This window comes from Blennius ocellaris, assembly GCF_963422515.1.
Source record: "Blennius ocellaris genome assembly, chromosome: 16".
Lineage (NCBI taxonomy): Eukaryota > Metazoa > Chordata > Actinopteri > Blenniiformes > Blenniidae > Blennius > Blennius ocellaris.
The window spans coordinates 2,801,007-2,871,326 of record NC_137665.1 but is presented as its reverse complement, the minus strand read 5'-3'; the positions used below and the strand labels follow the sequence as shown (position 1 = coordinate 2,871,326).

Below are 70,320 nucleotides of genomic sequence, written 5' to 3'. Positions count from 1 at the left end.
CATTGTCACATCATCTTTCGCCGGCGGGCTGCAACGTTTCCCCCCCCCCCCAACCGCCGCCGTCCATCCTCCGCGAGGCTCGCCAGCCTTCTGCGGGGCCCATTTGTCTTTGCAGCAGGTCGGCCCGTGCCGCCAATTAAAGTATTTTATCCATTTCCACGGGATTCAATTACCTGCAGATGACCTCAAACCGCGCCGGCCTGCCCTTCAACTACAGTTAGTGCAGTTTCCGTCGAGCTAAAAACCGCGGACGTCAGCGAAAGTAGCCTTTTCTGAGATTGTATTAAGGGTGCATTAAGGCATATGTGTGTTAAGTGTAAGACTGGTGTGTGTGTTAGTAAGAGAGAGAGAGGGAGAGAGAGAGAGAGAGGGGGAGGGAGGGAGGAAAATAGCAACAGATCAGGGGAGAAGCGAGGAGCACCCGGGGCATCGGCGAGGACTCCACGTTACTGTAACTTGCACAAATGAGTCCGGCGAGGGAGGAACGGCTGCTGATGCTGCGCTGCCTCAGCAGCCGAGTCATGATGGCAGGGAAGACCCCCGGCTAAGGAGGACCCCCCCCCCACACACTTTTTTTTTTGCTCCTTCAAGCCTCCAGCATGAAAAAAAAAAAGAAAAACGGCTCTGTTCTTTGTCTTTCACAGTGGTGACCCCTCCCCCAATCCCTGTCTGCCTCTCTTTTAACACCTTGCCACAATCATTGGGAGAGAAAGGGGGGGGTGGGGGGGCACAGGGACATCAACAGCACATGCCCTGCTCATCAGGATTTTGTGTTGACTCACTGGTTAAGGTCTGACTAATTTCCCCAATACCGTTTGAGAATATAAATAAAGGAGAAACGCCACTCTGCTCCTGCCACACGTCACAACGCCCCTGGTTCACTTTGTGCCAGGCAGGATGTGATGAACGCCTGTGATCTTTGTTGTGGTGCTCGTCTGTCACAGCACCGGAGCCTGGATCATATTACCTTTGTCTGCCTCGGTCCCGCAGCTACAGGATTCCGACCAACACACACTCACTCCCGGTTTTAAGTCAATACGAGTCTCTCGCAAAAGACGAATAGTTTGGTGAAGAGAAGAGGGCCTGTCAAAACACCCTCATCATCAGGACCATTTTTTTTTTTTTTTTTTTTTTTAATTTAGTGGATGAAAGGGGGGGTGGGGGAGAGAACAGAAACGACATACCTGTCCGATGTCTCCCACGACAGCGCCGGTCCCGTCTATCCGCGGTCTCTTGCACTCCGCCGCGGCCAGGTCGGTGAGGACAGCCGCGGTCTGGGCGTCGGGCTCCGGGTCTCCTCGCTTCATCCCCCGGACCACCGCTGGACCGCCGGCCGCGCTCGCATGGGGTCCGGCTGCCGTCTCAATGTCCCTCTCCCGGTCCATTATCCCCCGACTGACGGGAAGCATTATAGATGCGACGTCGGTCGACATTAACATCGGGCGGCGGAGAGTCTCCGGTCAGAGTGGGGGGGGGGTTTTTGGTGGGTTTTTTTGTCCCCCTCGGTGTTCAGAACGGAGATGAAGCGGAGCCGTTTCTCATCAGTTTATTGTCTTAACTTAGCCTTAGCTATGCGAGACACACCATTGTGACCGGGGTATTACACGATTCTAAGTTAAATGGAGGGAGGCTTTTTATATTTTTTTTCTTCCTTAAAATTAAAAAAAGGAAAGTGAAACGACGTCAAAACTGAGCTAATTAAAAAAAAATAGTAATAATTTAAAAAAAAAAAAAAAAAAAAAAGCTCACGCGCTCCGCTCGAGCTAATTAGCAGGCTAACGGGGGCTAGCTGCTAGCATTACATTCCGCTAGCTCTCGTCATGAACGAGGAGACGAGCGGAGAAACAAACAGTCGCCGCCAGGAATAGAAAAACGCTGTGGGAATGAGCCGCCGCCGCCGTAATGCTGTTCCTCCGGAGGAGGGCGTGAGCCGCGCGGCTTCTCCGCTGCCTTCTCCCCGCTCTACGACAAACTTCTCCACCCGGTGCTTCCTGCCGGTGCTGCCCTGGTGCTTCTTGCCCGCTGCGCTCCGCCGCTGGATGAGTCTCGGCGTGCGGATCTTTCTTGGCGACCGACGAGCACGATTTCCTCTGGTCTGAGTCCCGGTTGGTGTAACCACCACCTCCTCCTCCTCCTCTTCCTCCTCCTCTTGCTGCTGCTCCCTCCTCCTCCTCCTTCGACACTTATTACAATTTCCAAGATGGGAACATTTTCTTTTTTCTTTATTTTTGCAGTAATGTGTATGTTATCTTATTGCATGTGCATAACATGCATCGTGCGCCCTAATTTACATAACTTATAACAACATATATGTATTTATGCGTTCCTAATCTGCACCTGCATTATTAATCAAACTTATATCACCGCCCCCCCTTAAAGAAAAAAAAAAAACAAAAAAAAACTTTGAGGTGATGAAATAAATCACCAAAGAAATATAAATCAAAAAAGCCCCAAGCTGGCCCCCGCAGCTTGTTTTTAGACTGAGCTCCAGCGCGCTCAGGTTTTTGAGGTTTTTGCGTCGCCTAGTGGCACCTGAAGGCAAAGTAACTCTGAGAAACACCTTTTTCTAAGATGGCATGAGATTTTTTTTATGGAAGATAAGAATTCAGTTTCTCTTCAAAAGCAGGTTTGAGGGTCTTCGTATGCGGTGGTTGCTTGGTCTCCCAAAAAATGAGCAGAGAAAAGCGGCTTCCAATCCCCCTGAATGACCTCAATCTCACCCGCTCAGATTCCTCATCCTGTCAGGAGCGGAAGGCCGTGATGCTCCGCCACCTTCCTCTTCTGCCATCGCAGTCCTCCGCCAAGTAGCTTTCGCCAATTTTGTCCTCCTTCCAGACGGAGACCATCTCATGGCAACTTTGGAGGTCCTGTCATCAGACATGAACACGCTTCTTTCAAGAGACATGTTCGTATACGGTTCTTATACAGTTCCAGCTATTGTCGATCTCACGGATGACCTCAATGACCTGCAAGGGAAATAAGAGAAGACCAATCGTGAAAAGGGGAGCGTCTTCGTCTCCACCGTAGCTTTGTGTGAGTCAGATCACCGCTCGATTATCGTCTGTAAAGTTTCCCACATCATGAGACATCTGCTGTAAATCAGTACATTTATTCTAATGCTCAGTTTGATCACACGTTTCCACCACGTTTGACGTTGTTTCTGAGTAGTTTGTCACAGCCTCGCTTCTGAACACTGCTCAGGCGTGCCTATTTAAAATAACTGGACACACAGCGCCACCGTCTGGCATCCGACTGTAAGTGCAAGGGGATTGCAAAAGCGCTATTCCGTGGTGTGGATCAGAAGATTGGTTTGAAGCAAAAGGAGCCCAGTGGAGTGTCTTTGAAGATGGTTTGGAGACGAGACAGAGACAAAGGCGAGACAAACTTCAGAAACAATAAAGGCGTGCAATTGCCTTGGAAGTACTTACATTTAATATCGTACAATTTTAATTTATTCCACCGTGTCAGCTGCCCTCGATGTGACATTGCAAGACGGGGTGACGAAGGTCCTCTGATCATGTTCCCTGCAGCTTTACAATATTGCTCCTATCAGGTCGTTCCTGTCATTTGCTCGTCTCAACAGTTGGCAGTGATTCCGATACTTTTATTAATTTTACGCCTCTCGGTCATCAACAAGAGGTCCCTGCCAATCTAATATCAGCAAAAAAAAGCTTATTATCGGTACTAAACGACATATTCATACCTACGCAGTGCTTGACATTGTCTTGATTTTTGTTCTTTTTTTTTTGTTTAAACCATTACCCTGAATGGTATTGCACATCTCACACTGTGACTTTGTGTGTCTCCTCTGAGTGAACGATAATAGCGTAGAGCTCAGCTGGTGAAGCTTCAAAGCATTTTGGGTATAGGCTTTGTTTTGTTTTGGGTTTTTTTACTTTTCTAGGTCTAATCTTACTCATAAAGGCATATGAAACAGTGTTTACACTGGAAAAGCTCCAAAAAAAACCCACATGTACACACTCACACAGGTCTGCCATTAAACCCACACTGATTCCTCACTTCACCTGGCCGCCTCAGACAAGATGATTGCCGTCAATTTTGGCCAACTGCCCGGGTGTAAAAGTGTGTGACTGCGCACATTAGTGTGTATGTGCGTTCAGGAGACAGTGTGTACTTCCCGTGTGTGTCTGTGTGAGTGCTTTTTTCTTCTTTTCCCCCACCACCACCACCACCACCACCACCCATCTCTGTGAGTCACTCTATCAAGCACCTTTCTCTCCTCTGCCACCCACTGAACCTGCAATGATGGACGGCGGTGAGGTCACGCCGCTCCACGCCGCCGCCTGGTTCACCGACTGAGCCAGAAGAAGCCATGACTCTCTTAATGCAGCGACAGACCTCACAGCCCACGGAGAGATTATTGGAAACTCCACCAATCAATCAATCCATCCATCCATCTATCTTATAAGTAGGCAACACATTAGTACCCCCATGGTTAATATGACCTCATGACCTTGGCCTAAACCAGTGTTTTTCAACTACTGTGCCATGGCACACTGGTGTTTCCGCGAGATCTAGTCAGGTGAGCCGTGGGAAATTATCCAATTTCACATTTTTTCTAAAAAAAACTTTTGCTCTCGCGGCCGCTGTCAGCTGTGAGAGCAGTGTGCAGAGTAATCATGTATAAATACTCTTCGCCAATAGATGGCAGCAGAGAACTTTGTCGGTGAAATCGAAACTTAACAGACGTCAGTGTGGTTAATCTCCACCTCCTGCTACCATCTTGTATCAAAGTACTGTGTCAGTGACAGTGATGGAGAAGTTTTTGAAAAGGAAGAATGTGAACCAGGATCTCAGCTCTTCATCCATCAGGTCCAGGTTTCACCCTGAGGGAGTAAAAATGTAAAAAAGAAATTGGGAAATACTTTTTTTCTGTATTTATTTGATTCCTGTTGATAAAGCATTGATGAGAATGACTTTATATTGTTAATAGAGGCTACAGAGTTTCACATTTTAACATTTTCGGGTGGCGGTGTGCCTCGAGATTTTTCCAAAGAAAAAAGTGTGTCTTGGCTCAAAAAAGGTTGAAAAACACTGGTCTAAACCACCAAGCACATTTTTACAAATTCCAAAGAAAAAAATGTTGGGTTTTTTTTTGTTCAGGGGCCATATACAACCTAATTTTTTCCCCACGTGGGAATTTAAACTTGAAAGGTTTTTTCTTCTTTGTTGTGGCGCAGAGTATACGTGGTAAATAAGGTCTATAATTTTTGCAAAAAAAACAAACAATTACTTCGCAAACGGACTAAAATCGCAACATAAAACCAATTTTGATGATACTTTCTGGTGCAAAATACAGTGAAATGCCCTCCAAAAAGCCCTCTCCTATAGCTGTTGCATTAAACATGTTTTCACAAACTCCTTCTGAGAGCTCAGGCTTTCAGGCTAATGCTAGTTGGATATCTTTCGTGGCAGCGTCACCATTAAATGCCTGTTTTTGTATTATATTTTTACAATTGGGTAAAGTAAAAGTCAGTTCTTCAACGAACCAGTGACTTTTTATTTGTGGTCCACTATTTTTTTCACGATGCCATTAATGCTTCAAAAGGGGGGGGGATTCCTACGTTTAAACAGCTAAACAGTTTGATTCAAGCCAGTGGAGTAGGTCGTCAGTGTGCGGGTTCGGTTCCGGTTTGAAAATAAAGCCTTACCTCCAGGCCGTCTATGTAAATTAAGGCTTTTTCAAGGAGTGTGTTAATGTTGTCAGTTTACACTTTAAAGGCTTTTCTGTGAAGATTAAAATCTATTGTCGTCCCGGTTTGCATGTGTTATCCGGGTGTGGAGAGCAGATTTGCAGAATTCTTCACGGAGAGTCTGAAGGAACGCTTTAAGTCTTCTTCGCTCCTTTTCTTGACACGATATTCGTCCATACTTGTATGTTTGAGAGCAGAGGTTTAGAGAATGAAATAATAAATGCCTGTGAGCACTGTGATGAGGAGAAACTCCACTGAAAGGGAAATAGACATCACTTAGATAGCTCTGTACCAGACTTGGAGATTTCAAACATTTTTTTTATTTTTTTATTTCCAAACTATTTAATTTATGTTATATTATATATTCTAAACGTTATAGTATGTTGTTTCACTGTAAATTAGATTTTAACTTAGTTTTTACTCCTTACAACACTCTGTTCCTTGTTATATGAAAACATATAACAAATAAACATTCAAGATAACATAGTTATCAATTCATCCCACACATTATTTTCCCATATTTTTGGTGATAGGTTTATTTAAGTATCAAATAAATCTGAGGAGCCACTTGGAAGCCTAAAGAGAAGTTTGGGGTTTTTTTCCCATCGAGATCCAGGACATTACAACACAGCTCTCTTAAAATCACAATTTTAAGCCTGATTATGTAAAAAGCAAGGATTTGAACCGTTATTCCAGCTTTATTGGAAATCAAAGAAGAGATGGGAGGAATTCAACAGGATAAATCGTAGTCATAGATTACTAAACTCAGCTTAAGTCTGGGCAATACCCGTGAAAGTCTTTTCCCAGTAAGTTTTGAAACGATCCTGTTTCCAATGGTTTTCAGTTTTGAATGAAAGGGCCATTTCTATCGTCCTCTGAACAGTTAGTAGAAAAGCAAGAGAAAAAAATACATCTGACGGGTTTTGGAAGCACATCTTGAGCGATATTATGTGACGTTTCGATATTTTTCATTTCTTTCGCAGTCTTTCTTTCAAACGCTCTCGTTTTCGTTTCTTTAAGTTTCTTTTTCCTCTCCACGTTTCTCCTTCGAGTGGGCGTTTAACTTCGGCTTCCGATGACGCGCCGACGCGGACTCCGCTTCCCATTGGTGGAGACGCGCGTCAGTCAAACGCGCCGGCCAATCAGAGGACCGAGCGTGTGGAAAACGGGGCGGGGCTTTGCCGCCTTGCGCTTGAAAACAAACGCCGCAGATCCGCTCCTTCGAGTGCTGCTTGTTTCCTCCAGACGAGACGGTTTGCGCGACACGTTCAAAGGTAGTCATCTAATTTAAAACTCGTTTTCTCGATTTTATCCGTTCTCATATGAAGAGAAAAAATTGTGTTTACGACACGAAGCGTTGCAAAAATGTAAAATTAAATCGCATCGCGTGGAAGGAATTAACATTTTTGGTGCAAGAGTAGAAACTGCACGTGTGCGGTAACTCACACCAACAGCTACTACTACTATGATTATTATTATTAATTTAATGACTGTTTTGGTTTTGTGTTTCCATCCAGATCACACTTCCGTATCTGCTCACCATGGCTCTGGATGGATGTGGCGTCTTCAGCAAATATGTCCTCATCATTTTCAACATCATCTTCGCGGTGAGTTACCGACACCAACTAGTGAGAATGGTTACATCGTGTTACTTCTGTGGCGTGTTTTATTTGGTTGCACCGCACCTGGTTTCGTTTTTGCTGAAAAGCCTGCAGGTCCCCCCCCTCCCCTCCAAAAGACGAGCCTCCATAGAATTCTCCCTGACGTCACACCTTTCACGATAGTCTTTTCAGACAGTTTGTCTGAATTTCTTGTCTTTATTTACTTAGCTGTCCCAAATTCTTGCCCCCCCCCCCCAACCTGACAGGAAACAACACCACACCACCTGCTGCTCCAGCTCCACACTGTGAGAGGGGAGGGGTAGAATGTGATCACGCCCTACGAAGCCACACAACACAACAGGACATGTACGGTCTGAGAAACGAAAGTACAAGGACAATAACACAACACCTTCCTGATTCCCTCAGTGCGACACCATTTTGATTCCCCCCCCCCTCCCCCAAGAAGGAGCCAGATATCTGAACGACACTCAAAAAGGCCTAAATACCTAAACATATTCAAAGTATCCCTCCACTGTATAGGTGGATTCAGTTATAATACAGTTCTATTACAAGGTAATATCGCAAAAGGAGGTTACTCAACATGGTTAAGGATGTTTTAGCCATAAGGCAATGGTACAAATGAAAATTAAATAATTGTGAGCAACTGTCCTGCCCATTTTGTGGGCCGATTAGAAGCTTTGCTGCCGTGTTGTGAGTGCAACACGCTACAAACTGCCGTCTGCAGAGCGGCGGGAAAAGTTAAATTCATGCATGAACAACAGTGAGAACTGGATGAGGAAAGTGGGACGTCTGGACAAAAGCAGTTTCGTGGTTAACCTTCAAGCCACCCGCTTTGCTTGCCGGCCCACACTGGCTTATCAGTCATGTTTCCACTCGCAGGGTTGCGATCGTGTCGTTATCTTATGTTGCGGTGTTGTCCTGCGCCGCCTCACTGGTTTTCTCCCCTCGCAGCTGGTGGGATTCGCCTTCCTGAGCCTCGGCCTGTGGCTGCGATTCAGCGACAACACCAGAGCGATCTTTGAAGTAGAACAGCTCAACTCGAGCGCGTTCGTCATCGGTTAGCCTCTATATTTGTGTTAATATTTGACATTTTCTCAGGTTCACTTCTGACCCCGCGCTCTGCCGTCTGTTCCCAGGTGTGACGGTGCTGATCGCCCTGGGTTCAGTGATGCTGATCGTGGTGGTGTTTGGAGACTACGGTGCCTGCAACGAGAAAAGATGTGCTCTGTCTGTGGTGAGAAGACACAATCACCCCCTTTAGGAAAAAAGAAAATAGTTTTTCCTCTGGTCAAGTCATTCCTTTCCTATGAATTGAGATTAGCTCTGATTATACGCGGAATAATCACGGAGGAACAGTCTGTCCGTGCTGACTGGAGTCTTGACAGTAGCTGGCCCCGCCTCCTCGCTTGTAGAACTTCAGGCAGCCAGGGATTCGCCGGGACACCCGTGAGGCTGGAAGATGCGCGGCGTTGATTAATGTGAATCCAGACGAGGCGTCGGGGGTTAATCAATCAGCCCTGTGACGTTTCTGGCAGCAGCTCCAGACTGAAACTCCAAAGTAAATTGGAACGCCTCGGCGCTCGACCCTCCAGCGGGCGAACGGCCGCGTCAAGTGACTTCCACAGTTCTTCCAAAGTAACAAGTCGAGATCCGTGATTCACTGAGTTCATGTGGTTCATCTTTTTTTTTTTTTTTTAACCCTGAAACAAACTCGGCATTACAGCAATTTTCCTATCATTTCAACCGACTGTGGCTAAGCCCCGCCTCCAAATGAAAACGAACCAATAGCACCAAAGGCTCGGACTCACAGAAATTTCGTTCAAAAACACGTTGAATTTCGTGATTTTCTTAACAGTATATATTGAAAAGTATGACTTTGATGCATATTCTACTTTATATATGGCATATAACACTTTTTTTTTTCAATTTCCAGGTAATTTGTAGCTTGTAACGAGTTTAAATTACTAATAAAAAAATTTAAAGGTTGCCACACTGAAAAAAAACCATCCAAAAATCTGCATCCTCAGACACACGCCATCATGTTCTCATGCCTTCAGACGGCATTTCCGACTTTCATTACCTTTAGCCTTTTTCTCTACAGCGAGCGTAATCATTTCTTGTCTCACGTTTTTCGATTACCAACACAGGCCTCGTTTTTTAACCCGACGCATGACTTCACTTTGAAATTAAATGAGTCGAAGCATCGGAAGTGTTTTCATGTCCCCAGAAGAGCAGCAAACCTCCAGCTACACACACACACACACACACCATTTTCAATCTTTTAGACTAATGAACAGCCATCAGCAAATTAAATAACCTTGAACAGGAGCCCGTTAATATTCAACACCGTGCACCAGTGTTACTGCAATATAAAATGTGTGTGTGTGTGTGTTTGTGTGGAACATTTTACATAAAGTTTAAGTTGTGTTTTTTACTCCATGTAATTTAGTGTACGTCCTGCCACGTCTTGTGTCCAGAAGAAAAGCTGGATTGAATTTGTGTGCTGCTGATCTTTACATAATCTGATCAATCAGTGTACATTAGTGTCCGTTGGGCTTTTTATCGGTTATTTCTTGTCACATGCACTAAAAAAACGTTTTTAACCAGAAAGCATCAGGTATTTGAGGAACCTGTGGTTTATCCAGGTGATGAAAGAACGGAATTGAAAGAGGAACCAAGAATAAAAAGAAAAGAAACTTTCCCGACTAGTAACTCTTGAGACCTTTTCGGGTGCTGCACTTTGAACCTCCGTTTGTGATTCGGCACCCGGCGAATTAAAAAAACACAAAATTGAGAAAAGTCGACCTTTGACATGTTTGTTCCTTCACTCGATATTTTCCTGTATCAAGTCCTTCCATGACCCTATTTGTCTTTGTCTAGTGTCTACTGACGTCTCCAATCCTCTCCCCTTCAGTTCGCAGCGCTTGTGACCGTCCTGGCCATCCTCACAGGTGTGGTGGGATTCTTTGCCTTCTACAGGCGCGAGGAGGTGAGAGGCCCACGGAAACTCGGCAACAAGAAAACAAATCAACAACGTCTGACCTGAGCATTGCGTTCTCCGTCTTCCCTTTTTAAATCTGCAGTTGGGATTGCGAATGGGGGAGTTCTACGTCAGCTTGTACACGCTGTACGTGAGCAGTGGAGACCCGGCGCTGGCCGTCACGCTCACGTTCCTCCATAATCTGGTGAGAAGAAATCAGCAGGGGGTCACCACGTCGTCATTTAGACCTTCTGTTCCACAGCCTGTGCAGTTTTTATATTAGTCACGGTAGCGTTTGTGGCATTTTAAACCCATTTCAATGCATTTATTTCATTTTTTGCTACCATTGAGTCTGGAAATGATTAAAAAAATATTATCAGATTAATCACAGGGCTGCTGTAGATTATTTTCAATTAATCGCGATTAAATATAGATTTTTATTCTATATTAATCACATTTAATATTGCCTGAGCAATCTGACAAGACAGAAGAGACTATATATACACACACTTAACATGTTTTCTCAATTTTACAAAACATTTATCCGCTTTAATCTTCCTGTTACTTTATTATTTCACGACTACAACAAATTTGCTTCTTATTTACACCGTTGCCTGAACAGAATCCCAGACTAACTTGCCCTTAATGTGGTATTTTGAGTAATTCTGATGCACTCATTGCAATACAATTTTAATCTTAACGTGTTAATTTTAACAGCCCCAGTAAATTGTAAATATGAAGGCTTCTTGCTTCGAGGTTCTGAATTGAAGCCAATGTTCCATCTGTCAGGTTCGACATCACCCGGATGACTGAGAATCTTTAACCGCTTTCCATGTCTCTCCTCATCTGCAGCTCAACTGCTGTGGAATGACGGGGGTGTCCATCATCGAGGCCGCCCAGAAGACCTGTCCCAAAGCTGATGGCTTCTTCGAGAGTCTCTTGATGGACGTAAGTTGGGAGTGAAGAGATTCAACGGCCGCAGGTTTCAGTTAAAACCTCAAATAGAAGCATTTAGTCCAATTCTGGGTTCATCATAGCGCTTCGCTCTGGAGTTCCACATTACTTGGCATAGATGTCGACGGAAGGACAATGTTAGTTCACCACCTAGAAGATTAGCTGTATAACTTCATAAATCAGAATTGGCAGTTTTATATTGAATCTTACGGGGGTTTTTTTTTTTGTTTGCTCGTCCTGCAGAGTTGCCCCAAAGTCATCGTCAATGTCTTTGAGGCCAAAGCGTCGCTGGTGTTGGGCATCTTCTTGGGAACCGGAGCTCTTCTGGTACGTTTCTTCACTTAAGTCATTTTTTTGTGTGTCTTATTATGAATTGTTTTGTCACTTTAGGTTGTGAATCCAAAAACACGCAGTCTGAATAACCGCACACAGTTTGAAAACTTGTGTTTTTAATTATGAATGTGACCAATTAGATTGGCGAGGTTCTTCTATAAAACCAATTTTTGTACATTTTTCCCGCTTTGTGTTAGAATTTAGTGCATTTAAACGCCAGCTTATGTGTTTGTTTAACCTTTAATGCATGCTGAATATTGTGAAGAGGAAGAAGACGAGCAAATTAATAAGTTAAATGTTAAAATCAGGTAAAATCGCATGAAATTACTTTAAAAATGCCTTTTTTAGGAAGATGAAATAATGTTAAAGGCTGACAGATAGTGGATGAAAGCAAAGAAAAAAAGAAAAGAGAAGGTTAGTCCTTTTACAGCCTCATGTCGCTTCCTCTCCTGGGTCAACACCAAACCAGCTTCTGCGCCGCAATTTTCGTTTTGTCATGTGCTTTTTTTTTCCCTCTTTGTGCACCAGTAAACGTCCATGTTATAATCAGCCTGCACTCCTCTGTCTCCCCTGAACAAAACTCCCCCCCCCCCCCCCCTCCCCCTTCTGGAACATCTGTCTTCTTCTATCCTTCCAATCACCGAAGATCGTAGCTCTGATTTGCAGCAGCACTCTGTCAAATAAGATCCGTCAGTCCGCCGCCGCTCCGCAGTACATTATCCTGACTCAGACCTCGCCGCCGCCGATGAGCCTTCAGCCGCCGCCGCCGCCACACAACTCCGCGCTCGCCCTCCACCCCTACACCGACCCCGTCGTCTTCACTCCCCTCACTGTGGCTAACATCCCGGCGGCTAACATCCCCATGGCTCAGGCTTAACTTCCCCCCCCCTCCCCCACCTTCTCACGCCGACTGCTGTGCTAAATTACATCTGCTAACAATGTCGTCTCCTAACCCCCCCCCCCCCCCCCCCCCGAACCCATCTTGTATTGCAATACCAGCTTAGGCCACAAGATGGCGCATTGAGCAACAGGGGCGTGAGTCAAATATTAAAGCACAACCGAATGTTTAATCAGTAACCGCTTCATTTTATGGCCTGTACTGCTAACGGTTTCCTCCTTCAAAACACTATCGGTAGTTGATCCGACCACAGGCTGGATTCGTCTTCACGAGCGTCTCACACGCGAGCTCCCCGGGCCGGAGGGATCACTTTATTCACACTACATCTCTTTATCCCCTCCCCCCGCTTCTGTACTCCCCCCCCCCCCCCCTCCACTGCGTCCACATGACAGATTACCGCCTTGATCTGCGCCTGCGTCCTCGACAAACAGATCAAGAAAACCAACCAGGCCATCGACGCCCACTACTCCGCCGTCTACTGAGGACGCCGGACTCTGGCCAGGAAACATTTCATGACATGGAGCCACCAGATCAGTGTTTACAAGCTCTCTTCGTTAAATCCGCACACAGAAATATTCAAAGAATTTACACTTGTCAAAATTAGGGATTCGTGCCGTCTGGCCTCCAAACCAACTTCATACAACCTGAGAGTTCGTCTGTGGAACAATGGGAGTTTTCCCCTTTTTATTTTTGTCACATTAAAGTGTCAGTTTCGTGTGTGCGGCGTCGCCAGTTTCCTTTTCTGGTGAACTTTGGTTTTGGCAGCTGCGTGTAGAAGAGGCGGATCATTTCTTTAGTATTTTTCTTTCTCATAAGCTTTTATTGTAACCGAGGTCAAACTGTTGACAGGTGCCTTTGCTTTGTGTGGACTAATGTTTACTTTCAAGTTTATTTTAAAATGTAGAAGTTTTTTGTGGCCATAATTTTATAAAAACTGCATTCCATTTAAGATTTATTCAACTTTGCCCTCTGGTTCCTTCTCAAGTGAGACGACGCTGTGGAGACTTTCCTGAAACGCTTCTAGTCTGACGTCTCAGACGTTTTGCCTTCATGTAAACAAACATTCCCGTTTTAAGGTACATCACACCGTTTATTCCTGCGACCAACTAAACACCAAGCGTCCTCTTCAGATGGCTGAACGCTTCGACTTGCTTGTGTGTCGTTTATCGTTTTACGGTATTGCACTAGAATGTCAAATTCACAGTTTAAGGGACACATTTTGTAGAAAACTGCACTTGTTTGAATAAAAAAGGGCAAAAACGGAACTTGTAGTTGTGTACAAGTGTTTTTATTTCATTGCTCGCGTGTGGCTGGGAGGACCTGCAAGGGGGGGAAAACAAGTGAATGTAGCAGCGTCTTAAAAACGGTACAAAGTCCTGCAAGTTCACTTGGAGGGACAGATCTGCAGCCGTGGTGCTGCTCACTGCCGCCACGCCCAAACTTTACAGTCGCACAACAACAAGCAGCCGGAGCGCTCGTGTTCAGGAAGTGGAGTTTTGCAGCGACAGGAGATGATAATCCTCCAGACTGACTCGTCTCAGAAGAACAAAGCAACAGCAATGTGGCACAAAGTGGGGTTTTTTTCTAAATCCACAATCTTGCTCACGAGAATCTTGGTTACTGGTTTGCTGTATTTACCGATGCGGTAGGCAATGACGTACATTGTGACAGTTATGAAGTATAATTCAGTGCAGTTTCTAAATTTCACATTGCAGCAGCTTATAAAATTTACTACTAAAGTACGCCAATTGACATGATGCACTTTTAATGTCCAAGACTGTTGCATGACATGATCGTCCCCTTGATTATATATTTTTACCATTTCATCATCTTTTTACATAATTTAAATATTTCATCATTCGCGTTCTTATCTTGTGCTCCTCGACTGTTCATTTGTTGCAAACTTTATCATTGTGGGACAAAATAAAGGAATCCTATTTAAACAGTTAAGTGTCAATAACATATTTTGTACAAGTCTAAAGTTTAATATGATAACTGAAAAACAGATTATATAATTTCATTAAAAAAACTAAAATAGATTACCATCATAATCTTAACCCTCAGTGTACACTTTAATGACTGACTAATGGAAAAATAAGTTGAATGACGAACTTTAGAAAATTTGTTCAAACTGATTTTAAGAAATGAAAAAATGTCAAACTCCTAATGTGAAATATTGTGACTTCATGTCAGATTATCCTCATTTTCACCACAAACTTTACAGATCCTAGTAATTCTGTCCAGCACTGAATAAAAACCTCTTGATAGATTCTTTATAAAGCTGTGTACAGACTGAAATATGGTAATCCGAGTAGCATTTATATTAAACAGCCAAGTATTCAATCTGTGCAACAACAACAAAAAAACCCCATAAAAGTCCGAGCTCCGAGGACCAACGTGAACGGAGCAGGAAAACATCCCAGGATGCACAACGTGCCGACGTGCAGATCAGCTACGAGGCCCAAAGCAAAAAAAAAAAAAAAAAAATGTGATTAAAATTTGAAAAGAAGGTGAAGGAAGGCCTCGGGACCAGGAGCTTCCTGACGAGTGTGCAGACGGCCGGGCCGGCATCAATCCAGAGGCAGGTCAGACTCCGGCTGATGTTCTAATGGATCTGCGAGTGCCTTCTACCCCTCGGCATCAATCACGGCTCGAGTGCGCATCTCATTACGGCCACAATTTACTCCCCTCCTAATGGGTGCTTGCGGCACACGGATACATCACCGTGCACAGTAAAAGTCCTCTCCAACTGGTTTTATGACCCGCCGACAATGAGCGCGGCGCACTTCAATAGCTTCCCACAGTCCCTGAACTTCAGGGTGTTTTCGAGAGGGAGTTTGCAGGAGCAGCGAGATTAATATGCATTTGTTGGTTACAAAGCACAACCGTACCGACGCAGAAAGGAGTATTAAGGCAAGGCCTCTTCTGATTTCGGTCAGTGCTGGTTTTGGCGTGGATTTCTTTGTTGACATCAATGTGTATAAACCTACACACAACAACAACAAAAACAACAAGTGGGCTTTCCATCGTGGCCTTACTTTTGAAGCAGGTTAAAGAGCAGTCGCCTTCAGCTGCATTGCACACTTCTGTCAGGCACATGAAGTAGATCTGAAAGTCACATGTTAAAATGTAAAGGCTGCAACAAGTGGCCATTATGACAAAACCTTAAATAAGCTTAAATGTCGAGTCAAAAAAAAAAAGAAAAGAGGCAGGTTCTGCGTGTGCCTTTGTTCAGTACCTCTGGGTCCTCCAAGAAAGAGTAGCCTCCCGTTTTAGCTGCGTGGACGGAACTTTCCGGTGGAAGAGGCGTGAAGCTGGCGATGGAGATCCTCTGGCTGTGGAGGGAGTTCAGGGCAGGAAGCAGCCGCGACGCCCCCCGGCTCTGACAGCTGCACAATGGAGAATTTACTTGAATATGCCTTTGTGTTCGGAGCCGAAAAAAGACAATAACGGGTGAAAAAAAACAAACATTTAAGAGCATATTATGGGATCATTTGTGCACATTGCTGCTACTATAGCACATTCTGCTTTTAAACCATTTAACATTAGTTATTTATCTCCTCCATTTGATATGTTGCTTTCATTTTATGATTTTAACATGCATCATGAAACAACCGTTTTATCACCCACAGAACTACTCTCTCAAAAAAGCAGGACTTTGTTTGATGAACCTTGAAACAAGACGGCGTCATCGTTTCCAAAAACTGAAATGACCTCGACCATTGGTTCAAGAGGATTCTTAATACATAAAGATAATTATAATATACAACTATTAAATATTGAAGGGGTAGTATTTGATGAGTTTACTTCTTCCTACTGCTTTTCAGGCTTGTTGATAAGTCTGTGGGTATACTTAAACAGATTATACATTTTGTATAACTATTTTCATAAGCTATAATTTAATCACAATTAAATGGTGTATTATAGGGATATTGGATATGCATGCGACTGCATAAAATGTATGAAATGTCACGTGCCTCAAATGAATGAATAAAAACGGGTGAAATTTTAAATTGAACACAAAACGTGCACCACGTTTATCTGCATGTTCAAAGAGGTGCACATCATATTTAGCAGTTTAATGAGCAACTTAAATTTAGAAATCTAAATCCCTCTGGAAGTCTATTCGGCACATCGCAGCTCCCACCTTCGTCAAGACTCACCGCCAGCGGCACCGATCATGCCGCCGGCGTTTTCCCTCGTCGCGTGAAACGTACCCGTCGTAAACGAGCATCCAGCCGGCGTGCGGCTCCCGGGTGTAGGCCAGGCAGGAGTGAACCAGCAGCACCAGGCCGGGCTCCGACGGCTCCATCAGGCTCAGCTCCACAAACAAGGGTCGGCCCCGAATCAGACTGAGCGGCAGGTGGGTCTCTGGGTGGTAGCTGGTGAAGGACTCATCTGGGAGGAGGTCAGACCAACGCAATCGGACATCAGTTGGTCGCTTTTAAAGGTCGGATTTTTAAAAAAAAAGAAAAGAAAAAAGTCAAGTGGCTCAAGGAGCTGTGATGTGACATTTAAAGGGGGGGGGGGGCACCTGTAGCAATCCTGAGTCGCACAAAGACGGCAGCCGGAGTCGGCTGAGGCCGAGAAAGCTGATCCATCACATGAAACATGACTTCACCCGGAGAGTCCGGGGAGGAGCTACATCCCACCGTCACCCTGCAGGGCAGACAGGTCAGTGGAAGAACTTCACGGCAAGTCTATTTTTCAAGTGCGACCATCGGCGTTGCAGAGTTTTTAATCCAGAGTCTGCAACTTTACGACCAAAACAGTCATTTTGAGACCAAGTCAAGCTTAACTGGAGCCGCAAAATATATTCAACCTTCAAAACGAGGCTGAAGAAAGTTTGACTCGTTTTTGTGCCCGAATTCACCAGTTTGATGTTGAACATTTCTTGGAGACAATTTTGACATCGACTTCAGGTTCTTATCTCTTCGGTCCGTCAATTTATACTTTTTTAAACTCCTGCTAAAATTAAAAAGTAAATATTTTCAATTTCCTGTCATTTTTTTTTTTCCTCCTACAAAGGACTGCCGACTACTCACAACTCAGATTTTCGTTCATTGTCCGGTGACGGCGGCTTCAGAGAAACTGACCAAAGACAAGAATCACATGTGAAACTGGGGACACTAATGAAGAGATGTGGAAAACTCAGCGGTCTGTTCAAGCCCCCTGCTTCCATTACAATATGGCTTTGAAAAGCGTAAAGTAATAAACAGTAAGCAGCTCAAACCTACTGGATCAATTCATCTTTGCAGGTGAAAAGTAATGAAGAGAAATTCTTCAACTGAAAGAAATTCTATCAAACTATTTGCTATGAAAATATTGGACTTCAGTCAAATGAGTTCATTAAGAAAACCATGAAAAATGAAATAATGTGCTCTGGATAGTAAATTGTAACACGGGATTCCCATCAGGTGGGCGGCGAGAGAACTCCGTTTACTCAGTCATAATGTGAGGATAAAAATAAAGTGCAAACAGTTTGGAGGGTTAGAGTTTTAGCTCGGGTTAACTCAATCCAACACAAGGTCATTAAATGCCATTTTGACGCCTTGACTTCATTTACCATGAAAACAAAACGGCAACAACATACCTGACAGGCAAGATGTCATGTGCAGCGTTCCCGTCTTGGAAGGGGTGAACGCCTTGGACTTCCAAGAGATGGAGGACCGTGTCACCAAACATCTGACAAAGACATTAAACAGAAACCCCTCGGTGTTCAGCCCGGAGCTCATTCGTCATCACTCTTTACAGAAAGCCTCACGTGTTTGTTCACTCCACAGCCGTCCAGAGGGACGACGTAGATGTCGAGGTCGGAGGTCAACCTCTGCAGCGTGCACGAGCCGCCGCCGCCGCCGCCGTCCTCCGAGGACTGAGCAGCCGGGACCACCGTGGGCTCCAGCACCGAGTCGGGCATCACGAAGAGAAAATACTGCCCCACTGTACAATCTGCCGGCGAAGCAGAGAACAAACCCTGAGTTATGGAGTTCCAGTGTACAGTTCAGGATCAAACCTCAATGTTTAGCAATAAGAAACCGTCGGGTGCGTCACTCTTTGACTCATGTGTGGGACAAGCGTCGACATGATGGTAGAGCTGGGAGACTCTCACCCTGCACGGTGTGTAAACAGCAGTCTAGAGAGTTGCTGCACTCAGGATCTGACACGAACCCACAGGGCGAGGCAGAGGGAGGGAGCACGCCGGCCTTGGACTGATCTGTGAGCGAAGAGCAAACACAGGAGGGATTGTTTCACTACAGCGGTCTGATCAAACAGCAGGAAGACCTGCAAAGGGGGGGGGGGGGGGGGGTAGTTCAGGTGTCTGGTTACTAATGAAACTTTCTGCCTCCCTGTGGTGATCCAATGTCACAACATTATACAAAATCGGTGCAACTCGCCTTCCATTTCATTGTCCGGCCTCTCTCGTGAACCAGACCGCTCAACGGGGCGGAGTTGCCGACTTGCATCTTGAGGATCAAGGTTCAGAAATGAATTGTGCCTCGGCAGCGGGAGGCCGTGTCGTCCAGATTCCTCAAACCACTCCAGAGAGCCAAACTCAAACTTGGCAGGCGACGTCGGATCAGGTTGTGGCGAAGCGTCGCCGGATTCCTTCCCGTCTGGACCAGAAAGTTGCCGGTGCTCCCGTAGCGTCTCAGGATGATGATAGTGGTGGTAATAATAAAAGTACGGGTTCCCCTCGCCGTTTTGAAAGTCGTATGCGGATCCTACGGGGGGAGGCCGGGTTATAAAAGGAGACTCTAGAGTCTGTGGAGTTTGAGGCATACCGTCGTACACATTGAGCAAACCCTCGGGCCCATAGTACATCAGAGAGTAGTCAGAATACGGGTGGTGGTAGTAGTACTGGTAAGGATTAGCGTTGTAGCTGACGGCTGGGGAAGAACGCTGTTCAGGAGGAGGAATCGTGGCGGGATCTCCGTACTGAGGACTTCTTGGGACTGGAGGTACCACGGCAGAGCTCGGAGGAGTGGGGTCGCTCACAACACGCTGCGTCGCTGGCTTTACATCGTCCTCCGATAAAGATGGGCTGTATGTCGCACTTTGCTCAGGTTCGTCTTCGTCATGTACGTAGGATTCAGAGGCGTACTCCTGAACAGGAGGCCCCGGTGAACCCGGAACAGAGTGATTGTGAGGAACGTTCGTTTTCGTGGCCTCGTCGGGGTGTGACACAGCCAATCTTTTCGCTTCTCCCACAACGTGGGGGAGGTGGTAGTAGTAGTAGTAAGGGTAAGGCTGCGCGGGGTGCGACGCGTCTCCAGGAACATTGTGAGGAAACGGGGAATTTGTGAGCACCGTGTGAGGAGTAGGGGGCGGTTTGTGAACGGGTGGGAGGAACTCGACTCGGCCGAGGTCTTCAGGCCATTGGACGTTTGTTGAACGTGGGATTTCAGCTGCGGATTGTTCCGGGCCGGGATTCGGGCGCCGGGCCGACGTGCCGTAAACGGGCACCTTGGGGTGATGGTAGTAGTGGTAATACGGACTGTAATGATGGCGGGGAGGCTGCACGTGAGGGGCTTCCACTTGCGCTGGGAAGCCTGTGGGAGTGGCGCCGTGCTGCCCATCAACTACCAGAGTCTCTTGATTCGGCGTCTCATTTCCCTGCTGTGGCTCGAGATGAGGTGCAGAGTTGTCCACGTCTTCTACGGGCGACGGTGAAGTGAGCCAGCGCTCGTGGGGGGAGAGCTTCTGTTCGTAACGCTGGTGAGGGTGAAGATCAAGCAGAGACCGCGGCCTGAACAAGGACTCCTGAGGCAAAGTGGGCGGAGTCGGACGGCGAGAAGAGTCCTGTATTTCAGATTGAGCAGAACTACGCCCAGACGTCGGGTGGGGATAGTAAGGTGGAGCCAGATAGAAAGGCGGGGCCCATGGAAAGGGCTCCAGGGTTCCCAGCATGGGCGTGTCTGGCATGCCGTTACCGCGAGGAGCGCTGCTGAGCAATGGCTGATGGGAGATGGGAAATTGCTCAAAGGGGGAGAATGGACAGGCGAGTAAGAAGATCTCATTTCCTCTTTCAAGAGCGAGTGTGTACTCGTCATCCTAAAAAAAAACGAACAGGAGACAAATTCAGTCCCTCAATAATATTTATCAAAGCGTTTAAAGACCAACAACTCCTGAAGTTTACCTTCACTGTGATGCCACATGTGACGAACGGGGCGGTAATGAGCGTCTCATCACCTCGTCGGTCCAGAGCGTAGCCACAGCGCTCAGCCAGCAGCACCAGAGGAGTCCACTCTCCTCTCACTGGGGCAGAAATGCACAGAAAAGGTCAAGTCATCTCTCGTCCGCAAACGCTGTCGACAGTTTTGTACCGTCTGACAGCGGGAAAAGGCTTCCCCACGGACGCTCTGCCGCACGATTTGAGAACCGCCGACTGAATAAAACTGGACAAACAGTTATAAGCCGCCACAAACCAGCAAAGTTGAAGGTAAAAATCTCTGCCTTTAATTACCCCCACCAAGGAGGTGATAAAATATGCATATATTTTTATGTCCGTTAGGATTATGTCAACAGATTCTGTTCAACTTTTCTAGATCCCATTAAATTTTGGATCAGGATTTAATTTGATAGGCTTTTAAGGATTACTACAGGACAGATTTTCACCACTGATGGATGGAGCCTTTGGCGGACGGCAGAAATCTCCGATTGCTCTCGTTATACACCGCCATGAGCTCCAATATGTGTAAATTGTGCTCAAATAATCCATTCTTTACAGCGAGCTGTGTCGACATGAGGCAATCGTAATATTTGGCCTCGAAATTGTGACGTTGTGGAGCACAAGTGACTATAAGGGAGAGAAATGAGGACCTCATGGTGCTCCTGGGATACATTAACAAATGTCAAACAGGCCACAATTACCTCAGTTTATTTTCAAGTTAGTAGAGTTCTCTAGAAAAAGAAAAAAACCCCACTTGATATTTAAATGAATCCTAAGGTTTTGGAGTAAAATGGGGTCACGACGGGCATAATCGGTCTGAAGAGGTAAAAACAGATTTACTGATTTCCAATCCCGAATACGAGTGGAGTTTACCATTTACTCTGTGCTGGTCAGCAGCAGACGGCCCCGGGACGCTGACCGTCATACCGTACGGCGAGCAGCAGAGGGAGGACGGCCCCTCGGGCTGCAGGTCGGCCCGAGACACTGGACAGGACATCCTGACTGGCGTCCCCCTCCACAGCAGAGGCAGCACATAGCTGTCGGCCTGAGAAACATAAACCTCCATCAGGGACTTATTTATTGATTTTATTTCATTTCATTCATCTGACTTCACAACATGAGTCAACGATCGCCGAAAGTCCCGAACCGTCCCGTCTGCGGACGACCAGAGTGGACTGACTCATCGCAGTTTGTGGAACGTATGAATCACCACATCTTCCAGCGGAAGCAGACGGGCTTTCATGGAACTGAAAGTCAGACTAGTCTCAATAGCAAAAAAAAAAGTAAGAAATTAAATTAAGAGCAGCAGAGAGATAAAGTGAAGGACGGGTTTGTGAGGGGACGGATGCAGCCCACCGAGCCGCTCACCTCCCGGGTGACGTGGCAGGCGTCGTACTGAGACTTCAGACTCAGGTCCCTCCAGGTCGTCTGCACAGAGTAGCCGCAGTGTGGCGACAGCTGGAACAGGGGCACCGATGATTCATTCGCTGAGGTGGAAACACGAGCGCTTTTAAAATCCACAACACGGGGGGGGGGGGGGGGACGCGGTGCGGTGCTGCGCTGCTCTGGACGTGGAGCTTCACCTCTGTCCAGCAGCAGCTGGACGGCTCGTCTCTTCCTGACGGTGAGGGTCATGGCGTCGTCTCCACACTCTACCACGGGCTGCAGCTTCTGCCAGCTCTCCTCCATGCTGCCGAGCCGCTGACCTCTGACCCTCGGCCGACCTCTGTGAGGCTGAACTGGTAAACAAAGAAAAGAAAACGCAGATCACCTCAGAGAACGCAGCGTCAGCGTGTACTTGACTGGGACACGAGGTCGTCGTTACGGCCGTCAGAAAGACAAACGTCTGACTGGAGCTTCAGAAGCTCCAAAACTCAGCAAAGTCTCCTTCCAATAGAAATATTACACATTTTCCCCAGGGCCAGCAATTCATTAATTTCTTCTATGTGGAACATCAGCCTCTCAAAATGCTTCCAATTACAGTGCGAACGCATCGCCATCCCACATGGAGTAGAAATAAATCATTTCTAAAAAAGCTTTGTTCCTCATAATCAAATCAGGTTAACTTCATCCTAGTGAGTTTTTAAAAACATAAAGCAACTTTAATCTTTTTAAAACGGACTTTTGTTGGATGGCGGCTTTATTTTAATGGTCAATGAGCCATAACAGAATTAACTTGCGATCCTGCACGTCAGCCTCCAACTGGAGGAAAACATGGAGCGTTGGGGAATAAAGACAATTCTTACAATGTCTGATGTGCACAAGAGAAACTCCACTGTATCAGACTGCAACAAGATCCTTCCCGGAGTTGATTTGTGCGCCTGGGTAATCAGTTTTTTTCCCCACAGGACCCTGCAGTTCCCCCAGAGAGCTGGGTGGAGGGTGGAGGGTGGAGGTCATCCAGGCAGCGGCGTTGGAACTTCCCAGTGACAAATGTACCTGTGGTCCGTTCATCAAGTCGCTAATGGAAAAACCTCGCCACTCGGCTTCGGGGGGGCCATCGTGTGTGCGGGATGCAATCAAACCCTCCATATTCTCATTAAACGCCATTTGACTCATTTGTGCAAACAGCTGTTTTCATCTCAGTTAAATTGAATATCGCCGCACAAGTTCACCTCTACGCCGACGACTGAACGATAACGGCCTCGTGACGCTCGGGACTCTCCAGAGGCTGCATTGTTTCTGAATCAGCCACAGTTTAAAACATTTCACACCTCATTCATTAAAAGAAAGCAAACCCTCTCAGTCTGACGGGTTAAAGGAAAGTTACAAGCGCGGTCGTGGACACTAAACACGACTCCCCTGAATCTCAGCTGCTCCATCCACACAAAATGAAAAGTCATTCAGTGACACCTTTGTAATGAGAACATCCACCCAGACGTCTTTTACAACCTGCAGCGACGCACCATTACTCTTTTTAACCACAAAATGTTCTTTCCCCCCCCCCTCCTCAAACCAAAACGTATAAAGGGCAAATTTCTTTTTCTCATTTGGAACCAACATGTAGAGAGAAATAAATTAAACTGCAGCTAAAACTACTTTATGTCCAATACAAGGCAACAGGATATATATATATATATATATATATATGATGATAAAAACGATAAAAATGTCTCTCCCATCAATGCGACTTCTTTGGCAGAATTAAATGTACATCATGAATAAATCCAATACATTTTGGCAGCACTCTTTGAATATATATGACATTTTTGTCAATAAATGATACATGTTGACTAGTTATAGATTTCCATTGAAAGTAAAAGGTTGTAAGTCCATCAGACACATTAAACATGAATTTGTATTACATCATTAGATATGTTAAATCATTTATGGAAACACATTCTTTCCCTCTGGACCCCCCAACCGTTTAACAGCAATGAGTGACGGTGCATTCAGGTGCTGCTGTTCACTGCCTTGTTGTGTTCGTACATAAAGTACATTTTGAAACATCAACTCAACCACAGAGACTGAAACATGCCAGAGATTCTAACGTTTCGTGATAAAAACCGAACAGCTGCTGGGAGTCAGAAGCGATACAAAGCAGAACTGGTTCCCGGCTAATTGCAGGCTTTCAGTTTGAAATCTGGCAGAAACCATTTGGAGACATTTGCAATTCTAATCAGTCAATTATACAGACTATAAAACAATCTTTGTTTTCGTAAAATTCACATTTTTTAATCCGTAGTCTTTTCATTCTTGTAAAGTAAATGGTGAAAGGAACATGCTAGGCAGATTTATTTAGCAGCCGCAGTCCCTCTGCAGCCCTCTGGCGCCCCCCAGTGGAAGCCACACCCCCTTATATCGACTATTCAGATTCTTATCTTCCCTTGTTTTGAAAGTTATTCTTGCTTCCATTTCCACTCTTGCATTGGGCTGTTTTAAGACTCTTCTAGCAATTTAACCATTTTTTTTCAAATTTTATTTAACTTTTGTCTGACATATTACCCGTTAAGACATTTCAGCTCATTTTACCCATGAGATTAGAATTCTTTTTGAGATAAATATTTGTTTGAAGCAGAGGTTTCAAACATAAGGCCCGGAGCCCAAAACAAGGTTTTGAAAAAGTTTGGAAAAAGGTTTGGAAAAAGGTTCTAATCCGGCCCCCCAAACCAACAAGCGAATGACATTTGAAAGAAGAGAAGTGGACACAACACAACGCAGACGATATATCGTGATCCTGCCATGCAATTTGTGGACATTTCAATGCATTTTGCACCAGAAACGGAATGAAAATGGCTTCATGCAGACATTGTTGTCATTTTTTGGGAGCGATTTCTTATGAAAATAGACTTTCACTACATGTGCACTGCACCATGACAAAGAAAATCTTCAAATTAAACTTTTAATTAGTTTAATTTCAAAGGTTGTTATGGCAGCACTTCATCGGAGATGAAATTTAACTTTGAATGTGGATCCTGAACTAAAAGTCAACACCCTGGTCTAAAACCTTTTGGGGGCTAAAGCAGCAGGTCGATCGTTGATGTTGAAAAGCTGGACTAAGACAGAAAAAACCGAATTTCTTGCGCACAAATAACGTTAATTCCACTTTTCCAAAAAGCATGAACTTTCCGAGCTGTACATGAACGCACCATTAAATAAATGACTACATCACCTGCTGTTAATTAAAGAAAAAGGTGTATAAAAACACATTAAAGTAGGAGTTGTCTCACCTGGAGCAGCGGAGTCTGACTGGAAACCTAAACTGTGGATGTTCGTCTGGAGTTGACCTGTGACATAAAACTTCCCCCGCACCACCCGCCGGATCCCCCCCTCGCTGCAGTTCCCAATGGGGGGGCCGTGCAGCGAATAAGCCCACTCCCCCGCGGTCTCTCTCGGCTTGTAGTAGGAAGCCCCGTCCCCCGTGGAGACCACCATCCTGGGCTTCAATCTCCTCTCGGGCGGGTCCGAGGTGGAGAGGCTCCCCGCCGGGCCCCCGTCTGCCTCCTGCACGGGGTCCCGGTGGAGCGGCTCCGGGGAGGGCTGGGGGTCCGGCGGGGGGGCGGGGGCGGGCCCGGTGGGCTCGCTGGTTATTGATGTAACGGCGTAAAACAGCAGAACACCGAGGAATTGTCGCGTCGGTTTCAAATGCATTGCCAATATTAGTTCATTGAACCACAAACTGGTCCGGGGCGAAGCGCCGCGCTCCCTTTGAAGACGCCGCTCAACTCACCTGCGCGCGATTTGGCAATTAACCAAGCTGCGCATGCGCGGCAGGCCGCAAACGTATAGCGTTCACCTGTTTCAAGTTTGTCGTTTACAACCTTTTTAACCACAAACCAATAATAATAATAGACTAATTTCTTATTTTTTGGACATGTGTGGCGCATAAAAAATCACCTAAATCTCAAGCTAAAAGCTAATTTTTATTTGCAGGTTCAGTCCAATAACAGCACTCAGCAAGGAAAAGTAAAACCTCCCACCTCTCTTCCTGCAGGTACTGCGGCCTTCAGAACCAGTCATCCATAACAACGACAATAATGAATTTTATTCATCAGTTCCTTTCAACACACACAAGGTCGGTGTACACAATTAATGTGCTAAAATACAGTTACAAGCAGGTAAATTTCCAGCAGAGAGAGCATTTAACATTGACATATTATAATACAGTTAATCTCTTTTAAACATACACATGATAACAAAGTTAGTTTGAAAAGTAAAATAAAATTTGTTTATTTATATTTAACCTATGTATTTGAGTATATATACAATCTCACCTTCATGCAATTTTTACAAGACTTCAGTTTACAGATACAATAATAATACTAATAATAATAATAATAATTAAATAAGCTGCACACAAAAGTAACTGAATTTAATTATTTTTGCCCATCTTATACCAAAGAATGTTTATTTCCCTTTAATTTGTGTCAGGAAAATGCATTTATAAGACGAGCAGCAGGGCTGATTCCAAACAGCTTTCCTTTGCTATCGTCTCTTTTTCAGTGCAGAGGTGTCAAACTCTGCAAGCAGCGGTAATCCTGAATCTCCACAGTGTAGGAACAAACACCATTTTCACCCAAAGAGGCAGGTTTATCAGAGCAAAGTGGTTTGGCACAACGAAAAAAAGAGACTAGGCTCATTTTAAATGTGAACCAACTCTGATGCTCATCCCACAAATGCATGCATCATTAAAAAGTGACATAACACTTTAGAATAGCACAAAGACGCATCAGTACAACAATGATATATAATATACCAAACACACATTTCACCTTCTTTTTGGTGCATTTTATAAACACGAATAATACTTTTTAAAGTGCAAATTAATCTATAAAATTACACCTCCAACACCTTCTCCTTTCATGTGTTCCTTGTCCAGTAGGGGGCAGCGCCACATTGCAAGAAATCATATGAGCAATTGGAGGCATTACTTTGTCATCAAAACTTGTTTCATGCTCAATATTAGGCTTTTACACACACGAAGGCCAACATTTGCTCGAATGCTTCGACATTTCAGATGATCTGACCTTTGCCCTCGAGGTCTGTTTTTCGTTTGAACCCCGAGGCCGCCGAGGGCGCGAACGCCACCACCCAACATGTGTGGCGTTCACACGTGTTTACAGGTTACAGCTTTTATCATTCGAGGGAGATTTTTTTTTTTTTTAACCCCACAATTGCCTGCTGCTTCATTCATTCATTCATTCATGAAAAAAAACCCGGCGGTTTTTGTGAGAGGAGCGAGATCAGCTGGCACCCGCTGGCTCGCCATCCCGCCGCACCGGTTGATGGGAGGCGGCTGCTGTTTGGCCGTCAAATTGTGGTTCGAGATGTTATCGGCCGAGGGCAGAGTGGTTGGTTCACAGTCACGGTTAAGGTTAGAGCAGTCAGACGACCCACCTCGACCGCAGAGTTTGAACTGTGCTGGCAGCCACACTTCATAAAGAGGCTCTCAATCTATGTGTTTGTGTGTGTGTGTGTGTGTGTGTGTGTGTGGGGTGGGGTGATCAGTTGATGATGGGCGAGGCGGTTGGATGACTCATATTTGGAGTTGCCTAGCTACAGCCAGGAGTTGTTTTCTTTCGACTCAGCGCTGGAGTACAGTGTGTGTATGTCTGGATTTCATTGAAAGAGAGAGAGAGAGAGAGAGAGAGAGAGACTGTGTGGGTGGCACTCAGTAGGGAAGAGGAGGAGCAGAAAAGAAATCTTCCAGAAAGAAGAGAAGAAAAGTCACGTGAGGAGAAAACTGGAGTTAAACGTAGTAATATGAACAAGGAGGGGACAAAGAAAGAGGTTTCACACACAGAAAAAGAGAAGAAGAAGAAGAAGAAGAAAAGGAAAAAGAAAGGAGCACCCAGGGTGAGCAAGTGAATCAGGAATGAAAACCCCCGGCCAGTAACCATGGCAACGGGTTGGCTCGACTAAATAAGAGGAATTTCTTTCTTTTTTTTTTGCTTTCCAATGTAAACGGTGGCTAGGGCACACACACACACACACACACACACACACACACACACACACACACACACACACACACACACACACACACACACACACACACACACACACACACACACACACACACACACACACACACACACACACACACACACACAATTGTACAGTGGCTCACGTCTCACTGTTACAATACATGCAGCCCGTCTGGTCTCCACCTGAAGCTGCTCCGGTCTGATTTCTATTCGAGCCACAGGCAGGCTGCAGGCGGGGGGGGTGGGCGCACACACACACACACACACACACACACTCAGGCAGGAATTCTCCGAGCTGCACGTTTAGCATATTCTTTCATGTCTTGATTTGATCTTGATTGGCCCTCCACTCACAGTTCACTTCTGTTTACCGCTGACATGCTGAGTCTGCGCCGAACCCTCATTTAGGATCTTCCCACATATTAACACGTCAAACTATTACTGTACATATAAAAACAATGAAGATGTACATGAAGACAGACACGTATATTCACGTGGAAGCCGGGACAGGCAGGGAACACATCGTACTGGAAGAACATGCAAACTTCCCACAGACAGACGCCTTAAACCTAAAAGACTTGAGTTGCAGGTATTCATGCGGCGAGTTAACGACGACTTCGCCGTGCGGCCACCAAATAATATGAAATAATGACAGAATGTCATAGATATGAATTGGAGTTTGCATGTTGACCATGAGCGTCTCCAGATACTCCGTTCCCTTGGACATGCAACACAGTACATGAAGCCTGGACTCCAACCAGGGAGATTTTTACTGGATATAACTTGCCTCACCCCCGCCACACACACACACACATTTAACATTTAATAGCTTCTGAAATGGGCATATAAAGTCAGGATAATGAACGCAATGTTCATCTGAGTCCAGAAGCAGCAGCAGCATGTTGGATCTCATCCCACCCGACACTGGGGGGAAAAGTAAGAAGGAACCCTGGACCAGTGGAATCCGGTGAACTCCCGTCCTGCACGTTTTAGGGCCCGTTCACGCGACGGTGTTTTCAAGTGAAAAAGTCACGTTTGGGATGCGGTTTGTGCCACATTTTGGACAACAAGCTCCCAAAGTGTGAACTTTTTGGAAACGTTGTCGTATAAACGGGGGCAAAACGCAGCTATTAGAAAACGCTCGTGCTCCCGCCGTCACTCACGGTCAATGTGAACGTGTTTGTCTTTCGAAACTGTGCAAATGCACAATCAGGCGTGGTTCAAGCGTGGAACCGTCGAAGACAAAGCAGGACCAGGGTTGGACGTCTCTGTCCTGGACAGACAAATTAGAAGAAAAAAACACACACACACACAACGCAGAGTTAACCCCTGTTGACCCGACAAAACCTGACAAACGCACGCGGGCGCAAGGAGAGCATGCAAACTTCACACATCTTCCGCCCGGTTCAAGGAGGCGACCCTCCCGCCGCAGTATGTGCAAGTACGAGCCGTCCAACACCGTGCGGCTGCGTGCGACGGGTTGACGGGTGCGTTTACATGCGGCGAGCACGACTCTCAATCCTTGACTGACATGCCTGCAGGTCCGTTTGTCAGCGAGACCAGACGGACGGCCCACTCCCCCACTCCACTCCTCCACTCCCCCACTCCACTCCTCCACTCCTCCACTCCTCCACTCAACTCCTCCACTCCACCCGCCTGCAGGCGCACCAGAGAGTTTCAACACCGACGTTTGGGGCCCCCTCCTGTTTGTTTATCCCCCGGTTCAGAGAATCACCTACTCCACATTTCTTTGACGTTAGACCCTTGTGTGTGTGTGCGTGTGTGTGTGTGTGTGTGTTTTTTCTTTCTTTTGAAATCTGAGGGCGAGGGTGCGACATTGCGAAAGATGGAAAAGGAATGAGCAGAGTTGAGACAGGCGGCCACAGACACGGGGCTTTATTATTGTGTAAAGCAGCAGTGACTTGGCAGTGGGTCGGACTCACTCCGCTGGCATGCGAGCGCCGCCGCCGCCGCCGCTTCACACACTCCTGTCGCAATGCCCCCCCCCCCGAGACTCCTCGCATTGCAAACACCTTAATTAAGAGATTCTGACACGAGTGACTCAACCAATAAATGGAAAATGCTACGGGGCGGGTTGTATCCACTCATCAAGTCATTATCTAAAGATTTTTTTTTTTTTTTTTCTTCCTTCCTCTGGGCAGATCTTCTTCCGGCACACACACGAGAGACGAACAGAACAGATAACTAAAAAGTCAAGGCTCAAGATCTGACGGGCAATCTCTCCGCGCGCCTCGCAACCCATTTTCCGGCGCGGCGAAACGCCACGGTGTAAAACGCAGCTCAGTCCAGCAGATTACTTTTAACGACCCCACTCTGTATATTAAACTGTGGGGAGAAGTCATCATTCATACTTGTGCACACAAACAGTTGGCAGATCAGACAATATCACAACTGTTCCAAGGGATCCTTCGTGACTCTGGTTTTTCCAGTACTGATCTGCAGCAGCGGCGTCGACGACAAAGGGCTGATTGTGGAGAAAGCCTCCCCATTGGTCTTTGTCGAGCGCCGCGCCGCCATGTGATTTGTCGACGCGCGTTTGGATGTGGGAAAACGTGTTGCGGCTCGGCTCGCCGCTCCTCCTCTCCCTACGAGCAGCAGCTCCAGATACTGACGTGGTTGAACATAATTTGGGTTTCTGCTCGGAGAAAAACGATAGCTGACTGATTCATGACTCACTGCATTTCCTCTCCCCCGAAATACACCAGGAACTGAGAAGTGAGGTTTGATTCTTACGTAACTCCCGTGGCTTAAAAAAGGCGTTGGTTTTTTTTGTTTGTTTTGTTTTGTTTTCTTGTTAACTCAGAAGCTCCCTGTGCCGTTGTGAAGTTACTCAGAACTGAACCAAAGGGAGTGTCCTATCACGCCGAATAGTACATTGCAGAGTTAAAGCTACATGCCCAGAAGAGAAGCCGGTCCAACCACATTCCCGCTTCGAGCCTCTGCCTCTCTCGCTTGTGGCTTTTTTTTTGTTGTTTTTTTTGTTTGAAACTCCAATATATCGCCTTACGTTCCACACGCAGCCACAAATTAACTTCTGTGATTGTCCTTGTAACACAACAGTGAGGGGGAAAGACGACACGTGACGACGTACAGGCCGATACGATCGCACGCAGGGCGTCATGTCAGCGACGTGAGCCGGCTGCAGGCTGGGAAACCCCAGTGGCACAGTCTCAACGGACACACATTCTTTCCCATGGGGATCGTGGAGGCATCGTGGGAAGTTAAGTAACGTGATCGAGTCAGGACGACTTAAAATGAGCAACCAGACCAAGGGGTGTCGAGCTCATTTGGGTTCAGTGGGTGAAATAGTGCCATAACTAACTTTTCTTTGTCGTGTCGCAGAGTATAAGTGATGAAAATGACTATATTTTCCACAAAAATACAGAACAATTACTACTGAAAATTACTACAATCTCAACATTAAGTAGATTTTAATGAGGTTTTCTGGTGCAAGATGCAGTAAAACGTCATAAAAAGCTGTTGCAATAATCATATTTTTCACAAACTCATCCTGACAGCATGGCTTTCAGGCTCGTCAGACAGCAACGAGGCAGCTTTCTTTCATGGCAGCATCACTGATATCTGACCTCGGGACTCAGTGTTGAGAAATAAAAAAAAAAAAAGTTTACTTGGAATTTTTTTGGGACACTTTTCTTGGTGGTTTGGCCGGATTGGAGCCTCTTCAGGGCCGGTTTTTGGCCCACGGGCCTCATGTTTGACGCCCGTGAACTGAATACATGATTACGCCGGCCTTCTTAAGTCCCAAGGTTGAAACGAGATGATTGGACGGGAGCACGGCCCCCTTTCAGCTTTCTCAGGTCTTTATTTGTGGGTAAATAAATTCCCTGAGCCTGTTATTATCCTGCCGGCTCACACCTGAGGCTGACACCACGCTGACCGGCGGCTCAGCTGAGCCTTTGACTCACACATTTGTTGGCATATCACCATAGTTTTGATGCACACCAGAACCAAACAAGTGACCTCAGGCTCCCAGGCCACACCCAGATTACTTCTGTCTGCTTCCTTCTCGAGTTGCGTTCACGACTTTCCCGCCTGACTTCTTCGTGTCTCCGGGTTCCTCGTCATTAAGCTTATTGTCTGACAAGTTGTTTTTTTTGTTTTGTTTTTAGAAGGTCACAACTTTCCCACACTTTATTGTGTAACCTTCATCCCGACTTTTAAAAAATAATATTCAGATAAAAGCAGATTTCCCCAAAACGGTATCATTTCAGAAACTCTGAGGGATCTCGTCACCTCCTTCTTCAGCCTTTTCCATTCCACAACCAACCAGGAACCGAATGCGAGCTTTGACAGCGGTCCACACCCACTGTGCTTCCAACACCGAGAGCTTGACATCATCCGAACTCACAGCACATTTCAACTATTGTACTAATTAACCCTTTAACTGATGGTTCACGTGCTGTCACAGACTTTAAAAAAACAAAAAAGCACATTCATGCAGCTTTCACCTGTTTAATTAATCCAACTAGTAGCTGAATTCCTTAAAATCCCCACTTGCGTTCAAAACACTCCTCTGTGTGCACAAGGCGAGATCTGACGGTGATCAGTGACAGCTTTACGACCGCTGGCCTGCTGAAGTGAATCACACTGATTTGCTCTCCGTTTACTTGCATCTATAGAGGCAACGAGCGACGGAAAACGTGAGGGACGTTGAGGACTTTTACAAGAGCCTAATTGTGTTGGTGAGAATGGTGAATGGGGCCCAAACCCACTGACGGACGCAGCAGGTGAAGCAGTAAATAGTGATAATTAGTACAACCGATTGATGCAAGAACTCATAAATAACACGTACAGTGACTGCTATAGACACTGAGTCCTATCTTATTTTGTATCCTATGTCATATCGTATAGGACTGTATTGTATCTTATGCATCATGTTATAGTATCCCCTATCTCGTTGTGTTCTGCTGCTTTACATAGTATTTTATTGCATTGTGTTGTTCCATATTGTTGTTTCATGTCATATTGTGTTGATTCAAGTTGTATTGTGTTGATCATTTCCAACTGGTTTGTCTCGTTTCGTCCCATGTCGTCTCGTGTCGGGTGTTATTAGGCTGTGTGGTGTTATCATCGGGTTGTCATGTGTGTCAAACCGCGTTGAGTCGAGATGCATCGCATCACAACACCGTCCTCCGAGCTGCGACGTCTTGCACTGAAGCCCCATTAACGTCGCGATCACGTGATAAGGGAAAACTTTTCCAAGCGTTTTAAAAGTCTGTGTACTCCCATCGTTGTGTGGCTTCATTACAAAAACAACCGACGGTGCCAACCTCGCATCCCGCCGAGCATTCAGGAGAATTTCCTCGTAAAAACCTCGGGGAGACCGAAAACACAGGGATCGGACTGAAAGCGATTTAAAAAGTTTTAGAATATTTCGTTACATTATTCTTGCAAGAAACGACAGAGTCAAAATGACACGTCGTTCTTGACGAGACAAAAACAAGATTTCCCCGAACGCCAACGACATTGTTACCACTGTTTCTGCCGTTTCCATGGAAACAGACATCGTTGTCAAAATGTGGCCGTGTGAACGTGAAACTTTTCTGAAACGGAATCATAAAAAAAAAAAAAACGATGACATGTAATGTAAACAGGGAATTGCTCTCATTCAATGGCAATGTGATGATCATTTGTTTTGTATTATGCAACACCGTATTACATTGAATTATTTCATATCACATTGTATTGTAGTACAACATATTGTTGTGTCTATGTGTCATTCGTGTACACGGGGAAGCGACGGCAGTAGAAATCAGGAGAATAACACCATTTCTCTACCGACCGCTATCGACCCTGCACCCTCTGGCGAGTAGTACTGCGAGAGGTCGATGACCTCTTCCTGCCGGACGACGGTCCTTGCCGCAGGTGGTTCATAAAATCCCGACTTCACGACTCGACCTTGGAAATTGTCAGATCTACATCCGAGTGAAGACGTGTGGGATGCGCTGCGGTCGGACCCACCGAGGCCCGACCTCAGACCCTCGAATATCTGAAATATTTTAGGTCCCGACACCACAGGACATCTTCCCAGGTCGTGTGGAGTCCACGGCCCGGAGGGATCCACGACGAAGAGCAACACAATGACGCTCATTTATTTTCACACGAGTAAACAAGCAGCAGGTTTTCAGCTTCCGGCAAACTTAAGTCTTTCTTTTTCTTTTCTTTCCTCCCTCCCTCTCTGAAATCTCTTCTCGTCTTTCAGTCGTCCTCAGCGAACAGTGAACCGAGGAGTTGTTTTCTTCCATTTAAAGGTCTCAACTTAACAGCTGTCCCTGCCCAAAACCCCAAAAAACACTTTTTAAGATCAAACCACATTGTAAAACTTTAGCCATGAGTAAAAGCCAGTTAAAACGAGCTTTCACGATGATGTGTTGTGTTTTTCTTTTCGGGACGAAGCCTTGCCATTGTTGTTCTACTAGTTCTCCATGGACACTTCTTTTATTTTGTGTGTGAGTGTTTTGGGTTTGTTTTTTTTTTTCAAACGGTCTTCCTCTTTTACTGTGCCTCATGTAATAAAGGGAACTGACTACGTATTATAATCTGGTATTCTCGGCCCGGGCCCATGAATATCCGATGCGCCACAGGAATTCGCACCGGCGAAGACCATGACGGATGATTAAATGTGATTATGTGTTAATAAGGTACTACACGAAGTGGTTATAGGGTTTGTTGTAACCCCCCCCCCAGAGTCAACTGTTCCACGTGTGATCACTCAGCACACAATGAGTAATAATTAATGAACACAGTGACCCACCCACCGTCCCACCCAGCAGCCCTTCCCCACTTCACCCCCCCCCCCCCCCCCCCCTCCTCTTTTTTCGCTTAAGCAACGACTTGCGCTCATTTGCCCCCACCTCTTTTTCCCTCGATGGCAACCCGGCAACATTCCTTCGTCCTGAAACTTCTTCCTCTGTAACAAAAGCGGGAAAGGAGGGAGGGCGGCGATCAGGAAGAAACACGACCAGCTCGTCAAGTTTGACTGTTTTTTCCACAAAATACACTGCTTTTCTCTCACACACACACATATACACACACACACACACACACACGGGGGACAATGTGACTGAGATCAGCCGCAGCCTGTTGCCATGCCAGCGCTCGTGGAGTCACAGTCAATATTTGGCCCCCGCCGTTTCCCAAAAACGTCAGTGAGTCATGAGCCGCCTCGCCGGACAAAATCACCAGCATCAGCTGAGTGACAAAGACATGAGACAACAAACGTGAAGGAGGGGGAGAAAAGAAAAAAAAGAAAAAAATCTGCCCGTTTGGGCCTTTGTGTGTGTGTGTGTGTGTGAAGTACATTTGAAAAAAAGAGTGAGAGGGCGGGACGGGCGGCAAAGAGTGCAGCAGCAGCAGCAGCAGCAGCAGAAGCAGGAGGAGGAGGAGGGAGGAAGAAGAAGAAGAAGGAAAAAAAAGGAGAGATTATGTGATCAAGCAGCCGAGAGGCTTGTCTGGGGTGTGTACTTAAAAAGAGGGCCGGGTAAAAGTGGGCGGATGGGTAGTTTCTACTGTTTGCGCTTTTAGACGCCGAGTCTGAAATTAGTATCTTTGAGAGCGAGAGGAATTAGACTTGAAGAGACAAGCAGCCATCTGACGGTAAGTCTTCTTCTACTTTATTCCTTCTTTATGAAAACCCAAAAGAACTAAACAAACTTCTCTTCATCTGGTTCAAACTCTTCAAACCAAGTTGCTTTTTCCTCCCATTATTTTGAAGCAAAGTTACCAAAAGTGAAGCAGTGTGGGTAAAAACAGGTGTGACCGCCTCCCAGTGTACCTGCTCACCTCGGCCCACTGAAGCTGCTTTCCAGATGTGCCGCTTCCTGCACTATTAGTTTGAATGTTCACTTTAGAGATACGTCTGTGTCTTACTTCTTTTCTTTTTTAAAATGTCTTTCTTTAAACCTCCAGATTGTGTGTTAAGAAGAGTCTCGGTCCCGCTTGGAAAAAAAACAACAACCATACGTTTGGTCTCTGGAGTCGATTTTACACATTTAATCAAAGTACGTTCAGAGTGAAACCCTTGATTTAACCTCCCTTTAATGATATCTTCCTCTTTCCTGGACGGTTTTCATAAAAAAAAAAAAAAAACAACAAAAAAACTTTTGATTATGTCGACGACTGTGCGCTTTCCCGCTCGGCGCCCTCGGGGCCGAAACGGCTCCGTCTTTTTCATCAGCGAATGAAAGATTGGTTGGAATATCAGAGGAGATGTGTCAGGCACGGTCACGTGGGTGAGCTGCCGCCCTTCAACACCCTCCTCTTCCTCACCGACCGGAGCTACGGGGGGGGGGGGGGGGGGGCGCTGCAGTCGGTTGCGTGCGAGAGAAGGCCGGCGGGTGTTTGTGTGGAGCGAGGACCCAGCCCTCCACCACTCCTTCTGGAGGGATTCACACATTCCAGATGTGCCTCTTCCCTCTGCCCGCGCTCAGTCCCACATGTGAGCGAGATTAAATGCGAATCGAAAATCTGTGCGAAGCGTCAGGGTCGAAGGATTCTGAAGGAGGATTTATAGCTACAATCGTCGGAACGGAACCTTGTTGAGGTTTGCCAGGGATCGGGTTAGGATTAAGATTAGGGTTAGGATTAGGGTTAGGGTACGGTTAGTGTTAGGGTTAGGGTTAGGGATAGGGATAGGATTAGGTTAGAGTTAGGGATAGGGTTAGGGTTAGGGATGGAGATAGGGATAGGGTTAGGTTAGAGTTAGGGTTAGGGTTAGGGTTAAGGATAGGGTTAGGTTAGGGTTAGGGTTAGGGAAACGCGACTCGATGGTGATCAGCAAGGTGAGAGAGTTGCGTCTATTCTCCACAGTTATTTTAGGGAGTGGCACGTCGCTCGCAGCAAGTCAGACAAGCCCAAACTCATCTGCTCAACTCCAAACCGTCTCCCCCTCTCTCTCTCTCTCTCTCCCTCTCCCTCTCTCACACCAGAAGGTTCTGTTTGCTCAGGGAGGAAAGGGTTTAGTTTCAAAAACACCGCTCAGCACTTTGATTCTAAAGTTTTGTCTCCGTTTCCGTGTGTTTTACGTTGAGCCCGCGCGCCGCGGCTAATTAGAAGCTGAGCGGCCGCGCCCTGAGCGGCTGCCAGGTCCTGGCCTGGCGTCGCTGCTCTGAATGAGTGTGTTGACGAGGGTGTGTGTGTGTGTGTGTGTGTGTGTGTGTGTGTGCACCAGCAGCTTCCTCTCTCAAAACTAAAATTTCTCCTTCATTGTTTGATGCATTCAACCTGGCACAATAACCACTTCTTCTTTTTTTTCCCCTCCCTTTTGTTGTTCCTTCTCTTTCCCGTCTCCAGCACCGTCATCATGCTGATTCTCCTCGCTGCCATCTTCGTCCTGCACGTTTTAGCCATCATCCTCCTCCTGGTGGCTACTATTGACAATGTGAGTCAGACTAATTCACATGCTGAGGTTTTACCCCCACCCCCACCCCATCCACTCCCACCCCCCAACGACAGGCGACTCACCTTGCTCTCATCACCGGAGGCCTTCATTCCTGCTCCGGCAGTGGTTCCGCTGTGCTCCTCAGAGCGCTGCATATTTCACATTTCTGACTGACAGGCGATCGGAAAAACAACCCCCCCCCCAAAAAAATGGCGTCGGCATCCTGCGACACATCTGTACATGCGGCGGACACATTTGTAAATATGCGAGCTTCTCCTCAGAGTCGCTGCACCCCGAAGAAAAATCTAAAAACGAGATTTACAGAGTGCAAAGACAGACGTGCATTCCTCCATCATCCCCCCCAAGAGTTGCAAGTCAGAACACAGAGCGAAGCACAAGCTCCTGTTTAATCCCAAACTGACTTTTTTTTTTTTTGTGTGTGTTTTTGTCACAATCGCGCGACACGATTTGAAAACCCTCTGTGTCTCTGCTCGTCTCCGCAGGCCTGGTGGGTAACCGAGACCGTCTCCACAGACGTGTGGGCCCGGTGGACTCTACAGAGCGGCATTTGGAACTACACGGACCTTCCCGATCACTACCCGACAGGTAAGCAGCGGGAGGAGGAGACGCTTCAAACGCATCGTCTCCAAGGAGCTTCGTCTGGGAGATGTTCCCCTGATATTTACTGAAAACAAGGGATCAGGGTGTTGCTGCCTCGAGGGGCAGGCGGCAAATACCTGATCCAATACCAAGTCCAACACCTGATGTCTGTCGTGTCAGAGAAACTACATGTGACACTACAACCCAGTTCTAGTTTCAATTCTTTGTGCCCTCAAACGACAGAGCGCTGCACCGTGAACACGTCAATCACTCACAATTAGAAAGCAATCGAGAATTTGATGGGTTCTTTACAGTTCTGCCTTGAACTTTGAGTCGGTCCGAGGTGCATTGAGCCCAAAAACAACAGAGCCAGGCAGTGGGGGTTAAAACCAAGGGAAGGCCACATGAACTGTGACGGTGTCGTTTGAATATCCGAGCTGTTTTCAAACAAAACATCAGAGACACACCGCGGCCCAGCCTGCCTGCCACGTGACCCCCCCCCGAAACCTCTGACAGCACATTTCAGACACAGTTTCCAGGGAGTGCCAGCAGCATGATGTTGTAGCACATTTCTTGGCCACACCTCTTCCTCCTCCTTCCTCCCTCCTCCTCCTCCACTGCAGTGTCAACATCATGTTTCTCTCTCTGGCTCCCCCTGCAGAGTACCTCCAGGCGGTGCAGGCCAGCTCGGTACTCGCCTGCATATTCTCCATCCTGGGCGTCTTCGTGTTCGTGGCTCAGCTCTTCACCCTCCCCAAAGGACAGAGGTTCACCATCTCCGGCGTCTTCCAGATCCTCGCCTGTGAGCGTCCCTCCGTCCCCGTCGGCTCCCCAAACCCCCCCCCCCCCCCCCCCCGACATCCACCCTCCGCCCTCCCACTTCCACTCCTGACCTCTTTTGTCTCCTCTCCCCGGCAGGCCTGTGCATCATGATCGCGGCCTCCATCTACACGGACCGCTTCCACCTGGACGAGGCCGACGGCTGGTACGGCCACTGCTACATCCTGGCGTGGATCTCCTTCGCCCTCACCTTCATCTCCTCCATCATTTATTTTGTCCTACGTAAGAAAACCGCGTGAGAAGGACACTAGAACTCGCTCCGACCGACCCCTGAGTCCCCGTCCCTCCTCCCCCCTCGGCTGGGTCGACTCTTCCGGCTTCGATCTGGTTTTGGCTAAAGATGAGTCGGGTGTTTCTATTCGTCTGTTTTCGATTCATCAGATTTGAGCTGTGAGTGAACACCCGGCCACTGATCCTCTCTGCTGAGCCCTCCTGATACACACCGGCGTTTAACCGAGTCCGCTTTCAGATTGTTTTGGTTCTTCCTGCTGTAAAAAAAAAAAAGAAAGAAAGAAAGAAAGAGGCCGGCTCATTCAATCACAGTCGTATTTGAGGGCATTTTAAAAGCAGAGTCAGGCTGGGTTTACTGAGGGCACCTGACAATTAAGAATATTTTTGTTATCTGAATTTAAAAAAAAAAAAAGGCCTTAATGTTTATAAGATAAATTAAAGATCTATCACTAGTCCTGGCTTACAAGAAGAGTCAATTCTGTGGTCTATTTTTTTTTTTTGTATGTACATTTACACATGAATACGTGAGTGTTAGATTAAAAAAAAAAAAAAAAGGGGAGTTTTGATTTTAGTTTGATTGTTTTTGCATTATTTTTGTTGTTTGTTCCTGCATCTGCTCTGGTCATACTTCCTAAAAACTTGCCACGAAATAAACAGTGACGACGTTAAATGGCCTGAAAATCCTTTATCATGCGTCACGTCACAGATTTCTGTGTAATTTGAGAATAATAATAATGTAAAGTCTAAAAACAATATTAATGCAGCCGAGTCTGGGGTTTTTTTGCGACACTGTAAAGGCTTTAAACCCACCCAGAAACTTTTACACTACATTATTATGCGACAGGTTTGTTTTCTCCTGAATAGGATCGAAGCAATTAACTCGACGAATTAAATCAAACCGTTCAAATTCGTCTTTTCCACATGGCAAAGAGGCTTGACTCCTGAAGCATGAGATGTTATGTGTAAATACCACTTGTTGCGCTCAGAGCTCTGTATGTCTGATGCTGTTTTATTTTTGCTACCGTTGTTTGTCGATATGAATGGCAAATGAAAATGATTTTTACAACATTAAAACTTGATTTACAACCACCGTCTGACGACCCGCGTGGCTCCTTCTCCGGTGGAAACGACAGTGTGTTCGTTCCATTTTATTCCCCGTGACAGTTCACATTGCATTTTCCGTACTTTTCTTCGAGTGAGACAAAAGAGCGGCGATCTCCCGAGGTCTGCAACACCATTTCTAGAAACCTCGAATGTACAAAAGCGACGCCTAATCTGCATTTCTAATCGCATGAGTAAGAAACTATAGTGAGCGGAGGGCTGACGGAGCGTATCAAAAGCACACGGCGGGATTAATGCGGATTGGAAGAGGTCAAAGTGGGCTGTAGTCCTCGTCCTCCAGGCGGGCGGGCGAGGGCAGGGACGGGCGGTGGAACGGGGAGGCGGGCGCCGGGTGGGCCGGGGGCGAGGGGAAGAGGGCCTCCGGGCCGGGGAGGGGGAGCGACTGGGAGTGTGCGAGCCGGGGCGTCCCCGGCGGGGACCCGGCCGGCGGGGGCGGCTCGTAGTAGGGCGACAGGTGGGAGATGAGGCAGGCGGGCGGCGGGGGACAGGCGAGGCCGGCGCCCGGGTTGGGAGGGGTGTAGTAAGGGGCCGGCGGCGGCAGCAGCCCGGCCAAGTTGAAGCCGCAGGGGTTGAGGTCGGAGCTGCGTCGGGGCCCCACCATCAGGACCTTCTTGGTGTAGTTGTTGAGGGTGGAGACGCCGGCCGACATGCAGACGGTGAAGGCGAACCAGGCCACGCTGAGGGAGACACGGGACAAACATCTAGCGTGTACACGTGTGCAAAGCTCGTCCATTCACAAAAAAAAGAGAGCGAAGCACTGAGTCCTATTAAAAACATCCCCCCCCTCTCCCGCGCGCGCGCGCGGATCTCGCACATCTCCGCAATCCTTTTGTTTTTCCTCCGAAAAGGAAATCTCCGTCCAACCAAAACCGCAAGAATGCAGCTCGAGCGTCGCCGTCGGGGGCGCTCGCCAAACCAGCGGACTCTTTTCCGGTCGCCGGGACCATCGACGCGCGAAGCAAGGGGGGCGGCGTTTTAAAAAAAAAAACCGGAACGTCGAACTCCAGCCGGTTCATGTCCTTTAAAACTGCGCCTCCATGTGCCAAACAGATAAAAGTGGGCTTCAGCCACGTCCGCATGGAAACAAAGGAAGTGGCTGCATTTGATCCCGCATGAAAAACATGGCTGTTCTTCCAGTAAAGCAAATCCATCACCTGGAAATAATTTTGTATTTTTTTTTTTTTTTTTTTTTTAAGTAGCATTACACTGTACGTTTATGGGCGCACTAAAGGCTACGCAGCATAGAAGTAAAGTAAATAAAAATGAATTAAAGTGACTTGTTACTTCTATATGAAGCATTTAAATTGTCCTTATGTTGAGATTGTAGTCGCTTTAAGTGGTGATTGTTTGGTTTTGCATACCGTACTCCGCAACAAACCAAAAAGGTGTTAAACAAAGGTTGTTATGTCACGATTCTACCGGTTCTTTCCACTGAAAGGGATGAAATTGAGCTGTATGTTTCCCCTGAACTAAACCGAGTCTGACGCCACCGATATAGAGAATAATGAGATTTACTGTATCACGTACAGATCATGAAAAAATAAGTAATGAATCGCTACAGTAACTTTCATTACTTTTAGGTCACCTTTGCTTAAAAATGACGCATAATTACAGCATCAATACTAAAAGAAAAGGACCTTTACTGTTTTGGGACAGAATATTATCAGCAACTATTAAATTAAACTCAAAAAATAAAACACAATAAAAGTGTTAAATGATTAAACTCACATATTGTATCAATTATTTCCTTAAAACAGAATATTATATTATATATTATATACTATATTCCACTGCCATGAGCTGCAGCGTATATAATAATGTGTAACTACTTTTTGTATAATGTACATAATCAAGCATGGTCTAATAGCTTTTTAAGCACGACTCCAATGAAATGGCAAATCGGTAAAATAATAAAAGAGTCAGCGATTTTCAGTCGAGATCACGAGGCTGCAGGGAGCAGACAGGCCCCGCGGAAAATCTCTGTTCAATCCCGACGCGAGAAAAGAAATATTCTTCCCATGTTGTCACTCCTGACACCGAAGCCGAGACTCAACATGAAAAACAAAGTTTCACGCGGCGGCGGCGGCGACGCGGAATTCAACCTCGACCTCACAAACACAATGAAAACTGTTTGTCAGCAAAGTTTTGCCCGAATCTGAGAGAAAACAGATGCTTTGGCTCCGCGTGTCCAGATCTCAGTGTGGAGAAGAAGGCATAATAAGACTCTTGACTTACTAGAAAGCCCACGAGTAGCCGAAGCTGTGAGGCTTGAAGTCCTCCGGTCCCATGGAGGCGGTGGTCTGAAACACCTGCATGTACATCATGTGTCCCACCATCCCCAGCAGACCTGAGGGTCACAGACGACAGAATCCCGTTGACCATCTCTGACGGTCATTGGAATTCACCAAAGAACACGAGACACACACACACACGTATACAAATAAAAACAAACAAATAAATAAGGATACGTAAGATAAAGTGAAACAAAAGCAAAATAGATTCAAATGAGGGCTTGTTTACACGACAATGAAAGTGAAAATGCATCATTATTTTCCGTTAGAAAACGGTGTGGTGTTCATGCCGGGCCACTAGTGGGTGCTGTTGGTTGTTTTGGTAGTGAATGCACACGCTCATGTGCACAGAGAACAAAACGCTATAAACATCAACGGACAGACAACCAAGTTAAGTTGCTATTCCGTTACTTTACAATAAAATTGAAAAAAAAAAATACTTCCAATAAAAGGAATCACTTTTGCGCAGAAAAACCAACATGGCAGCTGCCAATATTGAAACTGTTATTATTTTACTTTTTATTTTCCCTCTTGTTGTCAATGTGTTTAAAAATGTGCTTAGTAAGCTTACAGATGGTCCAGTAACTGTGTGTGGTTGGGTTATTGCGAAATTGATGTAAAAGTTCTGTCTTTATATTGTTTTGTTATATTCGAAGCTGAAAAAGACGTAAAAAAAAAAAAAGAATTATTGTATTGACCGGGTCCTAAATGGTTTAATGTTAGATGCTTTTAAACTAAGTCCCAGGAGAATATCGTAGAGTTGCATTTCCCCCCCCCCCCCCCCCCCCCCCGTTTCCACGACAACTGAGTGTTGTCGCCTGCCATCCAGAGGCTCAGAGGAGAGTCGTCTTTTGTGCGTTTTCCACTCGAAAAACGCCACGAAAGGCCTCGTCTTTTTCGGGATAACGCGTGGGAGTGAAGCCGATACCTCCGAGAACGGTGAAGACGGCGGCAAAGGCGTTGAGCAGCTGGCCCCAGCGCTGCGTGGACGGACACCAGGCCCGGATGCACAGCTGCACCGACAGCAGCATGCAGCTGATCAACAGCAGGCCAATATAAACCAGCTCCAGCGACAGAGACAGCCACATCATGGCTGCGGAGGCAGAGAGAGGAGGAGGAGGAGGAGGAGGAGGAGGAGGAGGAGGAGGAGGAGGAGGAGGAGGAGGAGGAGGGCTGAGGACTCGTTTCAAAACAGTGCCGGCTCACGCACAACCATACGAGGAGAGGAGAGGAGAGGAGAGGTGAGGTTACCTTTCTCAGATCCTGGAGTCAGATGGTAAAATCCTCGGCACTTCTCCTCTTTAAAAAGAAAAAAAAAAGGGAGAAAAATCAGTTATGGCCATAAAAACAAACATAATTAACCAATTTTGTATTAAATCAACTATAATTAAACCCAAGATGTAGTTGAAGGATATTCCTATAGTGCAGTGTAAAGATGTACAAGTTAAAATGATTAAAATCACACATTTTCACTTAACCAGGGATGCACCGATACCGATACCGATACCGATATCGATATCGATATCGGCTATCGGCTAATCGGTCCGACACTGCACAGTTCGTTGGTACTCGAATGCTGGGATGACGTGACATCATCCGTCAGCAACACCGTCAGCAGGGAGACGAGAGAGAGATTCTTTATTCATAATGACAAAACACACACAGGCCGTCGAGAGGGGGCGAAAGCTGAAAGCTTTCGACCTCCTATACTTTTAAAAGTTGGTATCGACGCCCCCCCCAACTTCAAGATTTGCCACCACTATTAAATACCACAATAACACGTGCATCGTCTACAAAGAAAAGCGCTCTAAATGCGACTTACAAGATTATTAGGTGGACATTTTTAACACTAAGTTCAAGCAGTTGTTTTTGTTTTTTCTTCTTCACATCTTTATAAATGCACCAATCAGATGCACAATCTTGGAGAGAACAAAAAAAGGATGTTTTTGGTGCAAAAATCACGCAACGCTCAATAATCACAGCATTTCCATCAATTTGTTAGTTCAGTAAACGGTTAATTCAGGACGCGCTTGTTTTTGTAAACACCTCAGCAGGCGAGTGAGTGACCATGAACAGCAACAATTTCCCGCAGCGCTTCTCTCTTTGGAACCCGTTTATTAAAAAAAAAAAAAAAGCCCCACTGGTGTGTGTTTGTTATTCATCTCCGTCGTTAATGAGTCTCGGTGATGCGTGAAGACCGAGGGAGACTTTGCATGAGTGGGTTTGTCCCCCCCCCCACTATCAAGGAGATTTTTTGGGGGGGATTTCTGCACATCTGGTAGAAACGGCAAGGAAAAATATTACCGGTAACATAAAGAGTAACTTTCTCTTAGTTTGTTTTGTCTTGGCTCCCCCCCCCCCCCCCTCGCCCCCCTCCCCCTCCCTTCCACACACTGAATTCAACATGAAAGCATTTTGTTCTCCGACCGCACGATGTGCTCATTAAAAACGAAACAACCTGTTTCTGCAGCTTCTCTGTGGCTTGTTTACCAGAGAGAGAGAGAGAGAGAGAGAGAGAGAGAGAGAGAGAGGAAACATTCTCAAAAAGTAAAAATAAAATGAGGAAAACATCTTCGCCGGCTCGACCACACGTGCAGCATAACACTGGAAAAATTAGAAAATGCGACCGGTGTCAAGTCAGTGAAAACATTTTGCTGCATGTACTTGTGTTTTCGAGTTATTTAGTCCCTCCAGGATCTCTCTCTCTTTTTTTTTTTTTTTTAATCTCTGTGGTCAAAAACACGTCATTTTGTTATAGAAAGCTAAAAAAAAAAAATGCAGGTCAGAGGAAAAAGGGGATTTTTTTTTTTTACGTGGCTGCAAATGTTTTAAGGCTTTTTCCTTTTTTTTTCTCACTCTATTTAATGAAGTTTACAGAAGTGGGTTGTTGTTGGCAGGGCCGGCCGTCGTCCAATCCAAGAGGTTGGCGCTTCCAGCCTCATGTCTGCATGTGCTAAACCGTTGTTTGGAAAGAAACTGTGAAGAGTTAAACATACTGGACAAGAAATGTGTTTCATTTTTCCTCGAGGACAAAGTAAAAAAAAAGTTTCTTGTGAAGTATGAAGTGTTGGAGGACTTTCAATCACACGGTTGTTAGAACCAGATATGTAACAACGACCCAAAAAATAAAAAATAAAAGATCCAAATTGTTGGAAAATAAAATGTAATAAAACCTGAAATGTAATAACTGTAACAAGACGCTGAGCCAGAAACTTGAAAACTTTTAATGTTACATTATGGGATTGGCAAAGTTTCCCCCCCAATGTAATTAATATATGGACTTGAAACTGCTGCAATTTGAAAAACACTAAAATAATGAGTTTTAAAAGTTTGTTTATACTTTTCTGTTTTTTTTCATCAGTACAAAATAATGTATATTAAGCATTAATCATTTTAAGATCATATTTAAATTCTTGTTACAATATTACATTTTTGGATAATTAAAATAAATTTTATTACACTTCGATTTTTTTTTTTTACATCATCAACCAATTATTTCATTTTAGGTTTTATTATTTTATGTTTTATAACAATTCAGGTTGTTGTTAGATATCGAGGCTATCACAGTTTAAGTTTTGCGTTTACACTGCTGCATATTGAAAACGATGTCCATTTTACACGGAAACGCGACAAAAACATGTAGTTTTCATGTTTGGCCACTAGTGGGTGCTGTTGTTTTTTTTGTTTGTAACGAAACCACACACATAGTGTGTTAATGTATTAATCTCTGTGGGCACATGTGTCTGCGTCGTTTCATTACAAACCCAACCAACAGCACCCACTAGTGGCCAAACGTGAAAAGATCTTTTTTTTTTTTTTTTTTAAGCATTTCTGTGTAAACGAAAAGTCGTTTTCACTTAAAACTTTTCTAAAATGATGCGTTTCCAGTTGAAATGTGTAAACGGGGCCTTGTTGTTATTCTGAAACTGTTCCTTTGGTTTTTTTTTTGGTGGGGGTGGGGGGGGGTATTAAAAAACAAAAAAATATTTATACTGCTCCTTAAAGAAATATATTACAAAAATATCTGACTGAACTTTGAAAATCTCATAATAACGTGACTAAAGTCATTAAAAACATGTGGCACAATAAAGAAAATACCACGTTGAGAGTAACGTGCCTCCCGGGGGAAACGAAAATGTACGTCTCTGGCGAATTAATCCCGCTGAATCCGAGTCCACAGTTAACATCCATGTGATTAATTACGAAACGCCGAGTGATTCACTTAATTGACCGTATAGTAACGAGATATTTTTGGCTGCACTTCAATCTCATTCAGACTCGGTCCTCAAATCAGCAGCAAATGAGACGGCGAAAACACCCGCCCCGTGTTTGCGAATCCTATTAACCTTTCTCTCTCTGGGTTATAATCCATAATTGAGTCATGCTGTTGGAGTCTAAATCTCCGCGAGCTGAACCCACACTGCCGGTAATCCTCTTTGTGCCGAGCGCGAACCCGAGTGTCCTCGCACAATCGCGCTCATGCCAACGCTAAAGCAAACACACCTGAGACCTACATTTGTCTCGGATATTTCTACCGGTGACCCGTTTCAGCACGATGTCGTGTGTTTTTTTCTTTTTCTGAGCCGATCCTCATCTCACCTTCTGGAACATCCTCTTCCACACACACACATAGAAAACACACTGACAGCTTCCGTCCTTTTGGATGTGCGGTTTCACCTGCTGCTCGTTTCTGTCGTAACTTCCACTGTGTTGCATTCGGGTTCATTTTTCAACTATTAAAGCTCGTTTATTCCCCCCCCCCCCCATGTGCTGCTGGGTGGAGTTGCGATACCTTTGGTGCCACGAGAGAAGCTTCACACCCGGATGATGCCCCACCGTGTTCAACACTGGACAGGCTTTGCGTTGGACTCCGTTCCCAAAGTGCTCCAGATTGGTTTAATCTGCCCATTCAACATAATCCCAGCCAGATTGGGTCTTATCGGGGGTTAAATGGGCTTTGTCGACCGATAGTATTGTTTTTAATGTGAGATCCTGAAAGGGAGCGGCTGGAGGGGGATGACGATGATGGGGAACTGAATCTATCATCGTATGTCTGACACGTGCAATCGAAAGAAAAAAAGCAAGATAAGGAATCAAACCGTCAGCCCGGGGATTGAATGATTTCACCGGCCGAGCCTTATTCGATCTTTTGAAAAGTCCCCTCCCCTCTTACCCCACTCGTCGGCGTAGATGTTCTCCTCGCAGATCATGAAGAGGCCGGTGTGAAACGCCGGGAAGACGAAGCGGTCGTCCCCGGTCTCCCAGAAGAACTGGATGTTGGAGGAGTTGGACAGCCCGGGGACCGGGATGCAGTTGGTGTGCTTGGTGAGCGAGCACAGCGGCTTGGGCACCTTCTGCTGGCCTTCGCACCAGTAGGACGACAGGAGGGCCACGGTGCTCAGGAGCAGAGAGACCACCGTCTGGACGAAGGACAGGCGAGGGGAGCGCACCTGCTCCAGGAATGCGATCGCCATCGGATCCAACCAGAGAAGCGGGCCGGCTGGACGGAACACAAGGACGGATGCAGGAGGCAGGAGGCAGGAAGGCGAGACTATGGAAAGGATGCAAAACTATCAGACTGAGAACATGTCGGCCATTGTGACGGCTTGAGGACGAGGTCAGAGTATGTGTGAAACTGCAGCTGTGGCCGGAGGGGTGTACCCAGGGTCACATGCTTTTTTTGTTTCCCACTGTACCCCCCCGTCTCTTAAGGCAAGGATCTTAGCTACGGTATACACACGGCAAAATCTTCCTCACTTCAAGGTGCCTCTTCTCACCTTGACCGTTCAGACGACGGTCACATCGTAAGACATCAGATACAAGATCTGGTTCCACATATGATCGAGGCTTCGATCTGGTGCGCAAAAATTGGAATCACAACGTTCACGCCGCCACAAAACGGACCGGATACGAGTCACTCGAGAGCAGAGTATGAAACGGGGGGAGGGGTCACATTTGCCTGCGGTGTGAATGTCGCGTCGCCGATCAGCGATTGTGGATCTAACTGGCGCAGAAGTAAAAAAATGTACCAGAGGAGATCTTGAACAGCAGTTTTCTTTGGTTGTACTGGAGAGGTGCCAACTCTCACCGCACAATAAAAGAAGGTACTGAGACCCGAGGATTTTGATTTAGCTGCTTGAACGCCTGGAGGTAAAGGATCTGTTAACCTCTCCTACCAAAAGCAAACCTTCAGAGGTCCAACCGTCGTCAGCATACGCTGAACATCCAACAATTGGAGACTCTGATTCAAGTAATTCCCCGCCCGTTTACGTGACATAAGGTACAACTTCCACTCTCGCCAGTTTCCAAGGAGAAGCGGCTCTGCCCAATGGCCGGACGTGATTAGCGAGGCGTTTGCAGTGACAACGGCGTGGGAGAGCCAGCGGTTTTACATTACTAATTGCATTTAGGGAACAGGAAAGACTGTGGCAGAAAAATCGGATGGGCGAACTGGTTGATCGGTGGGAAGACAGACGGTTGAATCAGGAGATTGTCGCCACGGAGCCGGATCCTCCAACCGACGTGTCGGTGAACGGAAATGGCAAAAGGGTAGAAAGAAAAAAAAAAAAGAATTAAGTAGTACTCACCAGTCTCTTCTACTTTGTCATCAGTGTCTTTCATGAAGCAAACGTGTTGGAAGGCGAGAGGACGGAAAGCGACTGCGCTCTCTTCCACTCCTCATCGGACACTGATGGGCGGCGGATGGTTTTTGGCCGTCACACTGACCTCTGTGAGCAGCGTGACCGTCGGTCTTTATGAGCCGACCCCGGCCGACACAACTGTGAGCGCACACACACACACACACACACACACACACACACACACACACACACACACACACACACACACACACACACACACACACACACACACACACACACACACACACACACACACACACACACACACACGCACGCTCTTCTTTAATCCATCCTTATAAATCCCAAACAGCCAACTCTCTTCCATCTGTTTTCATTTTGATTCTTAGCCTCATTTTGTCCCATTTCATTCACCTACCCCCACCCCCCCCCACCCCCACCCCACCCTTCCCCCCACCTACTTTTCCTTTCTTTCCTTTCTCCCTCTTTCAATACTTCTCCAGCCTGTAAAAACACACAGCACTGCTTTGAGGTGAAAATCAACACGACCTTGAAAACTGCATGAAAACAGCACTAATACTCCAGAAGACCACAACGATGCGACTCGGCGGGGGCTGCAGGGGAGTGGGAGGGGTGTTATTTAATAACTGCAGTCATTTCACAGGCTTTAAACCGTCAGATGAGGGCAGTGTGTCAATTCGAAAATAGATAAATACAAAACTGGTGGAATCTCTCCAAACGGCATCATCGACCCAATTTGAAGTCCTGATGATGATGTTTGACTAGACTGGTAATTATTAAAAGGAAATCTCAGCGGTCCTGCTGCACGGAGATAATCTCAGGGACGTTAAGCAAACTCCAGACAGAAAGTGAAACGGGAAAGCGTCGGTGTTTGAACTCAAAGAGATAAAAGAAGATGGATATTTCTGGGTGGGAAAAGCCGCGGAGGAGAAAAAGTGGATTGAATCAGTGGACAAAACCAACAAGAGGGGAAGCCTGGTTGAAGCATTTTTGTAAGTGTATTCATAATTCATATACATATTGACAGGTTTCTAATACAGCATGGTTCTCATAGTGTAACTGTCTTCTCTCAGCTCGACTTTTTTTTTTTCCTTGTTTTTTTTTTTACAAGAATAACAATAAAAAATGATAAAGACAACACCATGTAACGACTCACTTTTTTTTTGTTCCTTTGTTTTTTTGTTTTCTGTTTTTTTTTTTTTTAAATCTTATGGCAATGCTTCTTTTCAATGGATTTTTGCATCTCCCGATTCAACCGCGGCTGAAAGAATTGAACCTGCTGGAAAGTCACTCCACGTTCCGAGACTCTCCGGCGCGCCCCCCCCCCCCCTCCCCAACCCCCGGAATCACACGGCGAACACCCCCCCCCCCCCCCCTCCCCCAGTCGGCACAGGTAGCGACGGCGGCCCTCTAGTGTCATCTCTCCTCTTTTAACTGTCCTCCTCCTTCACGAACATTTTGTACTTGAAAAATAAGCTCGCGTCCATCTGGTTTTTCATGAATACTATCTGTACCGTAAAAACCCCCAAGTGATGAAAAATAAGAACACTTTTTTTTTAAAAGGACCAAAATGGAATCAAAAGTCCCGGTGTGGCGGCGGTCATTTTTTTTTCTTTTCCCCCCTACCCACCCCACCAACACGCACTCATTTTCTCACTCGCACACGAGACTTTTTGAAAAGGCAACAGAAGTCCGTTCTCCAAGGCAATAATGTCTTTGTGGCAAAACTCGACCCTGACATTCCAGGCAAACTGCGCTCCGGCTCCCCCTCTCCTCCCCAGGAATGAAACGAAACCAAATAACAACAACAAAAAAAAAAACAATCCCGATTCACGTGTCGACTGAATATAAAGTGAGATACATCCATTTCATTTTCATGAGTAAATACTGACGAGGATACAAAAATAATAATGAGGGCTAAAATGATAAGTGTGATTGTTCTAGTATACGATAAGATACAGAGGTGTCCTCCTTGCTCCCAAAACGGCTTTCTTCAAAGCAAAACAAACTGGAAAAAAAAAAAAGAAGAAAAAAAGAAGAGAAAATGTAAATGATAATACAGATCATGATAAACAAGAGCTTAAATCAAAGTAACCCCAGAGAGGAAGGCTGTTTTCTTTTTGTTCTTCATAGAAAAGTTCCGTTCGCTCGTCCGTCAGTCTTCACGTCTCGTTCCATTTGATCTTTGTTGGTTCTTTTTGAAAGTATTTTTTTCTTGTAGCGCCGCTCCTCAATGTTGCAAATCCTTGTTTTTGTTTTTTTTTGTCTTTTTCCACTTTTAAGTAAAGAGCAATATTTCTTTTGTTTTTTTTTCTTAAAAAAAAAGTTTCTTTTCCTCCATCGTCTTTAATGTAAATAATGCTGATTCCTGTTGAGAAATTGTACATTCCCTTTTTGTTGTTCTTCACCGCGGACGCCAGTCGTGTCTCTTCACCGTCCGCTCGTGTCCAAAACTAACCTGCAAAGAAAGAAACAGAACATCAACGTTGGATTTATCACAATCAGAACGAATAATAATAGTTATTATTGTTATAGCTCCTGCCACAACGTGCCTTGTTGCGTCATTCACGCTTGACTGATATGTTCTATGTTCTCCGCACGCGCTTTTATCGCTGCTGCAACACTGACTGGACACTACGCTGACGCACACTATCAGAATTATCTAATTCTAATTAATCAAGCACAAGGTACGGCTTAACTGCCATGCATCCTCCCACCAGTAGTTGGAGCTCCGGAGCCATGAAGACACGAGAAGAATGGCAAAATTTTCAACTTTTTCTCGAGTCGCCGGGAACGTCTTGGACGAGAAAAGTTTAGAAACGGATGTAACAAAGTTGCAGGTGGGAAAGAAAAATGGAATACGATGAAATGATTAATCATTTTAGATTAAAAATTTTATAAAAAACTATCAAATTACTCAACTCCATGTCTAGAAAACGTGCTGCACATTGAAAATGACGTGTTCTCAGCCACCGTTCCATAAACAATGTTTTCAAGCTCTTGCATTTTCTTTTCAGCAAAGTTTCGCGTTCAGACGGCAACGTTTTGACAACAGCAATGTAGTTTTCGCGACGGGCCATCTGTCTGTATATGTAACCACACCACACACACACACAGAGAACGATACGCTATAAGCATTAAGAATGCGAGTCCGCGGATATTAGTCCTGAGAAATAACAAAGTTGGATTGTTATTGTAACTGTAAAACTCGCGAGTCCCAGGAGAACATGGACCCGAAACCACGTTTTCAGACCTGAGCACCGTTGTCATGTCAACAAAAAAAAACCCCCCAAAACACAAAAGATGTCCCGTTTTCACTGCACATTTTGAGGCTCAGATCAGCAGCAGGTCACTTCTATTCCCCAGCAGCAGCGTGAATGTTCAATACAGTCCGTTCCATAAATACACGCTTAAGTCCATCGTCTTTGGTCACGGAGAACCACATCATTTCAAGCCGCTCACATACGGATAAAAGACGTGTGCACAGATCTAATGAAAGAAAGAGGAAAAAACAAAACGTCTCTCTACATGTAGAGAGAGAGAGAGAAAAGAAGAAGAGTGAAATGGCGCACGTTCAGTTTCCATGAGGACAGGATGGAGTGAAAGTGAGGGGGGGGGGGGGGGGGGAGTGACGGGGAGTGACGGGGAGAGCCGGACGCTCCTCCTCCACCGGGAGTCCAAGAACCCGTCCAGGACGAGGAGGAGGGTTTTTAAAAACCGACGCGACGCGACAAAGTTTAAACAAGGTCGAATAATGACAAAGACGGTGGAATAAAAACGGGTTTTTCCGGAATGGACGTTTGCAGTTGTGACTCTGTGGTGGCGTTTATACACTCAACCTTTTATAAACCTGCTGGCATGTGGTTGGAAGAAAAATGAAAAAAAAAAGGAAGGGAAAAACAGAATTGTCCACCAAGGTCTAATTGGAAAAGACGGGTATAATTAAAAAGTACACAGATAAGAGTACAGCCCACATGGCTTCTTTTTTTTTTCTCCTTTTTTTCTCAACATGTCTCAGCAGGTGTTCAATTTGCATTCAAGTCACTTCATCAAAAACTAAACACGATGCCAACGTTGAGATAAAATGACTTTTTTTTTCTTCAGTGTATCACGGGTTCTGCTTCAAACACGTTACCAGCACGGTGCCTCATATTGACCTGTGTCAGTTACAAGGCTATTATACATTATTAAGTATATTTTATTATTAAGCAAAAGAAAACCTTTGTTTTCGTTCCTCAATGTTTATTTTGAGCCGAGGTGAACTCTACTGACGGTTTTAAACGGCTTGGGCCCCCCAGGTTCAACCGTCAACACATCTTTCAGCTGATCCGCCTATTTATGGTGTCAAATTTAATTTGTGTGAATTAGTTAAAAATGATCAGAAATAAAAAAATCTTACAAATAATAAAATCATTTCAGAATTTGTAGCTTGTTCATTTGTATAGTTCGTGTTTTGCTCATGTGTGTTTTCAGTCTGTGGCTGATGAGGGCTTTTAACAAAGGACGATAAATGCATCAAATCTCAGAAGCTGTTTTTATACATATTCTGTATTTGAAGTGACTTTCTTGTGCTCGGTTTCATTTGTGTTCCGTTTATCTGTTTCCCGAAAGAACATGGGGAAAAATGTCTATTTTGTGGATTCTGTTGATTTTTTTTGATTATTTTCATTAGATTCTGAATCCTGCATATTAATTTTCTAAATAAAGTAAAAGTCCAACAGAGAAACGAGCAGTATCCTGGCGTCTTTCTGAAAACTGCACAAACAAAATAAGTCCTCAAAAGGAGGACAAGGGTATGACGTTTACACGCACAGACACAAAAGGAGACTTTAAAATCATTGCCCCAATCAGGATACTTAAATTCATGTAAACACTCTTTCAACAAACTTTCCATTTTCCATTTGATTTTCCCTCAAACATCTGAGCATCACAGCTAATTTGATTTTAGCTGGTTTGCAGTTATTGGAAGCAAATGTTGCCGATCCTTATTTCCCCCCGGTTTTGTCCACACTCTGTTACTTGCATGTAATCAAGTACCTGATAGTCTTAGAAGACCATCTTTCCCCTCTTCATATTAGATTGACTGGAGTTAATTTGACTTTACGGCTGCAGAAGGATCAAAAAATGTGCAGTGGGTGTTTGTCCTTTTTTCGCAAAAGAATTTAAAACTTTCAATATTGTTTGTTATTAAAGCGACACGTCTTGTCACTGAACGGTTAATGACTCGTAACAAGAACACAAAACTTGATTTGTCTGCATTAAGGCAGCTTTTAAATCCTCTCTAGATCATAAAGACTCGAGGAGTTACGGTCACGAGAAGTAGAAATTCTTCCAGTGGGGACAAGACAGGAGTATAAAAAGCAAATGTCATAGAAACGTCTAAACTTACAGCTCCCAGACGCCTGTGTCTCGTCTTCCTCTCCGTCCCTCTCAGCCTCTTTCTGACTGCTCCAGGTACACTGACTTGGCTGGCCGGATGCTCTGGGTAAACTGAATGAAGGACAGAAACAAACCAAGGTGGACAGAGGAAGATCGAAGGAGTGAGACCGCGAATGAGGCACAAGGCCTGGGATAAAGTGACGCCAAGCTGTGAAACTGCAGCGGGAATAGAGCGAGACTAAATTACAGTAACCAACCTCTCTTTCTTTACCTTGTGCTTCGGACAGCGCAGAGAGAAGTTGTCTTCATTCAGAGAGCAGTCTGATGAAGGGAACAGAGGACAAGCACACCGTTTAAACACTGCGCACACCGTCCGCGTTCTACGTTGACGCCTGTGCTTAACGCGCCCGCTCACCTGCTTCGATAGCACACAGGTGGTGATAGCGAAGTGTACAGCCTTTACTGTAGCAGCCCAGGGTCGATCCCACCATCTCACAGTACGAGCAGCACTGTGGAGAGAGGATGTCAGTGAAAAGAGGCCGAGCTAAATTGTGAAAATGGCTGCTGAATGTAACAAAATAAATACAACACTAGAGATACTGCATATATTGTGTCAGCTGATTAATCAATTTCACAGCTGGAGTTAAATCAGTTACAATAGTAAAAAAACACCTGAGATCTCCCAAAACATACCAGGTCAAATAAACACAGGACACTCACTGTTTCTCTGGCGCCATCTAGTGCCTCCTGCAGGCCGTACAGCCTCCCATTGACGAGATACACTCCACTGGTCCACACTATACATCCTTCATGGACCCACAGCTCCTCGGGGTCCATGGGCATTTGAGGCAACTGTGCGAGTTGTGCCAGGGGTCCCAGGGAGTCCAGGGCCGGGGGAGGGGGCTGGAAGGGCAGAGACGCTTTACTGTTGGATGGAACCATTCGGGGGGAATCCTCACTGGACTTGTGCCTCCTTTTGAAGCGGGGGTGCGAGGTCAGCTTTCGGTGTTGAGGTCGCTGTTGAGCTTCGTCTGCTGGCTGCGGCTGCGGCTGCGGCCACGGCTTCTGAGACTGCTGCTGGTCAGTTTCAAGGTCGGGCTCCCTCTTGAGTTCAGGGATCGGCCGAATGTCTAGATTCATGTCCCAGGTTAAAGACGGTTTGAAGGTGGTGGAGCAGGAGGAGGAGGAAGACGACAACATGGCGCTACCAAACTTTCCAGCCAGGGGCATCATCATTTCCTCCACCCCAGCAGGAGAGGCAGTTCGGAGTGTAGTGTGAACAGTTGTTGGGTTGGGATCCAGGCAGAGGCTGTAGTCGCTCTCACTCGAGGGCTTGGTAAGCGGAGCATCTTGTGTTTGTGCGTCTTGGATAGCGCTCAAAGCGTTCGAGCTCATGTCTGAATTTGCTCCTGCTTTGTTTGTGCCTGTGGTCGTCTGACACTGTCTGACCTGCGGCTGATTCTTGGGGAGCTTCGCAGCATATTCGGCTCGATAGAAAGGCCCGTAGAGATCTCCGAGGTGCTTGTAATTTGCCCATTTCTGGCAGAGACAGCAAAGCAAGCGGCCAGAGTGATTGGTCTCCGTAATCACAGGGCCTGAAACAACGTAGCCAGATGAAGGAAGTGCTTTTCCTGACTGAAGTCGAGTTTCCACCTCATCTGTCTCCCTTTTCTCCGATTCTCTGTCTCTCCGAGATAACTGTGAGGAAAGAGCCGAGGTCAGGAGAGAATCAATTCCACTCGCTTTCCCTCCAACTGCACTGCGCTCTCCTTTCATCTTGTCTTCCTCGGCGTTCACGATGGTGCACACTGCCCCAATCTCAGGTACTTTTTTTTCCACATGTATGTGAGGAACAAATAGGCCTTTTCTATTCGGATCTGCAAAAACTCTATTTGCGCCAAAACTCCCCACTGCCCCTAAAGGTGTGTCTGGGTCGTCTTTGGCCATGGGTGGCAGTGGTGCTGAAGCCGCCGCCCTCCTCCTCCTCCTCTGCCGTCCTCTCGCTTCCAGCTGCTCGCCTTCATCCTTCACGCCCCTGCGTCGCCGTCGCGCTGGTTTCACTTCGACCTCGGGCTGCGCGTCTTCGCTCTCGACGTCCACCTTGACCACCTGGGTCAAAATGGGCGGGGCGAGCGGGGGAGTGTCTTCGTTTTCGGGCGGCGGAAGCAGCGGCAGCGGGGGCGTTGCTGGGGCCGACGTGCTGCTGGCAGTCTGCGCCGCTGTCTGGGGTGGGTCGGCAGCTGACGCTGTGATGGGTGGAGCCGGAGGAGTCATAACTGTGTTCTGTGCTGGGACTTGAAGCTGAGCCTGGCCTGGCGTTTGGCCTTGGCTCTGAGCCCGTTTCTGTTTATTCACGCTCCCAACAGGCCTGCCCTTTTTCTTGCCAGATGGGAAATAGCCTTTAGGCACAAGACTCTCTAGTGGCTTGTCTTGTGGCGACAGACTGGACCTACTACTGGACATCTGATGTCTGCTCAGCATGTGTCCTTGAGCTTGGCTGTGGTGGGGTGAGGTGGTCCCGTAGTAGTCACTGCCAGGATAATCATCAAATCCGATGCCAGATTCTTGAAGTTTCTGTCGAAGAAGGTTAGCGGCAGACTGCTCTCCCCTTCGCGTCTCCAGCTGTTGGTAAGTGTTAGTGAAATGCTGGATGTCCGAAAGAGCAGATGAAGATGGAGGTGGGGAATCCTGGACCGGGCGGGGAAGAGGGGGGGGAGGGGGTAAAGGACCAAGCAATGCGAAATCTTCCTTGTCACCCGACACCACAGCAGCACCTAATCCAAAGTCAAAGTCTTGCTGTTTGAGGACTTGAGACGACTGATGGGGATCACACGGGTAGGCAGAGGGCGGCAAAGGTCCGGCGTCATCGACTCCTCTAAAGGGAATCATGTCGTTTAATGAGTGACTTTCATCCATGTAACCATCATCTCCTCCTGTGGCCCTGGGGAAATGTGCCAAGTCTTGGTCCTGTGAATCATTAAATGTTGGTATTTCGGGGTGAGAGAAGCCTGGGTAATGATTAGAGTCATCATCAGCATGGACTGCTGGCTTTTTAATATTTGGTGTGATTTTCTGCACTATTGCCTCAAGTTTCAACCCCCTTCCTTTTCTGGAAGGCAAAACATTGGCATTGCCACTTGATGGAGACAGAGGTTGTGAAAAGGTGTTTTCTCCTGGCAGAGGGGACGAGAGCCTGGGACATGGAATATCTGAACTGGATGAGTCATCTTCATTGTGATGGCTCGACTCAGACTGAGTCCCGGGGGAGTGATGTGAATTTGTGGCGGCCCTCTGCTGCGACACATCCTGGAGTTGCCTTTTGGCGGGAATGGGAGAGATAAAAGAACGCACTCGCCGCCTCAAAATTAGTGGATTTGTGTCTCCAGAAGCCCCGGATTTAGTCTGACGATGCACCTGTGGCTGAACGGAGTTCGCGTCAGCAGGAGGCTTAGTGGAGCTGGACGCAGGGGGAGCAGGGGGTGGTGGAGGAGGAGGAGGAAGGGGGCAAGGGTGCTTGACATCCTCCGCAGCTCCCCTGGCTTCAGTTTCCGCAGCACTTTGGCTTAGAGACAGGAGAGAAACAGGGCCATGGGATACTACAGGTGCGGGGGGAGGAAGAGGGGGAGGTGGCTGCGTTCTGAAGTAGGAGTCTGCCTCGATCAGTCGAGCGCCTTCTCTTCCCGGGTGTGCCGACTCCCACATTTTCATGTCATAGTAAGTGCTTTGATGATGGAGTGAAGTTTTACTCGGGTGCGGTTCACCCGGAAGGTCAGCTTGAGAGATCATCCTGAGTCTCTGCTCTGCTTGGCTGACCTTGTGTCTTCCAGGAGAAGAACCCGGCTGCAGCATCAAATCCTTTGTGGGCCTATTCATCGCTTTTACCCACTCGCTCATGTCATGTGGGTGATGAGGGGGGCCACGGGGGTGAGGGTACATTTGGAGCTTATTTGTGGTCTGAGCTTGAGGCGATAAATTATGGTAGGGATGGTGAGAGGGAAAATGGGGATTACTGCGTGACAAGATGCCACCTTCTCTCGCGTCGCCATATCGATAACTGGGAAAAGCACTACTGCCTGTGGCCGACAGATCAACGCCGTGGAGATACGACGGATGCCTCGATGGTGAAGATAACGGATTAGTGTTGATAGGATGAGAAGACAATGAAGTGATATCAACACTCCCTCGCCTATAGGGGTCAGGATTCATTACAACTGACGAATGAACCGACTTGGTATGAAACTCCATATCTGCCTCATTCGCCCCACTACTGCCCTGATGTTCACTTTGTAAATTTGCATGATCTACCCCAACTTCTTTATGCGTCGTTTCCATTTTTATCACTTGTTTACCTCCAGCATCTTTTTTACTCAGATCACTCGCTACTGCAGGGGAGGAAAATGGTTGTTGGATCACAGAGGCCCCGGTCTGACTTTTCTCCCGCTCCCTCTCTCGGTCGCCCTCCCTGTCCCGCTCTGGTGTGCTGCGTCGGTTTGGCGACACATCACAGATGACAGAGCGGCGCTCTGATGGGGCTAATACAGAGCCTGAGGATTTCTGAGACTCAGTTTGACCAATGCTGCCAGTTAGTGGCTCTGGCTCCTGTAGAAGCAGCTCCTGCACAGCAGAGGACGGCGTGGACACATTTGATAAGGCTTTTCTCTGAGGCAGGGAATAGTCTGCTAAGTTTATGTGTTTCGGAGGGGGTTGCTGAGGCTCTGCAGCCTGTGGTGTATGGCTCTGGGACACACCCACTTCAGTTTTTACAGCGTTTTGCAGGATCTTAGCATTGGACAACTCTGTCTTAACAGAGGCCTGAGGATCCGTGGTAAAATCAGGCTCACTTCCATGCCTCTGGGTTGGGGCTTTTCCAGAGCTACTCATCTGGGTGGAATGAGAACCTTCAGCTACTCCACTCTGCATTCTCATACTTTCAGTCATGCCATATGGATGTCTGCTTTGAAACTGCTGTTGAACTTGGAGATGTGCAGAATAAGCCTGTTCCTGTCTTCCATAACGTCTGTCTAAGTTGTAACCTTGAAGAACCTCCTGCAAAAGGCTCGGAAATTGCTGCATCTGTGAATTTTCCTCATGACCTTTAGCGACCACTCCTTGTCCTCTCTTCACCAAAGGATCTGGCATGGAAGCTGCATCTTTTGAATGTGCAGCGCCATAACCAGTTTGTGACTGTTGAAACCCTAGATATCTGGGATTTGATTCCATTACACTAACTGGGCCAGCCCTGCCTTTGTTTTTAGTGGACAAATCTGACCCATATGTTGATTCTGAGTAGCCGTATTTATGCGAACCAGAATGCGGAGGATTCTGAGGCCTTCCAAAGTTTAATTTCTGGTGATGCGAGGAATACATGGTCAAATCTACCCCCTCATCTCCATTATGACTACTAGACTCTTTTAAGTAAGCATGTGGCTGTTTCTCTTCCACACAGTTGTCTGGAGGATGCTTACCTTTATCAGTATGAGCTCCCTCAGACCGAGCTGAAACGATCACACCGATACTGGCATTCTGCAGCTCCTCAGACATGTGCTTTTCTTCCCTCGCATTATTGTGTAATCTAGACGCCGAGTGCAACATATTTTCTTTGTCCTGGCAATTTTGTGAATTGACTTCTCCATCTTGCTGCATGTGGCTACAGTCTTTCTCTGATTTCTCGTCTCCACATTCACTTTCATTTTTGATTACTTCATTTTTGATTTCTGTTGTCTTCCTCAAGCCACCTCTGTGGTCATTGTAAGTTAAAGCAGGCTCCAGGACACAATTGGGCTGGGGAGGAGGAACATTGGAGGATGTGGATGAAGGGGACGATGAAACTGGAGGCGTTGAATGTGAAGCTGGGCCAGTTTCTGACGACCGACATCTAAAGGATGGAGATGACGACGAAGGAATGTGAGCCTCATTCACTTTTGCTTCAGAGGCAACGCGTTCCTCAGACCGCGACTCAGAAGTGACAGTTTTAACATTTGAGTCTTGTCCAGTCTGGGGTTGGGTCTGACTCTGAGAGGGGAAGCCAGTCGTTTCGGAGCCGCTGCTTGCGCCGCTCATCTGCCTCATTCTTGCATGCTCCTCTTCAGAAAACTGCTCCTCTCGCTCCACTTTGTGGCCCAACGAACCTCCGACAGATATCAACGAGGAGTCTTCATCTGCACCAGTATCTAAACTGGCACCATCACTGGTCAGCGCTGCACCTCCATCTTTGACTGTGCTCGTGCTCGAGGCTGCACTCGCATTTCGACTTCTGGATTGAGACGGGGGTATGCCGTGGGCCCCCTGCTGCATCTGCCCGCCATCTCGCTTCCTCTGTGAAAACACCGTGTCAGTGAGGAGCATGTGCTGGACCGTGTTTGGTAAATTGGCTACTTGTGAGCTCAAGGCATTAAGACTATTCAAGCCGGCATCTTGCATTTTGTCAAGAGAAGAGGAATAAACGGAGGAGCTCTCCTCTCGGAGTCCGATTCCTGCACCGAGACCCATTTTACTGCGGCCCGTTGCAGAAAGATTGCTTCCTCCAACAGCACTCAGGTTATGAGCTTTATGACTGCCACTGCTACCACAACTACTGATGCTGCTATTTGAGTTGGGCGTGGGACTTAACTGAGGCATGGTGTGCAGCAATCTACCATGACCATGGCTGCTACGAGGGTTGGATGTCGGGGGATGTGCAGGCCCATGACCTGAGGGGTTCCCATGTGCCTCTGAGACACCCATCAAAGGCGAAGGAGAAGAGCTACAGCTAGGGGAATGCACTGCAGAAGCGGCTGGACTGGGGTTGGATATCGGGCTAAAGTTTTGGTTGATTTGAGTTTGTTGCGCATTGGAGTGCATCGGGGATTTCACCATTTCTTGAGATGCTGGCTGAGGTATACTGGGATTAGAAGCTTGATGATGTTTAGCGTATACTGAGCCTGGAGATGGACCCTGGTGTTGCATCTTGAGTGAGTTGTCATAACCTACTCCTAAATTGTGCTGCGAGTTGCGGTGCTGTAACGCGGCCTGCTTGTGAAGTGAATGCGTCTGCGGAGAGTATCCAGGGTAATTTGAAGCATGGAAACTCTGTGGAACATTCTCCAATGGCCCGGCATTGTTAGCAGCAACTGAACTGGAGATTGAGTTTGAACTGGAGTTTACACTGGGAGAACTGTTGACTTTTGGATCAAACCCGGCACTAGCAGCTCCATCCAGATATCTCTGTGGAGGGGGGCTGTACATTCCTGATGACCCCGTGGAAGCCGCACCCTGTGGAGAGTAGTGTGCGTACTGCGGGGTCATTCTGTGCCCGGAGTGCGGGTAGCTCCGATGCTGCTGCGCATGGTGCACAGCTGGGAAGGGCTGCCCATGCTGGCGGTGTTGCATTTGAGAACCAGGAACTGACTGCATTGCAGGGCTCTGGCTGATATTATACTGGTGGGAAGGAGAGAATCCCCCGGCACCTCCACCAGAACCACCACTGGAGGCATAGTCCACTGGATACGGTGACATGAGGCCCGACGACGGTGTGGCGCTCGATCCAGGGTGCCGGTACTGGTGAGGTATGTGTCCATCAAGGCTTGGGTAGCCGAAGCCCCCTCCATAAGCCATTCCTCCCCTCCTGTGCCTGTCCTTGGCCCCCATTGAAAAATAATAATCCATGGCGTCCTTCCTGTACGGGTTGCTGCCGCCGCCGCCGCCGTGAATGTTGCCCTGCGACGTGGGCAGCTCCAAAGCTCCTCGGTTTCTCGCGCTGTAAGCGAGAATGTGGCTGGCTTGACTTGGGTGGTGATGGCCTCTGTGCAGGCTCTGCTGTTGCATCGCCACGTAATCGTCCGTCATCCTCGGGGAAATCTGGGGCTCTGCCGGCTGAGGGGGATACGGAGGTCCGCCTCCACCCCTCCCAGCGAAGCCGGGCGGGAGAGAGGGGGGAGCGGGGCTGTTTGAAAAATTCTGCATTGTTGTTCCAAGTCAGGATTAAAAAAACCAAAACAAAAAAAAATGGAAATATCTGTCCGTGTCTATATCAGGGAATGATTCTGATTAGAAACTGGAAGGCTAATGGCAGTAACAAGAAATGACAGAAAGTTCGAGCCTGGCAGTAAAACAAGGAAATTCTTGTGAAATCCACCAAAGAGCCAAAGTGACAAAATATATATATATATATTGCAGATGTTATAATGTTGTTGTAACATATGTAGTGGATTACAAAGCTGATGATGGAAAAAAGAAAAAAAAAAGGTTATTTTCACCTAGCTGGGACCTAAAAAAAAAAAACTAAAAAAAGAAAAACTTAGTGAAGCAGACTTCTGAAAAATGAAGAATCATTCCCACAATGCTGAAGCAAGTTTGGCACTAAACAGGCAATGCAATCGTGGACCACCGCCTCACCACCACGTGAGATTTTCAACCTTAAATGTCTTAACATGTATACGCTCCACTATAACAACGGCTGGAGCAAGCAGAACTATTTTAAGATTGAAGCAGCCCCGGATCCAATAGCGTCTCGTGAAAAAGGAAAAAAGAAAAATCTGGATAAAAACATTGAGGCTGTGTTCTGTCACTGCAGTCCTTCAGTTCGTCAACATGTGCGAGTCTGCCGGGACCTGGCTCACACCTGTGTGAGACAAAAACTCCAGTAACGGAATCACAAGGTCTGAATACAGACCCTCACTGAACACTCCCGGGGGCAAACACTCCATGGATATTCTCATTGGCTCGTGGACTGCAGCGTGTAGCACTTTTTTCAGATGCTCTCTTTCTTGGTCGTTCCCTTTTTTTTTTTCTTTTTAGTTTTTAGCAGCATGCATTCATTCGGACTGTAGAAGTATTTGGTCCCTGCTTAGCAGTCGTCCTTTTCCTCCGGCTGCGTTCAGGTTCTCCACTCTCCCTCCTGCGTCTTCAGCATTTAGCAGCCTTACCTTTGTTTTTCTCTGTCAACCATCATTTAATCCTACCTAGTTCCATGGCAACAATTTTCCAAAGGGAGGGTAATCCATTTATTCCACTTCAGGTTCAGTCAATTTGAGCTTCCATTTTCTGTTTCTCCTCAGTATTTCCATGCAGATAACTTCATTTTTCCAGGAGCGGCCGACCAGAAGCCTTCACAACTCTGAAAATACAACAGATAGATCACGAGAGTTAGCACTCAGGAATTAAGGAGCAACGTTTGCTTAAAACATTTTAGAGAGCACAGTGTTCACAGAACAAGGGGGGTGGGGTGGGGGGGGGCACATGTTAACGTAGCAACAGTTTGAAACATCACAATCATATCATTTACTGTGACACTAAAATTGAAAAGATTTGAAGTCAGATTTGTTAATCGTTGACCCCCGGGCTCTGATCTGGCATCACATGCTTCACATTACATCAGCGTTTCCCCATTAGAGGGCTTTTCTTTCTTGGTCAACAACAAAACAACGACAGGGCTGTGGCACAGATAGTGATATACGCACACCGAACCAACATTAACATACACATCGCGTCATGTTGCACACAATCCAATCAGCTACATAAAAGGCTTCCTGGCCTCATATCAGTGCTTTTATTCGGTTATGTGCTGCGAGTACAGCCTTCACTGTGGCAGGCGCTTAAACAATACATGCTTAAGCTGCTTCTTCTGACTGATAACAAGCCAGAGAAAAAGTGGGTAAGCGGCAGCATGCAATTAAAGCAGCAAAGCAGCCCAGACAAGGTCACAAACACTTCCACACATGTAAACAAACAAGACAGGGGAGTCAAGACAGGAGCAGACCATCCTCCACTTTTCTTTTTTTTTTTTTACAATCCAATTCACTCCACTGTGTTTAACTTGTGTTAATGCGATTTAATTATTATGGGGTAATAATTAAAGGGATGACGCCACCTTTATGGGGTCAGTGCCTTTAGTGTGTCTCTCCTGCACTGTAAAACACTTAACGACTTCTCTCGTGTTGCAGATCCCACATTGGGAAGGTGCTGAGGAGAGGGGGCAACAAAACAACAACAAAAAACCGATCACATTATATCCACCAGGAGAGGTGACAGAAAGACAGACAGACGTGCTGCAACAGCAAATGGGTCTGAGCTCACACTGAAGCCAAAAAAAAAAAAGAAAAGAAAAAGAAATGCACAAGAAATGATGCAGTGTGGTAAAGTAAAGACGGACCAGGATTGATCTGCATCCGCCTATTAGCCCATATCGAGATTACTAATTAATCACAGCAGCTCCCTGTGCACATCCAGCAACACACGGAGCAGTGCAGCAATAACACACTCCGCCAGACACTCAATCAATTGCAAACCTAATTGATAAGCCCATACGCAGTGGGTTTTTTTTTTCTTTCTTTTTGCAGATGGAAGATACGACGCAAGCTTTGTTGTGTTTCGTCTGCTTCCAGCTCCTCGCCAAACACAGGCTCCCCCCTTCCGAGTCCCCCCCAAAAAACCAGCGGCGGCATCAGCCGACAATATACGCAATACAATAGTGGAGCTGGGCTGCTTTAGCTGGGCTTTTAGCTCCGAGCTCCACATTAAATATGCGAGCTGGGAGCTAGGCTAGGCTACCGTTAGCATCCTGGCAAGGCAGCTAATTTGTCGGGCTGTATCGCGGAGCGTGCACGGGAGGAGGTGGTGGGATAAAGAGGGGATTAAAAAGCAAAAGAGGGCACGGCGAGAGAGAGAAAAAAAGAGAGACGTGATGAGGTGCAGATGTTATCCCTGAAGAAACACACGCGGGCTCGGTGTGTGTGTGTGTGTGTGTGTGCGCGCGTGTGTGTGTGTGTACGCGGGTTAGCTTGAGCGGCTATGGGGGAGCCGCATCAGAACACGTAGCGAATAAACACGGCTAGCTGATGCGTTACCTGGACCGGAGCAACACAAGGCCCCTCGGAGGCGTGCGAGGCTCGTTTTGTGGCAGGAAAACCCCCCAGACTCGAGTCGACTGCTCCGCCGCGTTTCCCCCTCCGCCTGCTCCGAGTCCAGACAACCCCGACCGGCGGGCGGAGAAGTCGGGAGGGAGGGAGGGGGGACGACGACGGCGGCCGTCACGACACGATCCCTGGGCCTTTTTTTTTTTTTTTTTTTTTTCTTCCCGTTCCCCACTCTTGGTTTTTTTTTTTTTCTTTTTTCCCTTCTCCTTTTGTCCTCACCTCCGTAAAAGATGAGAGCGGAGCTGTATAAGCGGGGTGGCTGTGGGTCCCGTCAGCAGCTCGGTCCATACACCCCCTCTTCCTCCTCCTCCTCCTCCTCCTCCCCCCTCCTCACCCTCCTCCCGTCGCCTCGCTCCTCTGAGGTGATTCCACCTTTTCTCCAAAAAACTCAAACCTCCGCTAACAACACGCCAACATTCCCCGCGTCACTTTCACGTCTCCGGGCTGCAGTTTGCACGCCTGCAAACCGGCAGCTATTCGTCTTTACTGTGTGTGTGTGCGTGCGTGCGTGTGTGTGTGTGTGTGTGCGTGTTTTTCACTCTTTCCTCTTGCAACAGAAAAGACCGCCTTGAAAATGCACACACACTCATATCCCTGCACCCCCTCTCTCTCGCTCTCTCCCCTCCTCCCTCCTCCCTCCTCTCTCTCTCTCTCGCTCCCTCCATCACATCCCTCCATCTCCCCTCCCTCCCTACAGCTTTCTGCTATTTCATTGATTGCCACCTATTCCTGCCATTAAATCTGATGTTGCACAGCAGTTGTTTTTTGTTTTTGTTTTTTTTGTTTTTCCTTTATTGCATGTGTGTATATGTGACCATGTTCCTTGTGATCCTTTGTTCTGGTTCTCGTCTCCAGTGAGAGGGAAGGAGCCTGATGAAGGCACCAGGCTACAAAGCCAATATGGAGAGGAGACAGGCTTGAATGGAGGTCGAGTCTTGTAAGCGAGCAACAGATAAAAAGACAATTTGTGTTGGAAAATAGGTGTGCCCAACTGCTCTCGCAAGGACGACTGAAGCCGGCGAGGTTCAGCGTCGGTCCCTTGACGCTGAAACACAGAGCGATCGCAGCGCCGCTTGCACCTATTTATGTGAGCCTGCACAAAGGAAATCCACTTAAATCATTAGGGTAATATCAAGCCATTGGTTAATGTTTGACACGACGCGCTCGGGACATCATCACCGCCGGGGCCAACAATGGAGGTGCTACAAACAGAATCCTCTCCTCATTTAGTGTATTGTGTTGTCTCAGCCTCGGCTTATCTGCTCACACAGAGGGCCAGCCAGCGCAGCGCCGACCCACTCGCACTCTCCCATCCTCATAATGATGTGCCCTATTGCCCCCCATCCATGGTGCTGCACTTTTAATATACTGCAGTGTGTCACACATGCAAACACACACTGTGACCGCGCGTCTGTGTGTGTGTGTGTGTGCAACGCGAGTCTCACAAAACCTGCATATGCACAGACACACAATCTCCAAACTCCAGTCAGTCGGCACACAAGCAAACACTCACTTAACCTGTCAATCACCGGAGTAAATCGCACTGTTTCCAACCGACAGTTCAATACATTTCATTCCCTTGCAGATACATGTCTATTTCTATCATAGTTGCCATAGCAACTGCATCACAGAGCCTTAACTGTGGATAATTTTTAGGCTACGTATCTATCTACGTTTGTGTGTGTGTTTTTTTTTTTATATATATATCTCCTTCTTCTTCATGTGCAATTTCATGCAGACAACTGTGGTTTGCAGGTCCGAAAATTAAAAAAACAAAAAAAACAAAACAGAGGAGAATCACCTTGCAAGCAAGCAGTTGTGCGTTCTTGCGTTGCCTCTAAAGTCGAAGTGAAAGAGCTGAGAGGCAAGATAAAGGGCACTGATACCCTGGGCAAGCAAGTCAGCCAGCCAGGCCTATCCAATCAACAGGAACGCCTGCTGGGACACACACACACACACACACACGCACACACACGCACACACGCACACACACACACATGCACACACACACACTTTCCATCACTGACAAGGTCACAAAATCTCGCACAGAGGAGGCTCACAGTTGTAAAGAAAGCAGCTGCTTAATTCCACATCTTTTTATGCTCATAAACACACAACAACTGCACTGACACCAGAGGACTCCTTTTTTTTTTTTTTTTTTTTTTTAATACTTTTAAAAAATACACAGTTTAAATGATTCAGAGATTTACTCATATAAAATTCATACTGTGCTTGGTGTAAGAAAACAAGCTTTTCTTCTGAAAGTAAGACAGCTCCCCTTTCGACTCTGCAGTCTCACGTCGATCGGTCGGGTTTATTAGATTGAATGATGATTGAAAAATATTCACTGCGACTGAACTGCATACATTCATTACAGCTAATGGTTGATAATCAACGTCTGCCTGCAGAACCAGCTGAAATATGAGGGCACTCCTATTAAATACTTTAAAATGTCATAAATGCGATTTAGACCTATTAAAAGTTTAAATAAAGTCTTACAAACTTCACGAAATACGACAAATCCCTCAGTGAATTTATTAAAAGATTGCCTGTACAAAGAGTTGTACACCACTCTCCTACTATACAGTGAATTATATGCCATGAATCCAATTTTATTTTATTTTTTTTAGAAGTGTGAGATGTTTAGACAAACTTTGCAATCGTCGGTCTGGATAAAAAGCTGGTCTGGCCCCAGACTCAGTCTGTACAGATTCAGTCCTTCACAAATGTCTACATTAAATTCACAAAAGCTTTCACAGTAGTTCGGACCAGGGGTGTCAAATATAAGCCAAAACCTGTCCTCAAGAGGCTCCTGTTCGGCCAAACCAGAAAGAATATTTAAAAAATATCGAAGAAAATAATGTATATTATTTAACCGAATAGCAGACACAATACAAAACTGAGATATCAGGGATGCTGACATGAAAACTTGCTCCCTTGTTGCTCAAAACCATCCTGTCAAGTTGATTAAAAACACACATAATGCTTTAGAAGAAGTTTTACTTTTATATTTCACTGTATTTTGCACCAGAAGGTTTCATTAAAATTGGGTTCACATTGAGACTGTCGTAATGCTTGATACTATTTTTTTTGTGTGTATTTCTGTGTGTTTTATTTTCAAATATATACAATTTCATCACGTCTCCTCTGTGCCACAACAACAAAGAGATCTAAAGTTTAAATTTAAAGTTGTTTTACCAGTCCAGCCCACTCAAGATGAAATTGGGTCCGTATTGAGTTTGCATGTTCTTTCTGTGCATGCGTAGGTTTTCTCTGGGTGCTTTGCACAGTGAAAAACACATTTACAGGAATTCAACTCACGACCAACAGCTGCCAAGTGAGGATAGATCACTCTACAACTGAGCACCTTGTCCAGGGGTGTTCCGAGACACTCCAGGGCCATGGGCAAGAGCCATCTTGGGGCCCCCAATTACATCATGATTTAAAGTTGTTGTTGTTGGGTTTTTAAAAAAAATGAATGCAGATTATTGATACAATAAACATCAACACAGACTAAAGCTGTTCACTGAACATTTCAATTGAAGATGCATTCTTTTTGGGCTTTCATTTCAGAAAAGCTTTGCTTCATTAGCATGTTGGGCGACGATAGGTGCTGTTGTTTGTTTCTGTAATGAAAAACAAAACGCTATAAACATTACCAATGGGAGTACACGGACATCAATGGACACCAAGTTGGATTAATATTACAGTTTACTCTACAAAACAATATAACTGCAAAGTCCCAGGAGAACCCGGACTGGGAGTGACGGCACTCTGGACGCTAACATTGTTGTTATTGTCCATCGACTGTGCAGAACAACTATTCACTACGGCCGTGGCGCTCATTCAAAGTAGCAACGTTTCAAAAAGTGGCATCCACCCCCCGGTTTCCATGGAGACGGCGCGTCGAAAAGTTCCACCTCGGGTGCCGATTTCAAAATGTTGTGTTTTCAGTGGCTTGGAGGATCATTGTTGCAAAAACACAGTGGAAGTTTTCACTTGAAAGCGCTGCTGCCGTGTAAACGGGGCCTGAGTGTTCAACCCCCCCCCCCCCCCCCCCCCCCACTACTACACCTCCCCCTTTTGTTCACAGCCGTCGCCATTGAAATCCAAAATATCTAAACCTCCACCTGTCAAATTTAAATGTATCTCCACAAAGATTTGGGGGATATTTTTCCTCCCCTGTGTGCAATTTCCTTTCCTCACCGACGGCCTGCAGGTTTGAAAAGCAGGCGAGATGGATGTCATTCAAGCCAGTGAATGGGCAATTAAACCTCCGCTGGAACTTTGTCTCACAAGCCCGGCGCATGTGGGGAAGGAGCGGCGGCTAAGTGCTTGTGCGCGACGTGCTCGCCGCTCAGCCTGAATACAATCCAACCTCAAGTGTCAGTTTTATGTGAAAGTTTGAGGCTACTTAGAAAGTTCCTCCTGCCGCTGATTATTCTGAGTGCGGGCGCTGTAATGATGTGTAGAGTCACTTGTTCCTGCAGCGGAGCCGTCACCAGCCGGCAGGAATAAAAAAAAAAAAAAAAAAAAAAAGCCCTTCAAATATAGTATATGACTCTCCTGTTTGTTACGTACAGTCACGCAAAATCGATTCCAACAAAATAAATGTGTTGCTATTTTTAAACATTGCTGTAGTTTACAGAGGGTTAGCAATGCAGTGAATAATAATAATAATAATAATAATAATAATAATAATAATAATAATAAAAGAAATTTATAAATTTGGTAAATATTTGTTTGAAAAATATTTATAAAGATGTATTTTACAACTAATTCACCGCAGAAACTGATAAAGCTGACCAGATAAAGTGAAATAGTAA

At 46.3% G+C, this 70,320-nt stretch overlaps 4 protein-coding genes across 9 annotated transcripts; 2 read left to right on the top strand and 2 right to left on the bottom strand.

Moving 5' to 3' along the window:
• Positions 1-6,909: 6,909 nt before the first annotated feature.
• On the top strand, positions 6,910-13,766 carry cd9r (CD9 molecule related). Of its 2 annotated transcripts, none has more exons than XM_080511489.1 (9): positions 6,910-6,988; positions 7,232-7,321; positions 8,288-8,393; positions 8,473-8,570; positions 10,251-10,325; positions 10,420-10,521; positions 11,169-11,264; positions 11,514-11,597; positions 12,250-13,766. In XM_080511489.1, the coding sequence occupies exons 2-9, from the start codon at positions 7,256-7,258 to the stop codon at positions 12,478-12,480; spliced, it is 858 nt and encodes a 285-aa protein (XP_080367615.1). In that variant the 5' UTR covers positions 6,910-6,988; positions 7,232-7,255; the 3' UTR covers positions 12,481-13,766. The 2 variants fall into 2 exon arrangements, with proteins under 2 accessions (XP_080367615.1, XP_080367616.1); XM_080511490.1 differs by having other exon boundaries at positions 6,916-6,988; positions 12,894-13,766.
• Positions 13,767-35,528: 21,762 nt separating this feature from the next.
• emp1 (epithelial membrane protein 1) lies at positions 35,529-40,280 on the top strand. 3 transcript variants are annotated; one of them, XM_080511137.1, is made up of 6 exons: positions 35,529-35,736; positions 36,049-36,140; positions 37,432-37,519; positions 38,023-38,125; positions 38,781-38,921; positions 39,038-40,280. In XM_080511137.1, exons 3-6 carry the CDS (start codon positions 37,442-37,444, stop codon positions 39,196-39,198), a joined length of 483 nt encoding a protein of 160 aa, XP_080367263.1. In that variant the 5' UTR covers positions 35,529-35,736; positions 36,049-36,140; positions 37,432-37,441; the 3' UTR covers positions 39,199-40,280. The 3 variants fall into 3 exon arrangements, with proteins under 3 accessions (XP_080367263.1, XP_080367262.1, XP_080367264.1); XM_080511136.1 differs by lacking the exon at positions 36,049-36,140 and having other exon boundaries at positions 35,530-35,736; XM_080511138.1 differs by lacking the exons at positions 35,529-35,736; positions 36,049-36,140 and adding an exon at positions 36,470-36,577.
• On the bottom strand, positions 39,730-48,077 carry gsg1 (germ cell associated 1; the record flags this gene model as incomplete). Its single annotated transcript, XM_080511872.1, has 5 exons — positions 39,730-40,989; positions 42,548-42,659; positions 43,532-43,696; positions 43,855-43,902; positions 47,777-48,077. The coding sequence occupies 5 exons, from the start codon at positions 48,075-48,077 to the stop codon at positions 40,563-40,565; spliced, it is 1,053 nt and encodes a 350-aa protein (XP_080367998.1). The 3' UTR covers positions 39,730-40,562.
• A 2,537-nt stretch (positions 48,078-50,614) lies between these two features.
• Positions 50,615-65,790, bottom strand: tcf20 (transcription factor 20). Of its 3 annotated transcripts, none has more exons than XM_080511986.1 (6): positions 65,426-65,790; positions 55,323-63,696; positions 55,018-55,111; positions 54,860-54,923; positions 54,613-54,713; positions 50,615-51,681 (listed from the first exon to the last, which is right to left on the bottom strand). In XM_080511986.1, exons 2-6 carry the CDS (start codon positions 62,541-62,543, stop codon positions 51,677-51,679), a joined length of 7,485 nt encoding a protein of 2,494 aa, XP_080368112.1. In that variant the 5' UTR covers positions 62,544-63,696; positions 65,426-65,790; the 3' UTR covers positions 50,615-51,676. The 3 variants fall into 3 exon arrangements, with proteins under 3 accessions (XP_080368112.1, XP_080368114.1, XP_080368113.1); XM_080511988.1 differs by having other exon boundaries at positions 54,874-54,923; XM_080511987.1 differs by having other exon boundaries at positions 65,714-65,786.
• Positions 65,791-70,320: the final 4,530 nt, after the last annotated feature.

Coding starts and splice junctions, on each gene's coding strand:
- emp1 (XM_080511137.1), top strand. CDS start 37,442: ATGCTGATTCTCCTCGCTGCCATCTTCGTCCTGCACGTTTTAGCCATC. Junction 38,126..38,780: donor TCCCGATCACTACCCGACAG/GTAAGCAGCGGG, acceptor CTCCCCCTGCAG/AGTACCTCCAGGCGGTGCAG. Junction 38,922..39,037: donor CGTCTTCCAGATCCTCGCCT/GTGAGCGTCCCT, acceptor TCTCCCCGGCAG/GCCTGTGCATCATGATCGCG.
- cd9r (XM_080511489.1), top strand. CDS start 7,256: ATGGCTCTGGATGGATGTGGCGTCTTCAGCAAATATGTCCTCATCATT. Junction 8,394..8,472: donor CTCGAGCGCGTTCGTCATCG/GTTAGCCTCTAT, acceptor GTCTGTTCCCAG/GTGTGACGGTGCTGATCGCC. Junction 11,598..12,249: donor TGGGAACCGGAGCTCTTCTG/GTACGTTTCTTC, acceptor CAATCACCGAAG/ATCGTAGCTCTGATTTGCAG.
- tcf20 (XM_080511986.1), bottom strand. CDS start 62,543: ATGCAGAATTTTTCAAACAGCCCCGCTCCCCCCTCTCTCCCGCCCGGC. Junction 55,112..55,322: donor TAGATGGCGCCAGAGAAACA/GTGAGTGTCCTG, acceptor CTCTCTCCACAG/TGCTGCTCGTACTGTGAGAT. Junction 54,714..54,859: donor CACAAGGTAAAGAAAGAGAG/GTTGGTTACTGT, acceptor TCCTTCATTCAG/TTTACCCAGAGCATCCGGCC.